This window comes from Electrona antarctica (genome assembly GCF_951216825.1).
Source record: "Electrona antarctica genome assembly, chromosome: 4".
NCBI classification, from domain to species: Eukaryota; Metazoa; Chordata; class Actinopteri; order Myctophiformes; family Myctophidae; genus Electrona; species Electrona antarctica.
The window spans coordinates 47,689,850-47,747,349 of record NC_136809.1 but is presented as its reverse complement, the minus strand read 5'-3'; the positions used below and the strand labels follow the sequence as shown (position 1 = coordinate 47,747,349).

The window sequence follows — 57,500 nt, the reverse complement described above, 5'->3', positions numbered from 1 at the left end:
CATCCATGTCACGTTAGCGTTTAACCACATTAACCATTAACCCATTTTGGGGCGGGAACCCCTTTTGGTGTTTTAAACATTATGTTATAATTTAGCTATTGAAAAATAGCAGATCTACAAGCTCATAGCGCGCCACCGAGTGGCGCGCTATGAACTTGTAGGTCTGCTATTTTTGAAAAATCATTAAAATGTGCCTCAAATCTTTCCGAAAATTGTCATGATTTAGAAAACTTTTTTTTTAAATTTCGACGTCAGGCCTGAATGGGTTAAACTCGCCAACATTGCAGCGGTACGGAAAGCTTGAATTATCCTCTTTCTACCTGCAAAGTTTTTTGTTTCATCATGAAAATCCACCATTGACCTTGCAGGCAATTATTTATTTATTATTTAGAGTGTCAGAGTTTGGAAGCGCTCATTTTCAATAACGCAAAGTGATTTCCAACGAGCGCTTCCAAACTCCATTGCTCAATGCTGCTCAAATGTTTTGCCACTCAGTTTGGATGAGGGGGGGGGGGGGGGGATGGGTGGGGGAAAGTGATGCATGTGCATACTCTCTATACTCATTATAGGATAGCACCAGTTTGTCTACTCACCCTGTCAGTGTCTCATACGTAGGTGGGCTGTAGGCAGTTGAGAAACCTGCCAATCAATGAGATCATTGCTGGGAAGTCCAAGATAATGAAAACTACAGCCTTTCTCTTCCTGGAAAGTATAGCACACTGAAATCGAAGCCAATGTTTTTGAATTCATATTGAATATAACAAAAAGCTTGAAATTGCCACAGATGATGTCACTAGTAGGCAGGTTTATGAACTGCCCGCAGCATCTGAGACAAGTAGACAGAAATGGTGCCAACTTAAAATGTGCATTAGAGGAGATAAGGTTGAAAATGCGTAACTGTGTATAAACGCAACCAGGTCCATTTGTGTACTGTATCAGAATTACAAATGTATGCATTTGTTTAACCCATTTTGACCTGAGATCAGATTAAAAAAATGTCTTCTACATCCTGACAGTTTTCTGAAAAAGCTATGTTTCTATGTCAGTCGTTCGATTTTTCAAAAATAGCAGACCTACAAGCTCGTAGCGTGCCACTCTGTGGCACGCTATGAGCTTGTAGATCTGCTATTTTTCAATGGCTAAAGCACAACATAATGCTAACACCAAAAGGGGTTCCCGCCCCAAATGGATTAATAATGCGTGTGCGTGTTGTAGGTTCTGAGGCTACTCAGGAAGACTACCAGAGTATTGCTCTCTACTTTGAGGCGGAGAAGAAACACCTGCTGGCTGGAAAGTTCTTCCAGAAGTGTGGCCAGTATGGCAGAGTATGAACTCTCAGTTGTCACTCACTCACTCACTCACTCACTCACTCACTCACTCACTCACTCGTTCTTGTTCTTGTTTGTGTATGTATTTTGAGTAATATGTTCCTTCTTCTTGCTTCAGGCAATGAAGCACTTCCTCAAATGTCCCAATACTGAGGACAACTTGGCTGTTGAGATGGCTATAGAGACGGTGAGAACGATGTGTGTGTTACACTGGGGAAACGTGAATGTAATAGTGGGTGTAAGTTTAGGTGTTTTATCGGTGTGTGTGTGTGTGTGCGTGTGCGTGTGCGTGTGCCTGTGCGTGCGTGCGTGCGTGCGTGCGTGCGTGCGTGCGTGCGTGCGTGCGTGCGTGCGTGCGTGTTCCAGGTGGGCCAGGCCAAGGACATTACCCTAACCAACCTGCTGATAGATTACCTCATGGGAGAGAGTGATGGCATGCCAAAGGTAACGACACACTGGGAATTGACACAACTGTTCTCTCTCCTTGAGTTCATCTTGTTCACATCATGTGTGTTAAAACATGCCATGGGTTTCCTCAAGCTTACAAGTTCTGGACACTGCTGTAACATAGTAGTAGAGCAGTAGGGGTGTAACGATACATTGTAACAGCGATACGATACGTATCACGATAGATGGTTGACGATACGATACATGGACGATATTGGTTCATTATGGCGATACAATACGATATCATTGAAAATCGATACAGTAACTATTTAGCAAAGACATGAAATCTGTGTGAAACATGTGGATATAGCAGGTTTTTTAAGGGGAACATTCATCTCTGGTAAATACACATTATATTATATATTTGAACATTGAATATTTATTATATTTGAACACATTCTGGACAAACCTGCACCTTGACACGAACACAGAGAATACACACATTTATCAATAGACCGAGTGTAGCGATATGGAATGGAAAAGTGATTAGACCCCTCTTTTACTTTTTTTTCTTCTTAAAATTGCTAAATATACAATGCACAAGTGCTTAGTATTCATACAATCGATTATTTGCATTGCAAAACAGTTTCGATACCGATTATCTGCATTTCAAAACAATACTATACGATACAAAGTCAAATGATACGGTATGTTGAGTTTTCATTCCGATATACTTCGATTCTTGAAATTAACATAGATTTTTTTCGATGTAGTTACTATATTGTTACACCCCTATAGTACTGTATATTTATTATTCTTATTCTTAGTCAAGCCTTGAGTTGTTATGGTAGACTTGACATGTCGTCGTCTTTCTCTGTAGTAGTCATGTTTTAGGTTAATCCATTGAGACCTGGAACACATCCATGTCACGTTAGCGTTTAACCACATTAACCATTAACCCATTTTGGGGCGGGAACCCCTTTTGGTGTTTTAAACATTGTTATAATTTAGCTATTGAAAAATAGCAGATCTACAAGCTCATAGCGCGCCACCGAGTGGCGCGCTATGAACTTGTAGGTCTGCTATTTTTGAAAAATCGTTAAAATGTGCCTTTTTCTTTCCGAAAATTGTCATGATTTAGAAAACTTTTTTTTTAAAATTTCGACGTCAGGCCTGAATGGGTTAAATGAAAAGAATATTAGAGATGCTCCGATAATCGTCCACTGATTAGTGATCGGCCAATATTCACGGCAATTTACCTGGAGAATCTATCTGGAGAAACCGAATTTCTTTACACCATTTAAGTGGTATAAATGTCAATGAGATATATAGTATTATATCATTTTGCATCTTTGTGACAGGCCTAAACATTCTCCCCTTCCTCCCCACACACACACAGGAAACGTTTTGACGTGGGTTTTGACATATAATAATTTTGTAAATATTCAAATTTGCCTCTATCATCACACAAGATCGGTATCGGCCCGATCATGAGAAAAACAATCGGTGATCGGGATCGGAGCATCCCTAGAAAAGATGGCCACGGTGTAGCAGTTTTGCTCGAGAAGAGAGAGAGAGGGTGAAGGAGAGAGAGAGAAAGGCCCTTTCCTGAACTGCAGTTGGCTGACCTGTCCTCCCCTTTGTTCATGCAGGATGCCAAGTACCTGTTCCGTCTCTACATGGCACTGCAGAGGTACCAGGAGGCCGCTCGCACTGCCATCATCATCGCCCGGGAGGAGCAGTGTGCAGGTACACCCACCCACGCACGCACGCACGCACGCACGCGCACGCACACACACACAGCCTGTGGTGCCTAACCACATGATGTACTGTAGGCACATTGTAGCTTAGAATCTGCCTCACAACTTCAGCTACAGTACATGCAGCAGTGGTGGAAAAAGTACTCAATTGTTTTACTTATTATAAGTACTCATTATGCAGCATGTCCCATTTCAAGTTTTCAAATGTATAAAAATCATTTGAAACTAGCAGATCTACAAGCTGAAGCTGTGAGCTTGTAGATGGGCTATTTTCAATAATAGACGAAATTATGTGGTTAATATATGTTTTGTAATAATACTCAAAATCAGTAACTAAAGTTTTCCAATAAATCTAGTGGCGTAAAAGTACAATATTTGCATCTGAGATCTGAGATGTAGGCTAGTGGAGTAGAAGTAAAAGTATTGGAAATTGGAAATAGTCCAGTAAAGTAAAAGTACCTCAAAATGTTTCCTAACCCATTTTGACCTGAGATCAGATTCTAAAAATGTCTTCTACATCCTGACATTTTTCTGAAAAAGCTATGTTTCTATGTCAGTCGTTCTTAGATTTTTCAAAAATAGCAGACCTACAAGCTCGTAGCGCGCCACTCGGTGGCGCGCTATGAGCTTGTAGATCTGCTATTTTTCAATAGCTAAAGCATAACATAATGCTAACACCAAAAGGGGTTCCCGCCCAAATTGGGTTAAGTACAGTACTTGAGTAAATGTAATTAGTTACTTTCCACCACAGGCTACATGTCATCCTCTGTCTCTAAACTCTAAACTAAACTCTGTCTCTATAATGTCTCTATAATGTACATTAGAATAAACATAGTAATGACACAGAGAATAATATTGTACTGACACAGGTACTGTATGAGGCATGACAAGTGGAAGTGTTCCCTGTTATGTTTCTGATAGAACCTGTTGGTTTGTCTGCTTGTTTTCACACAGGGAACTACCGTAACGCCCACGATGTGCTGTTCAGCATGTACACTGAGCTGCAGGCCCAGAAGATCAAGATCCCAGCGGAGATGGCCACCAACCTGATGATCCTCCACTCCTACATCCTGGTCAAGGTCCTTCGCGCTTTGTTAAACCTTTTTTATTTTTACCCATTCTGGGCGGGCGGGAACCCCTGTTGGTGTTTTAAGCATTATGTTCTACTTTAGCTATTGGAAAATAGCAGATCTACAAGCTCATAGCGCGGCACCGAGTGCCGCGCTATGAACTTGTAGGTCTGCAATTTTTCTTTTATCGTGAAAATGTGGCGCAAATCTTTGAATATATTCTTTCAGAGCGAACGTTTTTAACTCAAATCTTTGCTTCTGGGGGGGGGTCCCTGGAACTACATATTTTCAAATGGGGATTGGTGGCTAAATTACATATGATTTTTGGGCTCCTTGACATGAAATATTGAGCACCACTGATACAGAAACATAGGTATTTCAGAGAACTGCCATGATTTAGAAGACATTTTCTAAATTTCGACGTCAGGCCTGAATGGGTCAACCCCGTTTTTCTCCCCAATTTAGTCGTTATATATGCCAATTAATTCCTCCCCACCCAACACTGCAGTGTACTTAACCTTCTAATTGTCTGGTCTGTAGATCCATGTGAAGAGAAGTGACCACCTGAAGGGCGCCCGCATGCTGATCCGCGTCAGCAACAACATCAGCAAGTTTCCCATACGTCAGTTTAACATGTTTTGTTGCTTAACGTGTTTTGTTGCTTAACAGAATTGCCTTGCTGTCGGACAGAAACCTTTTCTCGCTATTTTCTTTTGATTATCGTCGTGTTGTGCTAATTTTGTGAAAAGAGCTGATCTGCAAGCTCACAATGCTTCGCATCACGATTCACGACGTGAGCTTGTAGATCTGCTACTTTAGCTATTTTTGAAAACTTTGGCATTCGGTGGAAAGCGCTTAAGTCTGTGGATATTATAAATATTTAACCTATAAAACGTATTAACAAGAGCTTGTGACTAAAAAACAACAGCATAGGACCCACTGGTTTTCCATTTCCTGAAAAGTAACTATTTTTTTTTAGACATACATGGTTTCCGCCCGACAGCTGTTTCTGTCATCATAGATGTCAATTCAATTCAATTCAATTCAATTCAATTCAATTCAATTCAATTCAATTCAATTCAATTCAATTCAAAGGAGCTTTATTGACATGAGAAAACATACGTTTACATTGCCAAAGCAAGTGTCAAAATATAATAAAAACTGTTTAAAATGGGGAAAGTATATACAGTTGGAGGGGGTACAGGCATTGTGTAAACGCAGCTGTGTCACATTGCATCAGATCTTACAGATATACAGATGTATACAGTATATAGGGAGAGCAACTCTTGCATATGCAGTGTGTGTGTGTGCGTGTGCGTGTGCGTGTGTGTGTGTGCGCGTGCGCGTACAGACATCGTGCCCATTCTGACATCGGCGGTGATCGAGTGTCACCGGGCCGGGCTGAAGAACTCTGCCTTCAGCTTCGCTGCCATGCTGATGAGACCAGAGTACCGCAGCAAGATTGACCCCAAGTACAGGAAGAAGATCGAGGCCATGGTCCGGTGAGCTGCCGGGACCTTCACTCTTTTCTCTCCCTGAAGGTTTTGAGACCTTTTGCTCTTTCTCTGTCTTTCTTCCTGGTTTTTTTGAACCACTTGAACCGTTATGTCTAGTATGAATTTTAATATGTTCTCGTATGTCTACGAATTGTTTTAATTTTACCCTAAACTTAATGAAGTTAGATAGCACTTTATGTAGACTTAGATAGTATTTTATACAGACTTTTATAGCATGTTACGTAGACAGCACTAGAATTGCATTTTTATGTAGTCATAGCACTTTACAGTATAGTGTAGTATGTATAGTTTATATGTATAGTTTCATTATGTAGATATTCCACTGTTCTAACTACTAACTACTTTTTATGTATGTGATGTATTGCCATGCTTTTGTTCTTGCTTAATGTAAGTCGCTCTGGATTAAGACTTTAAGAGTGTCTGCTAAATGCCTAAATTGTAATGTAAATTGAAACACATTTTTTTGGAGAAAGCCACTTCTCAAGCCCCAGGAGGGTTTTTAGGAGTGAAAATAAACAAACAATCAAACTGTCCCTATTCTGGGGCACAGATAGTTAGTGTCGAGCAAAAATATGGAGACTCCAGTGACCTAAGTATAGAGTTTAAGTGGTTAAACACATCTGAACTTCTCCCCCTCAGAGTCTCAGACAGAGACTGTCTGTTTCCCAGTCGTCTTCTTCTCGCTACCTGTCTCCCTTTCCGTCTGTCCTGTCACTCCTGTGTTTAATATTCATCTCTGGCTCACTGTTGTGCCCCCGCCAGTCGGCCAGATACATCAGAGTTGGAAGAGGAGACGACTCCGTGTCCCTTCTGTGGGTTTCAGCTGCCACAGAATGAACTGCTGTGTATCTCCTGCAAGAATAACTTGCCCTACTGCATCGCCACGGTACGCACGCACACGCACGCACGCGCGCACACGCACACGCACACACAGGCGTTGCATTGGTGCCATGACCCGGTTCAGGTTTCCCGAGGTCAAAAGGTAGTGTCTCGGTCCGAGCCTCTGCCTGATGACTAAAAGCCTCACATCTGCCTCTGCCAGGGGGGAATTCCTCTTTGGGCTAGTCTAGTGGTTAAGATGTTGGCTTTCTACGCGGGAGGCCCGGGTTCAATTCCAGGCCGTTCTATAGATAGATACGGTAGATGTAGATATAATGGACACACACATAAATGCCCCGTGGTGAAAAGTAACTAAGTACATTTACTTAAGTACAATTTTGAGGTACAGTATTTGTACTCTCCTTAGTATTTCCAATTTCCAATACTTTTACTTCTACTCCACGACATCTCAGATCCAAATATTGTACTTATTACTCCACTACATTTATTTGAAAACTTTAGTTGCTAGTTACTTTGTAGATTTTGATTATTATTACAAAACATGCATTAAACACTTCAGCCCTATATACATTTCGGCCATTTGAAAATAGCCGATCTGCGAGCACACAATTGTGAGCTTGTAGATCTGCTATTTTCAAAACATTTGTACACATTTGAAAACTTTAAATGAGGCATTCTGCATAATGTACTTACAGTTAAGTACATGTTGATACCAATACTTTTCTACTTTTACTCTTTTTCTACTTTAAATTTAGAATTCGGCACTTTTACTTGTAACAGAGTATTTCTACACTGCAGTATTAACCCATTCTGGACGGGAACCCCTTTTGGTGTCATCATGTTATACTTTAGCTATTGAAAAATAGCAGATCTACAAGCTAATAGTGCGGCACTGCCGCGCTACGAGCTTGTAAATCTGCTATTTTTTTAAATTAGTAAAATGTCGCGCAAATCTTTGAATATGTATATTCTTTTAGAGGGAATGTTTTGACTCATATCTTTGCTTCTGGGGGGTCCCTGAAACATCCTATTTTCAGATGGGGGTCGGCGGTCAAATACAGATACATTTTGACTGGTCCTTAAAACCACTGACTTAGAAACCTAGGTTTTTCAGAAAACGTTTAGGATTTAGAAGACATTTTGTAGAATCTGGCCTCAGTCCAAAATGGGTTAATACTTGTACTCAAGTATAAAATATGAATACTTTTATTTTAGCTACATGCATTTGTATTTGTTTTTTCCCCCCATGCAGGGTCGTCACATGCTAAAGGAGGACTGGTCTGTGTGTCCACATTGTGAATTCCCTGCCCTCTACTCCCAGTTCATCCTGTGAGTCAATATACTGTAGTCTATCATAGTGTACACTGTAAATAGTACAACTAGAACAATAGTCATCAAAACCAAATTAACGTGGTCAAATAATGTAGATTGCCCATGGTGGTATAGAATGGCATGTAAAATCAGGTGTTGAATGGATTCATCGTGAAAATATAAAACACACCAACGAACGCATTGTCAGAATTGAACAGTGCACGGCTCCCAGTCTTTTCTTAGAGATTGTGGCCCCGCCACACATCCATCCGACCACTTAACAGCCGGCAGCCAAATGTATTATAATGATCAATCGATTGTGTTCCGGCTTCCGGCTTGGATCAATGGAACTAACGTATTATGTCATCTTACTGATTGTTTGTGCGCGCGTGCGTGCATGCGTGTGTGTGTGCGTTCAGGCTCCTGGAGACAGAGGGTGTGTGTCCTATGTGTTCTGAGACTCTGAGCGTCAACCAGGTGAAGAAGATCTCTGACTGTTCCAGCTACCTGCAGTCTGATGAACTGGAGCACTGACACTGATGCCCACAGACTATGTACCGTCTGGCAGGCGTTGACGCTAAGGGTTGCCCACCTGCCACCTGGCAGGTAAATAAAACTTTCGGGCAGGTGGAGTTTGCTTTCAGGTTTCCGCCCGACCGGGCAAGTGCTCGTTTTGAGAAGGGGACGCAACCGAGATATCTGGGTGGCCAGAGAACTCTCTCCTGGTATGTGGAATGTAAAATAAGAGCACTGTTTACCTATAATGTGTTTTCACTGTTGCTACACAAATATAAAATAACAAGTGTGAACCCGTAGTCATCTTCATAGCTATGCCCCTAGCTAGGCCGCATGGGCCGTAACACGGTATTTGGCATAAAAAACATCGCATTTATCGCACAGCCCCAGAAAGTAAAAAATTATGAAGTGTTAAAGGGAACGTAGTTAAAACTAGTGAATGTAGTTCAAATGTTACCCTATCATTTTATAATGGTCAATTTACTTTTCGGGCAAGTGGACATGACGTTTGGGCAAGTAGCCTAGAGAACAGGACCTGTACTTGTCTGACGGGCAAGTGCCTCTGAGACCTTAGTGTCAACCCCTGGACTGTATTACCAAAGAATACAAGCTCATAGCTCAAGCTCAAGCTCATAGCGCGGCACCGAGTGCCGCGCTATGAGCTTGTAGATCTGCTATTTTTGAAAAAATCGTGAAAATGTGGCGCAAATCTTTGAACATATAATCTTTCAACCCTACGTTTTTAACTCAAATCTTTGCTTCTGGTGAGGTCCCTGGAACAACATATTTTCAGATGGGGGTCGGCGGCCGATTACATATATTTTTGGGGGTCCTTGACATGAAATAGTTTGAGAACGACTGACATAGAAACAGAGGTTTTTCAGAAAACTGTCAGGATTTAGAAGACTTTTGTAGAATCGTCCTCAGGTCTTAAAGCCATCTGAACACAGCCATTTGTCTGTGTTCATTTTCAGAGCATGTTTATTTTAACCATCATTTGATTGTGTTCCAGTTCGAATCAGTGGAATGAACGTATAGAGAAAATATACCATGACAATTTGTTTTACAATATTGTTTTTATACTAACGTTATATCAATAAAATCATGTTTTTGCCAAGTATACATTTGTCTCTGTCAGGTGGAAACCTCATTATGTCCAAAACTGTTACTTTTCGGGATTCAAATTCAACGGTAGCGAAAGTACCAGCTTCTATACAAGCTTCAAAATGCGTCACTTCGCACCACGCTTCGAGCTTGTAGATCTACTACTTTTGATGCTTTTGTGGGACGTGTGTGTTCAAGGTGGGGTGTTAATTTACGTAAAAAAACACAGAATATGGAGATAAGAGGTTTCTGCCCGACAGCAACGATATGCAGTATCCTCAGGGCTCACCAGTCACAGTCAGTGGCGTGCACAGATAGACACTAGGGGGTGCTAGAGCACCCCCTGCCCTTTTGGCAATGTGCCCTTTTGAAAAAAAGAAAAAAAAAACTTTTTTTTTTCTTTCTTTTTTTTTGATTTTTCAAAAATAGCAGAGTGGCGCGCTATGAGCTTGTAGATCTGCTATTTTTCAATAGCTAAAGCATAACATAATGCTAACACCAAAAGGGGTTCCCGCCCAAAATGGATTAAGGCAACCGGCCGGTTCCACGCGCTGCACAAGGTGCCCTTTTTTAACTTGAGCACCTGCCCCTCTAAATGTCTGTGCACGCCACTGGTCACAGTCCTACAGTATGTGTGATCGTCATAGCTTAAGAAACCAAAGGATTATCTGCACACCATTTCGGATGCTCCCACAGTGGACTTATTCAAGATTTGTGCAACCCGTGACCTTTTTACAGTCCTCATCGGGTACAGGATGACCGCATACTAGGCTGAAATGTTGTACAGATCTTCAATAAATGTGGGAAGCATCTGAAATGGTGTGCGTATAATCCTTGTTCTTGGTCTTTATTTGTGTTTTCTTTATTTCTTTCAGGATGTGTGTGTGCATTATCCTGAACTGTATCATGTATTGATCATACGTAGCCCTAGTTAACCACTTAATTTATACTTCATAGTTCATACGATACGATAGTGTTGCCTACAATATAATAGGGATGCCAGGTTGGAAGACAGACAGACAGACAGACAGACAGACAGGTTCTGTACATACTAGCCTGGCTAATAAGCCAGACTAATATCACACAACACTGTCGCGGTATAATTTTTTTTTTGCCAACGGCTGATTCGGTCTGGTTTATTAACCAGGCTATGTACATACATCTTTAAAAACCCCTTTATATTTAACTGATGTGACAATGTTGCAAATGTTATTTTAATGCATAACTGCACTTGTTCAGAACACAAACCAACTGTCGGTTCATCAGGTGAATAAAATGGATTCCATGAGAATACAGTTTAATGTCTTGATGCAGAAACTGCTGCATTTCTTGTCAAACACTGCAATGTGCAAACATTTCCCATGCAAAATGCATCTCACTGGCTGATCAAAAGAGAAGCTGAATTTAAAGTGGAATTGTGTCGCCCTCTTGTGGTGATGTATTGTAACAACACTGCAGCACAGTTTAGCTTTCTTTTACTAGCTTTCTGTTTCCGTTTGTAAATCATACTTTTACTCCACTACATTTAATTGGACAAAGAAGTAGAAGTATTTTGAAGCACACAGCTTTAAAATGACTATCACCAGTGAAATGCACTGTACAGTGTACACTTAACTACACCATTAGGCCACTATAGGCAACAGAACCATACCATACCAGAACCAACCAGACCATAGTACCCATAGTACCCATAGTCATATGGGGATGGAAAGGGCTATACACAGATCTAATTTAGCTTATATTAGCTATAGAATAAGGAATACATTCGCAAAACATCAAATTATGATACTGTGAGACCAGGCTACTTTACAAAGTAGGCCTATACTAAACGGTAATTGGCATACTAATAGTATGTTATTTAAATCACATAGGCCTACTAATACTATTTAGTATGTCAAATTACATTTTATGTCCGAAGTGAAACACTATACTGCTTAGTAGCTGTGATGGGCAATATTACTTAGGAGAGTAATATCTTTACTCACTCCCCAAGACTTAGAAAAAATCATCCATGCTTTCATCTCCTCCCGCCTCGACTATTGTAACGGTCTCTACACCACCCTCAGTTCCTCCTCCATCCATAAACTTCAACTAGTACAGAATACAGCTGCCAGGATCCTCACAAACACACACCGCAGATCTCACATCACTCCCGTCCTTGCTGCACTCCATTGGTTGCCAGTCAAATCCAGGATCAATTACAAAATTCTCTTAATAACTTATAAGGCATTACACGGACTGGCTCCACTATACATCTCTGAACTACTGCATTCAAAGCCAAATACACGTTCCCTCAGGTCCTCTGATAAAGGCCTTCTGTCCATTCCAGCAACTAGGCTCAAAACAAAGGGTGACCGTGCATTTGCAGTGGTTGCCCCCACTTTGTGGAATGCCCTGCCCTTTGTACTAAAAAATGCACAGTCTGTCGACGGTTTTAAGAACTTGCTAAAAACTTTTTTATTTCGTCAGCACTTTATTTTATGATGTATTTTTTCTTGATTTATTTGCTTTTCAATGTTTTACCTCTTATTGTTGATGTATCTCTACTTGTTTTATTTGCATTTCATTGTTTTATCTTCTATTGTTAACATGATTGTTTTACCTTGTTGTACAGCACTTTGTAACACTGTTTTGAAAAGTGCTCTATAAATAAAATTTACTTACTTACTTACTTACTCCTTAGAAAATGTAATAATACATGACTTATTACTTGGAATCAAGAGTAATATAGTTACATATTACTTTTCACCCGGGCCCCTTCCACCCGCAAAAAAACACAATCTGTTTAGCCAGCTCCTTTTACAACTGAATCCAATTCATTGGAATAAGAAGTCTCCAATCAGCCAAACTGAATAATTGCAGGATATGAAACAAAAATAGTCAACAGTCTCTCATCAGTCTTTTTCTGCTACATATTCCACATTTGGAATTCAACATCAACAGTCTGAACTGCACACACATGGCTGCAGCATCTCAAAACGGGCAGTATAAATATTGTATACATAAATAACAAACGATAAAATAAAGCAACAGTCTTTGACAGTTGATATTATAACATATTACATATTACAAAAAAAGGAATGTACAACACAATCTGTTAATTCCGCTTCTTTTAGAACTGAACTGAAGCCAATTGTTTTGAATACTAATATTAAGAAGAGTCACCAATCAGCCAAAAAGGCTATAAAATAATAAAGCAGCAATCTCTCTCTACCTTTTTAAATGAAATGTTTTCAAACGGCAGCCAACAAAACAAAAAAGTAATATGTAATATGTGCTATTTTTTACAAAGTAAATAGTAGTAATATTACTGTTTTGGCAGAGTAATAACTTACTTTACTCGTTACTGGGAAAAGTAATAATATTACAGTAATATGTAACTAGCAACTCGTTACTGCCCAACACTGCTTAGTAGTATAGATACTAAATAGGCTGCACACTGTAGTATGTAGTACGTTATGTGGTATGTATGTAGTACGTTATGTGGTATGTATGTAGTACGTTATGTGAGTTGTTGTGACCTTCAAGGTCATAACAACTCACAACTAGAAAAAGTGCCCCTCCGGGCACAGGTCTCCACCAGGGCAGGTCAGGTTGTGGCCTCCTGGTGGCACTATAATAGGCCAATGTGAAACGGGTTCCATTTCTTCTTATGCCTTGGATGGCAATTGGATGATTTGAGACATTTTGTTCCAAAAATGTGTTTTGCAAAAATCCACCTGTTGGTGGCGCTATAACAGGCCAATGTGAAAAGGGTGAGATATATTCCTCAGCCATGGTAGGAAAGTCTGTGAAAGATTTCACGTAAATTGCATGCTCCGTTCATGATTTGAGGTTTTTTGTTCAAAACGGACCAATCCTGCAAACTTTGAAAGCCAAATAATGTTAACCAATTAGGATGGAATCTGAAATATCGGACAGATCCGTCTTGAACACATGACTATAAGATGGTGTGTAACGATTTGCGGGATTTTTGGACAGAATCTGGAAGAGTAATATCAAAGAATGTGTTTTTCAAAAGTCGGCCTCCTGGTGGCGCTATAACTGGCCGTTCTGGAAAATTTGGAGCAGAGGTTCCTCGTTGGCAAAATGTGGCACTGACCGGGTTAACGGTGCCGGAGATTAGCTGTACACAGACGGACGGACGGACACACGGCTGGACACACACATGGACGGAGTGCAAAACATACTCTCTCCCCATGCCTTCGGCCTGGTGGAGACAATAAAACATACTCTCTCCCCATGCCTTCGGCCTGGTGGAGACAATAAAACATACTCTCTCCCCATGCCTTTGGCCTGGTGGAGACAATAAAACATACTCTCTCCCCATGCCTTCGGCCTGGTGGAGACAATAAAACATACTCTCTCCCCATGCCTTCGGCCTGGTGGAGACAATAACTAGCCGGGCCGGCCTAGCGGTCCAGGCACCCACCAGGGCTGGACTGGGACAAAAATTCGGCCCGGTCATTTCACCACAACCAGCGAGCAGATAGCAGAAACTCTACCACCCACTCCGTCGAGGCACACACAAACAAACAAGCCCTAATACCAGGGTCGGTTCTAGGCATAAGCGGTATAAGCGGTCGCGTAGGGCCACAACCACTGAGGGGGCCACATCACAGGGAGAAGATTATTATTATTTTTGTAATGTATCCCCTATCCCATACATGGGCTACTGGCGGCCTGAGGGCCACATGTGGCCGCCACCTTCACTTAATGCGGTCCGCAGGTTAATATCAACTGTAGTTGAGGGATGTTTATACCATCCCTCTACACTGGGGGCGCTGTTTATACCATCCCTCTACACTGGGGGCGCTGTTTATACCATCCCTCTACACTGGGGGTGCTGTTTATACCATCCCTCCCCACTGGGGACGCTGTTTATACCAGTCAGTCTGTCATACCATCCCTCCCCACTGGGGACGCTGTTTATACCAGTCAGTCTGTCATACCACCCCTCCCCACTGGGGGCGCTGTTTATACCATCCCTCTACACTGGGGGTGCTGTTTATACCATCCCTCCCCACTGGGGACGCTGTTTATACCAGTCTCTCTAGCATCCCTCCCCACTGGGGGCACTGTTTATACCAGTCAGTCTGTCATACCATCCCTCCCCACTGGGGGCACTGTTTATACCAGTCTGTCATACCATCCCTCCCCACTGGGGGCGCTGTTTATACCAGTCTGTCATACCATCCCTCTACACCGGGGGCGCTGTTTATACCAGTCAGTCTGTCATACCATCCCTCCCCACTGGGGGCGCTGTTTATACCAGTCTGTCATACCATCCCTCTACACCGGGGGCGCTGTTTATACCAGTCAGTCTGTCATACCATCCCTCCCCACTGGGGGCGCTGTTTATACCAGTCTGTCATACCATCCCTCTACACCGGGGGCGCTGTTTATACCAGTCAGTCTGTCATACCATCCCTCCCCACTGGGGGCGCTGTTTATACCAGTCAGTCTGTCATACCATCCCTCCCCACTGGGGGCACTGTTTATACCAGTCAGTCTGTCATACCATCCCTCCCCACTGGGGGCACTGTTTATACCAGTCAGTCTGTCATACCATCCCTCCCCACTGGGGGCACTGTTTATACCAGTCAGTCTGTCATACCATCCCTCCCCACTGGGGGTGCTGTTTATACCAGTCAGTCTGTCATACCATCCCTCCCCACTGGGGGCACTGTTTATACCAGTCAGTCTGTCATACCATCCCTCCACACTGGGCCCCCACATGTGGCCCCCACCTTCACTTAATGCGGCCCGCAGGTTAATATCAACTGGCGGCCTGAGGGCCACATGTGGCCCCCACCTTCACCTAATGCGGCCCGCAGGTTAATATCAACTGGCGGCCTGAGGGCCACATGTGGCCCCCACCTTCACCTAATGCGGCCCGCAGGTTAATATCAACTGGCGGCCTGATCTAAAAATATTTTTGGCGGCCCCCTATGGTCGCGGCCCACCGGGAAAATGCCCGGTATGACCTGTGGCCAGTCCAGCCCTGGCACCCACGCTGCTAATCCTGACAGCGTGTCGCGGGGTCGACTCCCGATCTGGACACTTTTGCTGCGTGTCACTCCCCATCTCTCTCCCCCATTTCCTGTCGGCATAATATCTTTAAAAAAAGATGAATTAATGATTAAGTCATACATGAGTCACTATAACTTAACTAAAGTGAATATATCATATCAGTAGTCAGTAGTACCACAGTCATTAACCATAGTCAGCACCATAGATATTAACCATCAGCACCATAGCCAGTACACAGTCATAGTACCATAGTAATAGAACATTCATTATTTTCCAGAAAATTGTCGCCTATAACGATGAGCCCAAAACAGGCACGCCAGGTCGAGAGTGGGGGCAGAAAAACACAAATGCAGCCATGCTGTCACCATGACACAGTGACACGTCGGCCAACTTATCACTAACACCTGTATGATTCTCACGAAGCCTCCAATCACAACCCAGAGGACCACTCTCATGCACCATGTGGAAACCGCTAAGGGCTCTCAGCGGTTGCCACATGGTGCATGAGACAGCTATAGGGCAGCTACCTGGACACCACTCTTATACACAGAACAGGATTTGCTTATAGGTATTCTTTCTGTGGCTCCCTCGCTAAAACAATATAACATGCAAATCTCTCTGTTCTTGTCTGCCCTGGTCTTCTCTGCCCTTGCAGAAGAGAAAGGTAAGAGTTAGACTCGCTAATGGTCACTACATCTCTCTCTCTCTCTCTCTCTCTCTCTCTCTCTCTCCTAATCTATCCCACCTATCAACACGTCTTGCTGCTCTGCAGTACTAATATCTCTCTATATGAAAATGTCTGTGTGTATAATAATTGTTTATTATAGCACCTTTCAAAAACAGGGTTTAAAAAGTGCTAAAATGTATTATGACAGAGGTGGTAACCTTTCAAACGGGAAGCAAAGCAAGAAATTAAAATAAGTGTGAAGATAATAAAATGAGGAGCTAGTAATAAAATAATCATATGAAGCCATGCAGTCTGGAAAATGTTGTTATTAGGAGAGTCTTAAAAGACTAAATTGACTTTGTCAATCTGATGTAAGTCATTCCATATACTGTATAGGGACTAAATGGGAAAGGCTCCATCACCTTTGTTCTTTAATCTACATTCAGGAACAAACGCATTTGAGAGAGCAAACCAGCACATAGTTAAAAATGTGTAATATAACTGAGCTTAAAAAGCTATTAATAAAATCATTCTAAAATGCAGAAACAGCGAGTGACCACTACAGGCAATGATTGCAAAAATACAATCTGAATGCTCTCTGTGAAAACAAATTCTGACAAACAAGCTTTATAGGCAGGAAAAGAGATTGCAGAGACATGCAGATATGTTCTGCATTTCCAGAGTCGTATTAACATACATGCTCTTGCTCACATATCTACAGTATCTCCGTGTAAACATCTACTGTATGTGTGTGACTTTGCTCCGTTTTTTTCCATGTCTATCTCTCTGTTTCTCTTGTTCTCTCTCACTATCAGACGGCACCTTCCCGAGGCTGGCCGACACTACAGCTGTTGAGGCCTTCATCGACTCCGCAGAGGTGGTCGTCATTGGGTTCATTGAGGTCAGACAGGCAAAAATGATAATGAATGACAATGATAATGAACAAACTAGACAGGAAAGTCAGGGACGTGTACAGTGGGCTGAAGTGAGGGCTGAGACATCGTAAGGACAAACCACCGGGACCACTGCATGGGTCACTTGGGTCAGGCTAATTACGCTAACATGCATATGTGGCAAACCAGGCACCACCAGTGCAAATCTGGCAATCGCTGAGTGTGTAGGGGCTAAAAAAGAAAATTACAACATTCCTTTTTACACCCTTCTCTTCTTGTCGAGACAGTGGTACAGTAATGCTCTCACGGATGCATTTGGGGGGGAAATATGTTTCCTCTCGGCCACACGTTTGGCTCGGGAAATGGCTTCCTTGCAGTTAGGATAGGGAGCGGGCGGCTGTTTCACACAGGCGAGCCGTTTGGCCAAACTCCTGATGCGGGGGCAGAAGGTGGGCCGGCTGGACTGGACGACAAACTCAAGAAGCACCAGCAGAGCTTTTTTGTGGGCTTGGCTCAAATGAGTTTGCTGTAAACAAGGGAGAGGTTCATAGAAGGAGAGACGCAGAGCGGAAGAGGAAGAGAGAGAGAGAGAGAGAGAGAGAGAGAGAGAGAGAGAGAGAGAGAGAGAGCACATGAGGGTAGTGATGTCCAGGGCAATAAGAGACCAAAATATAGTTTTTGTTATGACTCACTGGGGAAAAAACTCATATTATAGGCTTTAAAATGATCAGATGGATTTCCAGAGTGCATGGTGCGTTATGATCTCAACCTTGGATGTGAATCCATGTTGAAGAATATAAATCACCATCTTTTCCTAACATCATAAACTTGTTTTTCTCCATTCTTGTTCCGATCTTCTGCCTCAGGGAGAGGAAAGCCATGGCTATGCAGAGCTTGTCGCAGCTGCCAAGCGCGTAGATACCATTGCCTATGCCCTGTGCAGTGTCAAAGAGGTGTGGGCTGACTACAGCATTACCTCAGACACGATCACCATCTTCAGAAAGGTAATCTGCATCGCTGTGAACAGTAAATCCACTCTGGGCCCATTTTCGATACAGCGCGTGCGAAGAACCTGACACGACGTGTTCGACTGAACGGTGTTGGTTTGTGTCTCTCCAGGCAGATAACCACCAGGACAATCTGGTTCTCTCTAACATCAAAAAGCTGGAAACTGACGGCCTGGTGAACTTCTTCACCACCAATGAGCTGCGCTACCTCACAGAGTACAGCCAAGTGGTACGTCCACTCAGAGGCTTCATACTACAGTCTGTCTGTAACATTTTCCAGTAACTATAGTAATATAACTACGTTCACATTTTGAGTAATACTAATAATATTACATTTACTATTTTCCAAAAGTAACTCATTACTATTTTCATGAGCCTTGGTGGGCTTGAGTGTTTATTATAGATTGGGTTGGGATCGAGTTAGTCTCTCGAGAAAGGCTGTTTTCCCTCTGTTTTGCCAATGGGTTCCCAGATTGGGTCTAGATCTATTCTAGACCCTATAGAGCGAGGGATTTTTTTAATTATTATTTCTTTTTTAAGTAACTAGTAATAGGTAATATTACCGTTTTTGAGTAACTTTTCCAACACTGATAGTGAGAGTATAGACAATAGATGTCTCTCTCTATATAAACATGATTTCTGTCCCCTAATATTTTCTCTCTCCTCAGTCGGCAGTGGGTCTGTTCAATTCAGAGGTGAAGACACACCTGCTGCTGTTTGCCAACAGAGGGAGTAAAGACTACACCCAACTGCAGGATCGTCTGAAGACTGTGGCCCCAGAGTTTACTGGCAAGGTGAAAATAACAAGGGCTTGAATTCACACACATGGTTATACTGTAGGTCAGCTCATGTGAGTCAGTCCGACAAATCTACCAAATTAGTCAAGTAAGTCAAGTCAATTTATTTGTAAAGCACATTTAAAAACAACCAAAGGTCGACCAAAGTGCTATACAGCATGGAAATTGTATACACAAGACATCAAGGTTAAAATACAAAAAAGCAACAAATACAGAAACAGCATCAAATATATAAAAACCAAAACAGAAAGACAATAGCTGAAGAGAAAATGTAGGAGGACATGAAACAAGTGTCCAACCATTTGTCCAAAGGCAGGTTTGTTATTTAAAAGGCCTGGGAGAACAGGTGCGTTTTGAGTCTGCTTTTAACAGTGTCTAAAGAGGAATGGTATTATGGGCTATATCTTGCTTAAGGCTATACCTTAATCCTTATCCCTAAACTTATTTGCCATTTTTTACTATTTAAAAAAAACCTTTTAAAATAGTTCAAATAGCTAATATACAAGCTCACAACATGTAGATGTAGATCGGCTAGTTATATAGTTTTAAAATGATTTTCAAAATAGTAAAAAATGGCAAATAGGTTTAGGGATAAGGGATAAGGGTGGTGCAAGATGGAGCCCTATATCTTCACATTGTAAAATGGGCTATACTGTATGACATGAGTTTTAAAGTCACAGACGGTTAATGCCTAATTTGTACACGTTTAGACATGGTTGTACAAAAAAGTATATTTATTAGGCCTAACTATTATTGCCAATGCTGTGGTCAATTATTAAGTATAAATTAGTCCTGACTCTCTGAAGCTACTCTCTCTCTCTCTCTCTCTCTCTCTCTCTCTCTCTCTCTCTCTCTCTCTCTCTCTCTCTTTCAGTTCTTGTTTGTGCTGATAAATGGGGCACTGAAGTCCAACGCCAAGTCGTTGGCTTACTTCAGCCTCAAGACACGAGATCTTCCCCGGGTTGGTATCTATGATGGACACTCTGACATGAAATGGCTTCTTCCCGAAGGAGAGATCTCTACGGAACGCGTGCAGGAATTCTGTCAGTCCTTCCTACGAGGGGATCTGAAGGTGCGAATGCATTCAACTTAATCTTAATTTTAATCATACTTCATGGCTGCACAGCAGTGTCGTGACCTGCACGGTGCACCAATGTGCAGCCATGTGTAAATCACCCGTAACCTCATGGCTATGACTGCTATCTCTCTTTTAAATCATTCACACTTGTGTTAAGTGAGGGGCGTCTGGTAATGTTTGTTTAAAGTGCTCTAAACAAAAATGTAAAGGTCCATAGACTTGGCTGCCACTCTGTTTGTTTAACTCATTTAGGATTCAATGAGGCTGAATGTTGCTATACTGTAGATAGCAACAAGAACCCAAAAAGGGTTCCCGTCCTGAATGGGCTCTAAAAAAACTTAAATTAAAAGTCCATAGACTTGGCTGCCACTCTGCATATGTTTGTATTTAAATGCTCTAAACAAACATTTCAAAAGAAGTATCAACAGCAGCATCACGACAGCTTCTTTGTAAGGAGTACTGGTTGAGATGCTAACTTATATTGTTTATAAGTTAGATAGTTTGTTCGAGCCCTTACCGTATCGTATCTACTGTTTTAATATAACATATCCTTTTTTCCTCTTTCAGGATGTGAAGGAGGCAGGAGCAGAAGGCAAAACAGAGCTCTAGGAGTGTCTAAATCAATGTAAATTCATTCATATCTAATCTATTAAATAAACAGCTGTAAATGGAAGAGGGACTCATCGTGTGACTTCCTTCTGCAGTGGAAAGAGAATAGCCACTTTTGAGTGTGCGTGCATGTGTGCGTGTGTGTGTGTGCGTGTGTACACGGTGTGTCTGTTTGTGCGGGTCGGGAGTGAGCCTGTCTGCGCCGCGGTGTGGACAGCTGACCACAGGACACTGGCCACAAGCCGCTGTGATCCCAGCGGAGCTGTTGGCCTGTCGGTCGACGTGTCGGTCAGAACCACAACAGACCAACCCCTGAGACTGACAGTCTGACACACAGCAGGGGGAGATGATGGAGGGTTCACAGGCTGTCTGAGGTCACGCGACACGAGAGCTCAAAACGAAGACCGTGGCGTTGGATAACAGTAGCACTCATTCACCTCAACTCAACTTCACCTTATCGTCACAGTCAATTCAATTCAATTCAATTCAAAGGGCTTTATTGGCATGAGAAAACATACGTTTACATTGCCAAAGCAGAAAGCACAATACAACAATACAGCAATACAATCAAAACAAAAAATGTGTACATTTGAACGTCAGAATCTTCAATAGATCAATTTCTATATTGTACCAAGATCACTGGATGCAGGTATAGTGCAGGAATATACACAATGATTAGTCTTTAGGGTGGTTGTGTTCCGTTTGATATCCTTCTCCTATCACAGCAACTCACAGTCACATCACAGGTTGACTTTACATGTGTCCAAATGTGGGTGAAATTCTTTGCTTCACAAGCTCCATAATTTGCCGTTTCAAGAGAGCGGGGAATATATAGAAAAACGGGTCAAATGTGGTTTGTCAGTATATGAGCACTGTAAAATATATAAGGTGCATGATGATATATAATATAGAATATGTACTGTATATATCAGTCCATGTTATAGCCTATTACATAATACATTACCATATATTCATGCATAAAGGTGCATGGTTTAACAGGAAATAAAATAGCAATAAAACGAGGCAGTTAAAAATAGCAGCAGATCATAACAGTGCCAGCTGTCAGTGCAGCAGCAGCAAAAGCAGAACTCAACTCGATGGTTTTTCATAGCCTATAGATTAAAACTCAGTGAAACAGTCAAGTATAGATGATGATTCAAAAACAATTGTTTGCATGAAATAAGCTTCCTCAAAACAGCCAGTTAAGTGTACAACTTTACCCATGCAGCAGGTTCATGTCAGGCCAGGGATAACGGATAAGATCGCATGCAATGGCAGACAAACACCCTTGATAGTAATATAAGTCAAATAGTAGGTCAACAAAATCTAAAATAAAGTTAATGAGATATGACTTTTCAACATGAGGGTTGAAAACAGACCATAAAAGATCTATAAAGGAACAACAGATGCAGCCGTAGACATCAAGAAGGCTACGTTTGTTGAGCTGATCCCAAAGAATTCTTTGAAAAAAAAGGGAATTTCAAGAACCAGACTGAATGGAGGATAATTAGTGGTGTTGTTCAGCCAAGCGGATAAATCAACCGGAAGAGGGAAAGCACAGGCTGGCACACGGAGCCGCCAGATGGAAATGTGTGGAAGTCGCCAATCTTAACCACTTAAGCCCCATGTATACAGTACCGTACATTTCATCGTACGACCAATATAGTGAATATAGCCTGTTGTGTACAGCCTCACAAAGTGTCGCATCATGACACACTACAGTGTTGATTTCGTCGACTAAAAGTACATGACGAACAATGGCTGGGTTTCCCAAACAACACTTCTTACACCATGGTGTAAGAAGTGTTGTTTGGGAAACCCAGCCATTGTTCGTCACCAATACATTTTTCATTTTCACTGACGGAAACTAAATAAAAACTAAGCTATGATGAATGAAATACACTGACAAATTCCGTCAACAAATAAAAACTAGACTAAAATGTTGTGGTGGGACTAGTGTAGAAGAGATCCACTAGAACTAAAAGGCAAATCATTTCATGCTTGGTTGGACGCGCTGTGAGCTTGTAGAGCGGCTATTTTCAGCATGCAACCAAGTGTAAAATCACGATCAAGGCCCGCCAAAATACATTTTAGTCGACTATATCAACTGTAGATTTAGTCAACTAAAATCTTAGGATATTTAGTCAACTAAAACTAGACTAACACTAAGGACTATGACTAAAACTAAATAAAAATTTGCTGTCAAAATCAACACACGTTAAAAACGTATTTTTTCAAATCCTCAAAAATGATGAAAAACGGCATACTATAGTCCAAGACAAGACATGCCCATGGTCAAAAAGGATGAAAAACGAGGATTTAAAAAAAAGAGGAATATCACTCCAAGACCATGGGCTATAGTCCATGGTTTCGGGCTGATTTTAGTCTTTTTTTTAATCCTCAAAAATGATGAAAAATCACACCCATGTGAAGTGAGTGGTGCAACTCTGTGTGGGGGTTCCCGGGGGGGGGGGGGGGGGTTCCAGACCCACAGGAACGCACCCAGGGTGCCGGCCTGGTTCCGGCGAGCCGCCCCGCGTCCAAAACGGTAGAGTAATGACAGAGTTACTATGTGGGGGTCCCCGGGGGTGGGGGAGGGGGGGGGCTTCCAGACCCCCAGGAACGCGCCCAGGGGGCCGGGCTGGTTCTGGCGTGCCGCCCCGTGTCCGAAACGGTTGAGAAATGACAGAGAAAACAACCATGCTGTTTTCATGCTCATACCCAGCCAGCCAGGCAGGCAGGCAGGCAGGCAGGGGTAAGGGAGTGGTTGCACCACTCAAAAACTGCATGCTGTAGTATGCCGTCCAAGGCCATGGGCTATGGGCTGAACTTGAACCCACAACCTGTGGCTCACATAGACAGCAGCTTATCACAGAGAGCCACCACTCTCTGAGGATCTCCTCAGCTTTCCATCTCTTTCCAGTGTTCTTCTGGATGTTATTCTCCAAAACATGCTGCAGAGTGAAAATAGGAGGAACTCAGCAGGATTTGAACTCACAACCTCTGGCTCACATGGGTGTCATCTTAACAAGGGTGCCACAGAGCCCTCTGTGATTTTAAGTTTTGAATTGTTCCTCTTGGCGTCACCTTTCAAATGGGGCCTTGGGATCATGTACAGAGCATTTGAATCAAATTAAGGTGTCTTTAGTGCATTTAATGGTTATCGTGGATGTTAATCAGATAATAGAGGAAAAACCATGACAGAACACAGAGAGCCTGGTAACTCAGTGTGTTAAGTGGCTGTTTACATGATCCAGACGTTGTGGGTTCAAATCCGACTCTGGTCTTTACTCTGAAACTTTACTTTGAAGAAAGAAGAAGATAAAACTGCATGGAAATCTCACTCAGTCAGGCTAAGGCAGTGGTGGTAAGGGAAATGGCCTTGAAGTTTATGCATCGTGGTGTGGCGAACCACTCGCAGGTTCAAGCCTAATGCCACTAACTAACTGATGTCCTGATCCTACTGGTTGACCATGATCCTTGCGCAGTATTATATGGGAGTGGGTGGTGCTGCCCCCCGGATGTTTCGGACAATAAAATGAGGTGGCTATGAAACTAAAATCCAGATCTGTCTGAAATATTAATACAAGGAGAGAGAGGAAGGGGTGTGGTGAGAGAGAGAGAGGAAGGGGTGTACGTCTCAACCTATTTAACTTAAACGCCCAATGCATTCTCAATGGCAATAGCACAAACTTTGGCATGCTACATAATTACACCTAGAAACCCCATTCAAACCTAGTTAGGTTCATCCTACGGTGGACATGTTTGCCTGAAAAGGAATCTTTGAAATGTTTCATAGTTTTAGAAATATAGTGCTTTCAAATTTGAGAAGTTTATAATGGGGCTCAATGGCAGCTCTATGGCACAAAGTCACTTTCACCTAGAAACTCCATTCACACTTTTTATAATTCAGCTTACTGTGGGCACACATGCTGGAACGTTTTACTTTGAAATGTTTTGTAGTTTCTGAGTTATTTAACTTAAACGCCCAATGCATTCTCAATGACAATAAAACAAACTTTGGCACGCTACTAGTCCTACATACTTACACCTAGAAACCCCATTCAAACCTATTTAGGTCCATCCTACGGTGGACATGTTTGCCTGAAAAGGAATCTTTGAATTGTTTCATAGTTTTAGAAATATAGTGCTTTCAAATTTGAGAAGTTTATAATGGGGATCAATGGCAGCTCTATGGCACGTCAAAAAGTCACTTTCACCTAGAAACTCCATTCACACTTTATATAATTCAGCTTACTGTGGGCACACATGCTGGAACTTTTTACTTTGAAATGTTTTGTAGTTTCTGAGTTATTTAACTTAAACGCCCAATGCATTCTCAATGACAATAAAACAAACTTTGGCACGCTACTAGTCCTACATACTTACACCTAGAATCCCCATTCAAACCTATTTAGGTTCATCTTATGGTGGACATGTTTGCCTGAAAAGGAATCTTTGAAATGTTTCATCGTTTTAGAAATATAGTGCTTTAAATTTGAGAAATGTATAATGGCAGATAGTGGAACGTCAAAAAATCACTTTCACCTAGAAACTCCATTCACACGTTTTATAATTCAGCTTACTGTGGAGACACATGCTGGAACTTTTTACTTTGAAATGTTTTGTAGTTTCTGAGTTATTTAACTTAAACGCCCAATGCATTCCCAATGGCAATAGCACAAGCTTTGGCATGCTACTAGTCCTACATACTTACACCTAGAAACCCCATTCAAACCTATTTAGGTTCATCTTACGGTGGACATGTTTGCCTGAAAAGGAATCATTGATATGTTTCATCGTTTTAGAAATATAGTGCTTTCAAATTTGAGACATTTACAATGGGGCTCAATGGCAGATATTGGCACGTCAAAAAAGCACTTTCACCTAGAAACTCCATTCACACTTTTTATAATTCAGCTTACTGTGGAGACACATGCTGGAACTTTTTACTTTGAAATGTTTTGTAGTTTCTGAGTTATTTAACTTAAACGCCCAATGCATTCCCAATGGCAATAGCACAAACTTTGGCATGCTACTAGTCCTACATACTTACACCTAGAAACCGCATTCAAACCTATTTAGGTTCATCTTACGGTGGACATGTTTGCCTGAAAAGGAATCTTTGAAATGTTTCATAGTTTTAGAAATATAGTGCTTTTAAATTAGAGACATTTACAATGGGGCTCAATGGCAGATATTGGCACGTCAAAAAAGCACTTTCACCTAGAAACTCCATTCACACTTTTTATAATTCAGCTTACTGTGGAGACACATGCTGGAACTTTTTACTTTGAAATATTTTGTAGTTTCTGAGTTATTTAACTTAAACGCCCAATGCATTCCCAATGGCAATAGCACAAACTTTGGCATGCTACAATCCTACATACTTACACCTAGAAACCCCATTCAAACCTATTTAGGTTCATCTTACGGTGGACATGTTTGCCTGAAAAGGAATCTTTGAAATGTTTCATAGTTTTAGAAATATAGTGCTTTTAAATTAGAGACATTTACAATGGGGCTCAATGGCAGATATTGGCACGTCAAAAAAGCACTTTCACCTAGAAACTCCATTCACACTTTTTATAATTCAGCTTACTGTGGAGACACATGCTGGAACTTTTTACTTTGAAATGTTTTGTAGTTTCTGAGTTATTTAACTTAAACGCCCAATGCATTCCCAATGGCAATAGCACAAACTTTGGCATGCTACAATCCTACATACTTACACCTAGAAACCCCATTCAAACCTATTTAGGTTCATCTTACGGTGGACATGTTTGCCTGAAAAGGAATCTTTGAAATGTTTCATAGTTTTAGAAATATAGTGCTTTAAATTTGAGAAATGTATAATGGCAGATAGTGGCACGTCAAAAAATCACTTTCACCTAGAAACTCCATTCACACGTTTTATAATTCAGCTTACTGTGGAGACACATGCTGGAACTTTTTACTTTGAAATGTTTCATAGTTTTAGAAATATAGTGCTTTCAATTTGAGAAATTCATAATGGCAGATAGTGGCACGTCAAAAATGCATTCACCTAGAAACTCCATTCACACTTCTTATAATTCAGCTTTCTGTGGAGACACATGCTGGAACTTTTTACTTTGAAATGTTTTGTAGTTTCTGAGTTATTTAGGTTAAACGCCCAATGCATTCCCAATGGCAATAGCACAAACTTTGGTATGCTACTAGTCCTACATACTTACACCTAGAAACCCCATTCAAACCTATTTAGGTTCATCTTACGGTGGACATGTTTGCCTGAAAAGGAATCTTTGAAATGTTTCATCGTTTTAGAAATATAGTGCTTTTAAATTTGAGAAATTCAGAATGGGGGTCAATGGCAGATTTTGGCAAGTAAACATTTGAGTGGGGTTTGAACCCACAATCTCCAGATCATGCAGCCAGTGTGCTAAGTCACTGATCTACTTGCTACCTGCCACAACACAGTCTTCTGTTCCCTTTGAGTACAACATTGATACAAAAATAAAATACAAAAAATAAAATAACAGGAGATTTGTCTATTGTTTCTTTTGCTGTTGTTTATCTCTAGACGTTCGAATGTTTATGAACCACAATGGAAACAAGTCTCTGGCTCTTCTGTCATTATCTATTCGGCCTTTTATGAACAGCATGCACAGTGGCTCACTGGGTACAGAGCCTTCCTGGGAATCAGGAGGCTGCAGGTTCAAGTCCTGGCTCTGACATAGTGTCCCAAAATCATGAAAATATGACAAAATATATTATGCCGTCCCAAACCATGGACTATAGTATGTCATTTTTTCATGATTTTCATCTTTTTTTCAAATCCTCCAAAATCATATAAAACGACATGCTATAGTATGCCGTCCGAAGCCATGAACTATAGTATGTCGTTTTTTCATGATTTTCATCATTTTTTCAAATAGTCCAAAATCACGAAAAACGACATGCTATAGTATGCCGTCCGAAAAAATATATAACTTTGGCATGCTACTAGTCCTACATACCTATTTAGGTTCATCTTACGGTGGACATGTTTGCCTGAAAAGGAATCTTTGAAATGTTTCATAGTTTTAGAAATATAGTGCTTTCAATTTGAGAAATTCATAATGGCAGATAGTGGCACGTCAAAGATTCATTCACCTAGAAACTCCATTCACACTTTTTATAATTCAGCTTTCTGTGGAGACACATGCTGGAACTTTTTACTTTGAAATGTTTTGTAGTTTCTGAGTTATTTAGGTTAAACGCCCAATGCATTCCCAATGGCAATAGCACAAACTTTGGCATGCTACTAGTCCTACATACTTACACCTAGAAACCCCATTCAAACCTATTTAGGTTCATCTTACGGTGGACATGTTTGCCTGTAAAGGAATCTTTGAAATGTTTTATCGTTTTAGAAATATAGTGCTTTTAAATTTGAGAAATTCAGAATGGGGGTCAATGGCAGATTTTGGCAAGTAAACATTTGAGTGGGGTTTGAACCCACAATCTCCAGATCATGCAGCCAGTGTGCTAAGTCACTGATCTACTTGCTACCTGCCACAACACAGTCTGCTGTTCCCTTTGAGTACAACATTGATACAAAAATAAAATACAAAAAATAAAATAACAGGAGATTTGTCTATTGTTTCTTTTGCTGTTGTTTATCTCTAGACGTTCGAATGTTTATGAACCACAATGGAAACAAGTCTCTGGCTCTTCTGTCATTATCTATTTGGCCTTTTAATAACGGCATGCACAGTGGCTCACTGGGTACAGAGCCTGCCTGGGAATCAGGAGGCTGCAGGTTCAAGTCCTGGCTCTGCCTGAAAAGGAATCTTTGAAATGTTTCATAGTTTTAGAAATATAGTGCTTTTAAATTAGAGACATTTACAATGGGGCTCAATGGCAGATATTGGCACGTCAAAAAAGCACTTTCACCTAGAAACTCCATTCACACTTTTTATAATTCAGCTTACTGTGGAGACACATGCTGGAACTTTTTACTTTGAAATATTTTGTAGTTTCTGAGTTATTTAACTTAAACGCCCAATGCATTCCCAATGGCAATAGCACAAACTTTGGCATGCTACAATCCTACATACTTACACCTAGAACCCCCATTCAAACCTATTTAGGTTCATCTTACGGTGGACATGTTTGCCTGAAAAGGAATCTTTGAAATGTTTCATAGTTTTAGAAATATAGTGCTTTTAAATTAGAGACATTTACAATGGGGCTCAATGGCAGATATTGGCACGTCAAAAAAGCACTTTCACCTAGAAACTCCATTCACACTTTTTATAATTCAGCTTACTGTGGAGACACATGCTGGAACTTTTTACTTTGAAATGTTTTGTAGTTTCTGAGTTATTTAACTTAAACGCCCAATGCATTCCCAATGGCAATAGCACAAACTTTGGCATGCTACAATCCTACATACTTACACCTAGAAACCCCATTCAAACCTATTTAGGTTCATCTTACGGTGGACATGTTTGCCTGAAAAGGAATCTTTGAAATGTTTCATAGTTTTAGAAATATAGTGCTTTAAATTTGAGAAATGTATAATGGCAGATAGTGGCACGTCAAAAAATCACTTTCACCTAGAAACTCCATTCACACGTTTTATAATTCAGCTTACTGTGGAGACACATGCTGGAACTTTTTACTTTGAAATGTTTCATAGTTTTAGAAATATAGTGCTTTCAATTTGAGAAATTCATAATGGCAGATAGTGGCACGTCAAAAATGCATTCACCTAGAAACTCCATTCACACTTCTTATAATTCAGCTTTCTGTGGAGACACATGCTGGAACTTTTTACTTTGAAATGTTTTGTAGTTTCTGAGTTATTTAGGTTAAACGCCCAATGCATTCCCAATGGCAATAGCACAAACTTTGGTATGCTACTAGTCCTACATACTTACACCTAGAAACCCCATTCAAACCTATTTAGGTTCATCTTACGGTGGACATGTTTGCCTGAAAAGGAATCTTTGAAATGTTTCATCGTTTTAGAAATATAGTGCTTTTAAATTTGAGAAATTCAGAATGGGGGTCAATGGCAGATTTTGGCAAGTAAACATTTGAGTGGGGTTTGAACCCACAATCTCCAGATCATGCAGCCAGTGTGCTAAGTCACTGATCTACTTGCTACCTGCCACAACACAGTCTTCTGTTCCCTTTGAGTACAACATTGATACAAAAATAAAATACAAAAAATAAAATAACAGGAGATTTGTCTATTGTTTCTTTTGCTGTTGTTTATCTCTAGACGTTCGAATGTTTATGAACCACAATGGAAACAAGTCTCTGGCTCTTCTGTCATTATCTATTCGGCCTTTTATGAACAGCATGCACAGTGGCTCACTGGGTACAGAGCCTGCCTGGGAATCAGGAGGCTGCAGGTTCAAGTCCTGGCTCTGACATAGTGTCCCAAAATCATGAAAATATGACAAAATATATTATGCCGTCCCAAACCATGGACTATAGTATGTCATTTTTTCATGATTTTCATCTTTTTTTCAAATCCTCCAAAATCATATAAAACGACATGCTATAGTATGCCGTCCGAAGCCATGAACTATAGTATGTCGTTTTTTCATGATTTTCATCATTTTTTCAAATAGTCCAAAATCACGAAAAACGACATGCTATAGTATGCCGTCCGAAAAAATATATAACTTTGGCATGCTACTAGTCCTACATACCTATTTAGGTGCATCTTACGGTGGACATGTTTGCCTGAAAAGGAATCTTTGAAATGTTTCATAGTTTTAGAAATATAGTGCTTTCAATTTGAGAAATTCATAATGGCAGATAGTGGCACGTCAAAGATTCATTCACCTAGAAACTCCATTCACACTTTTTATAATTCAGCTTTCTGTGGAGACACATGCTGGAACTTTTTACTTTGAAATGTTTTGTAGTTTCTGAGTTATTTAGGTTAAACGCCCAATGCATTCCCAATGGCAATAGCACAAACTTTGGCATGCTACTAGTCCTACATACTTACACCTAGAAACCCCATTCAAACCTATTTAGGTTCATCTTACGGTGGACATGTTTGCCTGTAAAGGAATCTTTGAAATGTTTTATCGTTTTAGAAATATAGTGCTTTTAAATTTGAGAAATTCAGAATGGGGGTCAATGGCAGATTTTGGCAAGTAAACATTTGAGTGGGGTTTGAACCCACAATCTCCAGATCATGCAGCCAGTGTGCTAAGTCACTGATCTACTTGCTACCTGCCACAACACAGTCTGCTGTTCCCTTTGAGTACAACATTGATACAAAAATAAAATACAAAAAATAAAATAACAGGAGATTTGTCTATTGTTTCTTTTGCTGTTGTTTATCTCTAGACGTTCGAATGTTTATGAACCACAATGGAAACAAGTCTCTGGCTCTTCTGTCATTATCTATTTGGCCTTTTAATAACGGCATGCACAGTGGCTCACTGGGTACAGAGCCTGCCTGGGAATCAGGAGGCTGCAGGTTCAAGTCCTGGCTCTGACATGGTGTCCCAAAATCATGAAAATATGACAAAATATATTATGCCGTCCCAAACCATGGACTATAGTATGTAGTTTTTTCATGATTTTCATCTTTTTTTCAAATCCTCCAAAATCATGAAAAACGACATGCTATAGTATGCCGTCCGAAGCCATGAACTATAGTATGTCGTTTTTTCATGATTTTCATCTTTTTTTCAAATAGTCCAAAATCACGAAAAACGACATGCTATAGTATGCCGTCCGAAAAGAATTATAACTTTGGCATGCTACTAGTCCTACATACTTACACCTAGAATCCCCATTCAAACCTATTTAGGTTCATCTTACGGTGGACATGTTTGCCTGAAAAGGAATCTTTGAAATGTTTCATAGTTTTAGAAATATAGTGCTTTCAATTTGAGAAATGTATAATGGCAGATAGTGGCACGTCAAAAATTCATTCACCTAGAAACTCCATTCACACTTTTTATAATTCAGCTTACTGTGGAGACACATGCTGGAACTTTTTACTTTGAAATGTTTCATAGTTTTAGAAATATAGTGCTTTCAATTTGAGAAATTCATAATGGCAGATAGTGGCACGTCAAAAATTCATTCACCTAGAAACTCCATTCACACTTTTTATAATTCAGCTTACTGTGGAGACACATGCTGGAACTTTTTACTTTGAAATGTTTTGTAGTTTCTGAGTTATTTAGGTTAAACGCCCAATGCATTCCCAATGGCAATAGCACAAACTTTGGCATGCTACTAGTCCTACATACTTACACCTAGAAACCCCATTCAAACCTATTTAGGTTCATCTTACGGTGGACATGTTTGCCTGAAAAGGAATCTTTGAAATGTTTCATAGTTTTAGAAATATAGTGCTTTTAAATTAGAGACATTTACAATGGGGCTCAATGGCAGATATTGGCACGTCAAAAAAGCACTTTCACCTAGAAACTCCATTCACACTTTTTATAATTCAGCTTACTGTGGAGACACATGCTGGAACTTTTTACTTTGAAATGTTTTGTAGTTTCTGAGTTATTTAACTTAAACGCCCAATGCATTCCCAATGGCAATAGCACAAACTTTGGCATGCTACAATCCTACATACTTACACCTAGAAACCCCATTCAAACCTATTTAGGTTCATCTTACGGTGGACATGTTTGCCTGAAAAGGAATCTTTGAAATGTTTCATAGTTTTAGAAATATAGTGCTTTTAAATTAGAGACATTTACAATGGGGCTCAATGGCAGATATTGGCACGTCAAAAAAGCACTTTCACCTAGAAACTCCATTCACACTTTTTATAATTCAGCTTACTGTGGAGACACATGCTGGAACTTTTTACTTTGAAATGTTTTGTAGTTTCTGAGTTATTTAACTTAAACGCCCAATGCATTCCCAATGGCAATAGCACAAACTTTGGCATGCTACAATCCTACATACTTACACCTAGAAACCCCATTCAAACCTATTTAGGTTCATCTTACGGTGGACATGTTTGCCTGAAAAGGAATCTTTGAAATGTTTCATAGTTTTAGAAATATAGTGCTTTAAATTTGAGAAATGTATAATGGCAGATAGTGGCACGTCAAAAAATCACTTTCACCTAGAAACTCCATTCACACGTTTTATAATTCAGCTTACTGTGGAGACACATGCTGGAACTTTTTACTTTGAAATGTTTCATAGTTTTAGAAATATAGTGCTTTCAATTTGAGAAATTCATAATGGCAGATAGTGGCACGTCAAAGATTCATTCACCTAGAAACTCCATTCACACTTTTTATAATTCAGCTTTCTGTGGAGACACATGCTGGAACTTTTTACTTTGAAATGTTTTGTAGTTTCTGAGTTATTTAGGTTAAACGCCCAATGCATTCCCAATGGCAATAGCACAAACTTTGGCATGCTACTAGTCCTACATACTTACACCTAGAAACCCCATTCAAACCTATTTAGGTTCATCTTACGGTGGACATGTTTGCCTGTAAAGGAATCTTTGAAATGTTTTATCGTTTTAGAAATATAGTGCTTTTAAATTTGAGAAATTCAGAATGGGGGTCAATGGCAGATTTTGGCAAGTAAACATTTGAGTGGGGTTTGAACCCACAATCTCCAGATCATGCAGCCAGTGTGCTAAGTCACTGATCTACTTGCTACCTGCCACAACACAGTCTGCTGTTCCCTTTGAGTACAACATTGATACAAAAATAAAATACAAAAAATAAAATAACAGGAGATTTGTCTATTGTTTCTTTTGCTGTTGTTTATCTCTAGACGTTCGAATGTTTATGAACCACAATGGAAACAAGTCTCTGGCTCTTCTGTCATTATCTATTTGGCCTTTTAATAACGGCATGCACAGTGGCTCACTGGGTACAGAGCCTGCCTGGGAATCAGGAGGCTGCAGGTTCAAGTCCTGGCTCTGACATGGTGTCCCAAAATCATGAAAATATGACAAAATATATTATGCCGTCCCAAACCATGGACTACAGTATGTAGTTTTTTCATGATTTTCATCTTTTTTTCAAATCCTCCAAAATCATGAAAAACGACATGCTATAGTATGCCGTCCGAAGCCATGAACTATAGTATGTCGTTTTTTCATGATTTTCATCTTTTTTTCAAATAGTCCAAAATCACGAAAAACGACATGCTATAGTATGCCGTCCGAAAAGAATTATAACTTTGGCATGCTACTAGTCCTACATACTTACACCTAGAATCCCCATTCAAACCTATTTAGGTTCATCTTACGGTGGACATGTTTGCCTGAAAAGGAATCTTTGAAATGTTTCATAGTTTTAGAAATATAGTGCTTTCAATTTGAGAAATGTATAATGGCAGATAGTGGCACGTCAAAAATTCATTCACCTAGAAACTCCATTCACACTTTTTATAATTCAGCTTACTGTGGAGACACATGCTGGAACTTTTTACTTTGAAATGTTTCATAGTTTTAGAAATATAGTGCTTTCAATTTGAGAAATTCATAATGGCAGATAGTGGCACGTCAAAAATTCATTCACCTAGAAACTCCATTCACACTTTTTATAATTCAGCTTACTGTGGAGACACATGCTGGAACTTTTTACTTTGAAATGTTTTGTAGTTTCTGAGTTATTTAGGTTAAACGCCCAATGCATTCCCAATGGCAATAGCACAAACTTTGGCATGCTACTAGTCCTACATACTTACACCTAGAAACCCCATTCAAACCTATTTAGGTTCATCTTACGGTGGACATGTTTGCCTGAAAAGGAATCTTTGAAATGTTTCATAGTTTTAGAAATATAGTGCTTTTAAATTAGAGACATTTACAATGGGGCTCAATGGCAGATATTGGCACGTCAAAAAAGCACTTTCACCTAGAAACTCCATTCACACTTTTTATAATTCAGCTTACTGTGGAGACACATGCTGGAACTTTTTACTTTGAAATGTTTTGTAGTTTCTGAGTTATTTAACTTAAACGCCCAATGCATTCCCAATGGCAATAGCACAAACTTTGGCATGCTACAATCCTACATACTTACACCTAGAAACCCCATTCAAACCTATTTAGGTTCATCTTACGGTGGACATGTTTGCCTGAAAAGGAATCATTGAAATGTTTCATCGTTTTAGAAATATAGTGCTTTCAAATTTGAGACATTTACAATGGGGCTCAATGGCAGATATTGGCACGTCAAAAAAGCACTTTCACCTAGAAACTCCATTCACACTTTTTGAGTGGTGTAAACCACTCCTACAACTGGCTTTTGTGTGCAGAAAAAAATGAGCATGGTTGCTATGTTCAAAATAATTTCTGACGTAATTAAATCACACCCGGGTGAACTGGATGACCGTAGCAACCATGGTCATTTTCTCTGCACAGAAAAAGCCAGTTGTGAAATCACATCCGGGTGTGATTTCATTACGTCAGATCAGAGCTGATCAGGCTACATAATACCTTACCTTATTTCATTACGTTAGACATTACGTCAGACCACAGCTGATCATGCTATATAAAACCTTACACCACTCAGTTCACACGGGTGTGATTTTTATAATTCAGCTTACTGTGGAGACACATGCTGGAACTTTTTACTTTGAAATGTTTTGTAGTTTCTGAGTTATTTAACTTAAACGCCCAATGCATTCCCAATGGCAATAGCACAAGCTTTGGCATGCTACTAGTCCTACATACTTACACCTAGAAACCCCATTCAAACCTATTTAGGTTCATCTTACGGTGGACATGTTTGCCTGAAAAGGAATCATTGAAATGTTTCATCGTTTTAGAAATATAGTGCTTTCAAATTTGAGACATTTACAATGGGGCTCAATGGCAGATATTGGCACGTCAAAAAAGCACTTTCACCTAGAAACTCCATTCACACTTTTTTTGAGTGGTGTAAACCACTCCTACAACTGGCTTTTGTGTGCAGAAAAAAATGAGCATGGTTGCTATGTTCAAAATAATTTCTGACGTAATTAAATCACACCCGGGTGAACTGGATGACCGTAGCAACCATGGTCATTTTCTCTGCACAGAAAAAGCCAGTTGTGAAATCACATCCGGGTGTGATTTCATTACGTCAGATCAGAGCTGATCAGGCTACATAATACCTTACCTTATTTCATTACGTTAGACATTACGTCAGACCACAGCTGATCATGCTATATAAAACCTTACACCACTCAGTTCACACGGGTGTGATTTTTATAATTCAGCTTACTGTGGAGACACATGCTGGAACTTTTTACTTTGAAATGTTTTGTAGTTTCTGAGTTATTTAACTTAAACGCCCAATGCATTCCCAATGGCAATAGCACAAACTTTGGCATGCTACTAGTCCTACATACTTACACCTAGAAACCCCATTCAAACCTATTTAGGTTCATCTTGGAACTGCTGGAACTTTTTACTTTGAAATGTTTTGTAGTTTCTGAGTTATTTAGGTTAAACGCCCAATGCATTCCCAAGAAATTTGAGAAATTTATAATGGCAGATAGTGGCACGTCAAAAAATCACTTTCACCTAGAAACTCCATTCACACGTTTTATAATTCAGCTTACTGTGGAGACACATGCTGGAACTTTTTACTTTGAATTGTTTCATAGTTTTAGAAATATAGTGCTTTCAATTTGAGAAATTCATAATGGCAGATAGTGGCACGTCAAAAATTCATTCACCTAGAAATTCCATTCACACTTTTTATAATTCAGCTTTCTGTGGAGACACATGCTGGAACTTTTTACTTTGAAATGTTTTGTAGTTTCTGAGTTATTTAGGTTAAACGCCCAATGCATTCCCAATGGCAATAGCACAAACTTTGGCATGCTACTAGTCCTACATACTTACACCTAGAAACCCCATTCAAACCTATTTAGGTTCATCTTACGGTGGACATGTTTGCCTGAAAAGGAATCTTTGAAATGTTTCATCGTTTTAGAAATATAGTGCTTTTAAATTTGAGAAATTCAGAATGGGGGTCAATGGCAGATTTTGGCAAGTAAACATTTGAGTGGGGTTTGAACCCACAATCTCCAGATCATGCAGCCAGTGTGCTAAGTCACTGATCTACTTGCTACCTGCCACAACACATTCTTCTGTTCCCTTTGAGTACAACATTGATACAAAAATAAAATACAAAAAATAAAATAACAGGAGATTTGTCTATTGTTTCTTTTGCTGTTGTTTATCTCGTTCGAATGTTTATGAACCACAATGGAAACAAGTCTCTGGCTCTTCTGTCATTATCTATTCGGTCTTTTATGAACAGCATGCACAGTGGCTCACTGGGTACAGAGCCTGCCTGGGAATCAGGAGGCTGCAGGTTCAAGTCCTGGCTCTGACATAGTGTCCCAAAATCATGAAAATATGACAAAATATATTATGCCGTCCCAAACCATGGACTATAGTATGTCGTTTTTTCATGATTTTCATCTTTTTTTCAAATCCTCCAAAATCATATAAAACAAAATGCTATAGTATGCCGTCCGAAAAAAATTATAACTTTGGCATGCTACTAGTCCTACATACTTACACCTAGAATCCCCATTCAAACCTATTTAGGTTCATCTTACGGTGGACATGTTTGCCTGAAAAGGAATCTTTGAAATGTTTCATAGTTTTAGAAATATAGTGCTTTCAAATTTGAGAAGTTTATAATGGGGATCAATGGCAGCTCTATGGCACGTCAAAAAGTCACTTTCACCTAGAAACTCCATTCACACTTTATATAATTAGTGTGGTTGCCCTAAAGGGCAACCAGACTATTGTAATTGTAACACTTTATTTTTTTTTATTTTACTGGAGTAACCCTTTTTTTGAAACGCTACTCCTCCCACAGCTTTAACTGTACGCACTTGACCCATATGTCAAATTGACCGGAAAAATCGGAAATGGTGTGCTTGCTCATTGCTAAGAGAAATATTGTATAGTTTAATTGATATGAATTTATTAGTGAATTAAATTTCCCCATTGACATGAATGGGAAAATGCGAAAAATCACGTTCAAGTATTTTTTCCTCGGAGACCGTAAGGGCTATAGTTACAAAACGTGGAGGGATAATTCGTAATACTTACTAAAATTAATGAACTTATAATTATATCGGTCGGCCTCATGGTGGCGCTATAACAGCCCACTTTACGTTTTGGCTTATAACTCTTGAACCGTAGGTCATAAATTCAAAATTCCCTTTTCCCTGTATTCCTTGGGCCATGACGCATCTCCCCATATAGGCCACGCCCATTTGCGTCAGGATAGATTTTCCGCCATTTTGAATTTTCTTCAAAACACACTTTTATTTTCTGATTCTACAGATTTTGTCCGAATCTCACAGAAATCGGTACACATGATCTCTGGACCTATCGGACCGCGTTTACATTTTTTTCAGATTTTTTGATTTTTTTTTTGTCCGTATTGTTCGGCCTTAATCGTCGTCCGAAGTTAGTGGGAGGGGCCTATTTTACAAAAAATGCCTAAAGTCACGAACGGAATGTCCAATCCATCCCAAATTTGAATCAGATGTCGCGGGTGGTTTAATCAACCAAAAGCCAAAAGCGATTCCATTTTCATCCATAGGGGGTGCCGCAAATGCGAAAAATGTAACCGTTTCTTGCAGAAAAAATTTTTTTGGGGGGATAAATCCCATCCGAATTACTTACGCATGATCGCAGGGGTGACGCAACATTGTAATTGGCTGGCAATATCAGTGGGAGAGGCATATGTAAGCCACTGCGGCAACCACACTTTGCAATTTTTTAAAATTGCGACCTTTCTAGTTCAGCTTACTGTGGGCACACATGCTGGAACTTTTTACTTTGAAATGTTTTGTAGTTTCTGAGTTATTTAACTTAAACGCCCAATGCATTCCCAATGGCAATAGCACAAGCTTTGGCATGCTACTAGTCCTACATACTTACACCTAGAAACCCCATTCAAACCTATTTAGGTTCATCTTACGGTGGACATGTTTGCCTGAAAAGGAATCATTGAAATGTTTCATCGTTTTAGAAATATAGTGCTTTCAAATTTGAGACATTTACAATGGGGCTCAATGGCAGATATTGGCACGTCAAAAAAGCACTTTCACCTAGAAACTCCATTCACACTTTTTATAATTCAGCTTACTGTGGAGACACATGCTGGAACTTTTTACTTTGAAATGTTTTGTAGTTTCTGAGTTATTTAACTTAAACGCCCAATGCATTCCCAATGGCAATAGCACAAACTTTGGCATGCTACTAGTCCTACATACTTACACCTAGAAACCCCATTCAAACCTATTTAGGTTCATCTTACGGTGGACATGTTTGCCTGAAAAGGAATCTTTGAAATGTTTCATAGTTTTAGAAATATAGTGCTTTTAAATTAGAGACATTTACAATGGGGCTCAATGGCAGATATTGGCATGTCAAAAAAGCACTTTCACCTAGAAACTCCATTCACACTTTTTATAATTCAGCTTACTGTGGAGACACATGCTGGAACTTTTTACTTTGAAATGTTTTGTAGTTTCTGAGTTATTTAACTTAAACGCCCAATGCATTCCCAATGGCAATAGCACAAACTTTGGCATGCTACAATCCTACATACTTACACCTAGAAACCCCATTCAAACCTATTTAGGTTCATCTTACGGTGGACATGTTTGCCTGAAAAGGAATCTTTGAAATGTTTCATAGTTTTAGAAATATAGTGCTTTTAAATTAGAGACATTTACAATGGGGCTCAATGGCAGATATTGGCACGTCAAAAAAGCACTTTCACCTAGAAACTCCATTCACACTTTTTATAATTCAGCTTACTGTGGAGACACATGCTGGAACTTTTTACTTTGAAATGTTTTGTAGTTTCTGAGTTATTTAACTTAAACGCCCAATGCATTCCCAATGGCAATAGCACAAACTTTGGCATGCTACAATCCTACATACTTACACCTAGAAACCCCATTCAAACCTATTTAGGTTCATCTTACGGTGGACATGTTTGCCTGAAAAGGAATCTTTGAAATGTTTCATAGTTTTAGAAATATAGTGCTTTAAATTTGAGAAATTTATAATGGCAGATAGTGGCACGTCAAAAAATCACTTTCACCTAGAAACTCCATTCACACGTTTTATAATTCAGCTTACTGTGGAGACACATGCTGGAACTTTTTACTTTGAAATGTTTCATAGTTTTAGAAATATAGTGCTTTCAATTTGAGAAATTCATAATGGCAGATAGTGGCACGTCAAAAATTCATTCACCTAGAAACTCCATTCACACTTTTTATAATTCAGCTTTCTGTGGAGACACATGCTGGAACTTTTTACTTTGAAATGTTTTGTAGTTTCTGAGTTATTTAGGTTAAACGCCCAATGCATTCCCAATGGCAATAGCACAAACTTTGGCATGCTACTAGTCCTACATACTTACACCTAGAAACCCCATTCAAACCTATTTAGGTTCATCTTACGGTGGACATGTTTGCCTGAAAAGGAATCTTTGAAATGTTTCATCGTTTTAGAAATGTAGTGCTTTTAAATTTGAGAAATTCAGAATGGGGGTCAATGGCAGATTTTGGCAAGTAAACATTTGAGTGGGGTTTGAACCCACAATCTCCAGATCATGCAGCCAGTGTGCTAAGTCACTGATCTACTTGCTACCTGCCACAACACAGTCTTCTGTTCCCTTTGAGTACAACATTGATACAAAAATAAAATACAAAAAATAAAATAACAGGAGATTTGTCTATTGTTTCTTTTGCTGTTGTTTATCTCTAGACGTTTGAATGTTTATGAACCACAATGGAAACAAGTCTCTGGCTCTTCTGTCATTATCTATTCGGCCTTTTATGAACAGCATGCACAGTGGCTCACTGGGTACAGAGCCTGCCTGGGAATCAGGAGGCTGCAGGTTCAAGTCCTGGCTCTGACATAGTGTCCCAAAATCATGAAAATATGACAAAATATATTATGCCGTCCCAAACCATGGACTATAGTATGTCGTTTTTTCATGATTTTCATCTTCTTTTTCAAATCCTCCAAAATCATATAAAACGACATGCTATAGTATGCCGTCCGAAAAACATTATAACTTTGTCATGCTACTAGTCCTACATACTTACACCTAGAATCCCCATTCAAACCTATTTAGGTTCATCTTACGGTGGACATGTTTGCCTGAAAAGGAATCTTTGAAATGTTTCATAGTTTTAGAAATATAGTGCTTTCAATTTGAGAAATTCATAATGGCAGATAGTGGCACGTCAAAAAATCATTCACCTAGAAACTCCATTCACACTTTTTATAATTCAGCTTTCTGTGGAGACACATGCTGGAACTTTTTACTTTGAAATGTTTTGTAGTTTCTGAGTTATTTAGGTTAAACGCCCAATGCATTCCCAATGGCAATAGCACAAACTTTGGCATGCTACTAGTCCTACATACTTACACCTAGAAACCCCATTCAAACCTATTTAGGTTCATCTTACGGTGGACATGTTTGCCTGTAAACTAAGGAATCTTTGAAATGTTTCATCGTTTTAGAAATATAGTGCTTTTAAATTTGAGAAATTCAGAATGGGGGTCAATGGCAGATTTTGGCAAGTAAACATTTGAGTGGGGTTTGAACCCACAATCTCCAGATCATGCAGCCAGTGTGCTAAGTCACTGATCTACTTGCTACCTGCCACAACACAGTCTGCTGTTCCCTTTGAGTACAACATTGATACAAAAATAAAATACAAAAAATAAAATAATAATAATAATAAATGTATAATAAATGTATAATACATTTATCTCTAGACGTTCGAATGTTTATGAACCACAATGGAAACAAGTCTCTGGCTCTTCTGTCATTATCTATTCGGCCTTATAAGAACAGCATGCACAGTGGCTCACTGGGTACAGAGCCTGCCTGGGAATCAGGAGGCTGCAGGTTCAAGTCCTGGCTCTGACATAGTGTCCCAAAATCATGAAAATATGACAAAATATATTATGCCGTCCCAAACCATGGACTATAGTATGTCGTTTTTTCATGATTTTCATATTTTTTTCAAATCCTCCAAAATCATGAAAAACGACATGCTATAGTATGCCATCCGAAGCCATGAACTATAGTATGTCGTTTTTTCATGATTTTCATCTTTTTTTCAAATAGTCCAAAATCACGAAAAACGACATGCTATAGTATGCCGTCCGAAAAAAAATTATAACTTTGGCATGCTACTAGTCCTACATACTTACACCTAGAATCCCCATTCAAACCTATTTAGGTTCATCTTACGGTGGACATGTTTGCCTGAAAAGGAATCTTTGAAATGTTTCATAGTTTTAGAAATATAGAAATTTACAATGGGGCTCAATGGCAGATATTGGCACGTCAAAAAAGCACTTTCACCTAGAAACTCCATTCACACTTTTTATTATTCAGCTTACTGTGGAGACACATGCTGGAACTTTTTACTTTTAAATGTTTTGAGTTATTTTCGTCTTTTTTTTTCAAATCCTCAAAAATGATGAAAAACGGCATGCTATTGTCTGCCGTCCAAGACAAAGGGCTATAGCCCATGGTCAAAAAGGATGAAAAACGAGGATTTGAAAAAAGACGAAAATCACTCCGAGACCATGGGCTATAGTCCATGGTCTCGGGCTGATTTTAGTCTTTTTTTTAATCCTCAAAAATGATGAAAAACAGCATGCTGTAGTATGCCGTCATCTTAGCAAGGGTGCCACAGAGCCCTCTGTGATTTTTTGAATTGTTCGGAACAATTTGTTCCTCTTGGTCGTCACCTTTCAAATAGGGCCTTGGGATCATGTACAGAGCAGAGGCGTATCTACAATAAGGCGAGGACAGGCCTCTCCAAATCCATTTCTGGCCTGGCCAAAATCCATATAATGAGCAAAGAGAGTGGACAAAAACAACACCTGAGAAATATTAGTGGACAGCTGATTAGCTTTTGTGGTAGATTGTCCAACAATCTTGTTACTATTATACTTTAATGTCAACATGAAGCTATCCAGAGATTAAAAGTAGGGCTGGGACTTTATTTCGATTAATTAATTACAGAAAAAATAACACCTTTGCATCACAAAACCTTTCTCACTGGACGAGTTTCAGGGGTACCGATCATACCGGTAAATTTAGATTTAGATTGAATAACTTCACTGATTGATTCACTCGCATACCAAAATCCATTGTAATTGAAAAAAGAACATATAAGAATATATTCTTAATTAATTTATTACAAACATCTAATTAATTTGATTCATTTTTTTTAATTGAGTAACTGCCCTACTTTAAATGTCATCATGAAGCTAACAAATGTGACACGCGTCATGTATAGTGGATGGACTTTAGCAGTTGTATAAGTATTATTCAGCAGTATACTTTATGGTATTTATTGAACTGCTAAAGCTACCAGTCACTAGCCTGGCTAATAAGCCAGACCGAACCAGTCACAGCATTAACACCACACCCACTAAGCTGATAACTAGGGTTATAGTGTAATATTTGCACCCAGTATCTGTATAGAGTATGGAGATACTGTATGTGATGCCTATATGTCCTCTTCTACCTTATCGAGATAGATTAGATTAGATTAGATTAGATGTCTTTATTATCCACAAGGGAAAATTGTTTTGCTCAGGTAAATGCATACATTCAGGACAATACATACAGGACAATACAATAAAACACCCAGCAAAGTACAGTACTAGTAACATTTTTAAAGCTATTTAAAAGAAAGCAAAGTCTCTCTCCACTCCATGAAACACTCATAATGTGTGTGTGCGTGCGTGCACGCATGTCCATTATCAGCGCTCAGTCCAGTTCATCTGCCTTTGTGTGTGTGTGTGTGTGTGTGTGTGTGTGTGTGTGTGTGTGTGTGTGTGTGTGTGTGTGTGTGTGTGTGTGTGTGTGTGTGTGTGTGTGTGTGTGTGTGTGTGTGTGTGTGTGTGTGTGTGTGTGTGTGTGTGTGTGCATGCGTGCGCCGGGGGCACTGGCAAGCAGGTCCAGTTGAGGTGAATCAGGTATTGGGGGTTTGTGTTTGTTAAGGAGCCTAATGGCAGAGGGGATGAAACTGGCACTGCCCTTTGCCTTCTTGAATCTTGATGCAGTGTATCTCCTACAGGGAGTACAGGCCCAAGCATACAGTATCACTGTTGCACAACTACACCGCAGAGTCGCATACGCTCAATTAGTACATCATGTATATTCATTATCCCCCCCCCCCCCCCCTGCTTACCTCTTTCAGTTAATGACTCATATTATTATCAAGCCAACCTCTGCAAATGTAAATAATGTGTATAATAAACGTTGTCAGTATACATGCTGTGTACATGTCCTTGCTTGCTGTCATCGTGTTCTCTGCATGCATGCTTGCTCAAAGAAGAGTAAATGGACTTGAATGAAAGCAAATGTGTGTGTGTGTGTGTGTGTGTGTGTGTGTGTGTGTGTGTGTGTGTGTGTGTGTGTGTGTGTGTGTGTGTGTGTGTGTGTGTGTGTGTGTGTGTGTGTGTGTGTGTGTGTGTGTGTGTGTGTGTGTGTGTGTGTGTGTGTGTGCGCGCGCAGCGCGTGTGGTGACCATTTTGGAAGTGGGTTCGACCACAGTCTGGAAGAGGCATTCCTTACCAAGATGCTAAAGTACCAAAGTCTTAAATATACAGCTTGGTTACAAATGTAAACTGCACAGTGCACAGGTGTTCATATTTGGAAGCCTATGTAATGTCCATAAATCAGTTGTGAGGGGTCTGCAGATTGCAGGAATGCCCAAGCCAAGAGCTGATAAGGCATTGGATAAATTCTGTTCATTCCGTGATAATTGGCAGTATGGAGGAGACGATCCTTCCTGTATCCATGATCTGTATCCTGAAACACTTGAGTTCCCCCAAATTTGTGCATCTTTGTGTTCAAGAATTTCTTGTTAAATGTTAACACAAATAAATGTGAAATGTTGAACGCTGGACAGATTTGCATGACATTTTGTGGGAAATCTTGTCTGCCCCAAAGACATGGTTAACTTGACGAAACCCTCAAGGTCACAATCAAGGTCACTGTCAATATTAAATAAGTGTTTTTTTGTATGTGAAGAGATGGCAGATGTACAGTAGGTGCAGGCAGGGTTAATACCTACAGCTAGGTTTGTCTACATGTACTGTATATGTGACTGTGTCCTCTAAAGTAGAATAATTATAGCTGATGCCTACAGTATACCAGCTGTACATACTTGGCCATGAATGCCTGAAATGCCTGGTGAAATAAAAGTGAAACTTACGAAGAACGTGAAAGTTTGGCAAATCAACATTGTTCTTTCTTGTGAAGCGAATATTTATAAAGGTCGCTATTATCCATTTGGCCAAATGAGGCTTGGACCAGTACCAACACTGGGATGTGCACACAAGCATGCAGACCGTTTAGTGCAGCAGCTGCAGCTTCACCACTGAACATCACCACATTGTAACTTGTCTGGCTTCAATCATAGACTGTACACATATAGCAACTTAATATTATCGACAACTAAAGATTGGACAGGGCGGCCACGCCGTTATTACTCACTAAGGATAAGATAAACCTATTGATCCCTGGAGGGAAATGCTGGGGTCACTTGACGTAACGTTTTTTGTGTCCTGAAAGGATTCCCTTCCATGGATGGTTCTGGTACGGGATGGTACCCAGACCTGACGAGCCAACCCGGAACTCTGAACCCCCCCCCATTCCCCCCACAAATGTGGTAATCGGGTTCTCCAAATTAGAGAAAGAGACTGATTTCCCTTTAGAACTGAACTGGGAGTTTTCAAGTCACCAATTTAAAGGGGCCCCCATTTGTTTGTTGCTTTTCATGAATGTTCAAAGCTGTTTCTTTTCTGTGTGAAGTTTAATAATAATGTTTATTTTATTTTATTTAATCCCTGTTTCCGACTCTCATTTCATTGGTTTTCACTCACTCATTGAGCTATTTGGAAACATACAGTAGGGTAGACCAATAAGTCCAGTCCTAGTACTAGAAAGAAAATTGATTTCTCTAGTTGTACTTGTACATGGGTTTTAAGCTCAGGGTAGTGAAAATATTCTGACAGCTGACTCAAGACAGACAGTGCTTCATATTCATAACATCTAAAGGTATGACTAAACATGATGTGGCTGTAGTGCTGTACATGCTACTGTATGTAAGCTCGAGCCGAGGGTGATGCTTTTGACAGCCATGACCTTTCATAAGGACATGAGTCCTAGATGGTGGTTTAGTGAGCATTCTTCTCAATGCATTCCTGTATGCGGTCACATGGGTTGTTTGTTGCAAGTCCATACAGTGTAGGCACGTGGACCACGAAGGCATAGGGAGTACCATTATACTACAGTGGGTCAACTATAGCCATGTGTTTCTGGGTTGTGTTTATGTCGTCCTTGTGTTGTATATATACTGTACTTTGTACAGTAGAACATATGCTGACCATGAGCATTCACAACTGTACAGTATGAACTCCCATGATCTTTAGCCAAATACCTTTGTTGAATTAATGTGCTCAACATGATTACATGCAAACACTTCATGCATATATCCCTTTCACAAATATTGAAAGGGATATATTGCTATACACGAGATGGAAAAAAGGATTATTAAAAATATTAACAGAAATTCTACAAAACCGAGAGTAAGCATACAGAATACGTTGTCTAGTGTACTGCCTAAAAATAGCGTCTTCATTGCAGGTGACTCAATGATTTTTCAAGGACAGTATGTATACTGTACAAGCTTATTGCAGAGATATCATATTTTCATAGCTTATAATAAAACATTTAGAACAAAATATAAATGTACATAAGCACTAATATTGTGTCTGTCAGTCACCCTCTATTTTATTGTCCCGTATGAACCAGAATAGTCAAAATGAAACCTAATTTCATTGAAACACTTCAGCTCAGAATGACCATTTGTGACTAAATTTGACTGAGGGACTGCCATTGGATTTTTTTTTTTTTTTTTTTATGAAAGCAGGGAATCATAGCTTCAAATGGACATATTCAGTTTGACCCACCAGTTTTGGAGATATGGCTTATAGAGTAATGTCTTGCAGAGAAACAGCGAGTTGAGAAAACAGGTTTGAAAGGTTAACTTCTGTGGACTCTAAAATTACACCAAGCTACATGGTTGGGCATTTATTTCATATTTACATGTCGATTTCAGCTCCGACACTTATTTCAGACATGCTCTAGTATGTGAAGAGTCTGCCTGTGTTATTAACTCATTTTTGAAGAAAAAAAATATATATAAGTTTTTCTCCTCTGGTGAAAAGCTGGAATTTGCGCGATGGCAGGCTCTCAGTCAAATCTGGTCACATTTAACCATTTATTGCAGTGTGGCGGTGTGGCTCTGCTCATGTGATATCATATCATCTGATATCATATCACATTTGATATCTGATATCTCAGATTATCTGTGCACCGAGACACAGCTCTGATATAACAACAAACCCCAGAGCAGAGCATAACATAAAGACATTACATCAACAACATAACTTTCAATGTATTCCATATAGCACATAGATACTGAACATATCACATGATCATAATACAATCCATAAAACACATTATAATCACAGATACCCATAACAGAACTAGATACCACAAATAGTACAATCCATAAATCACATACGTATAATCACAGAATCACCCATTACAGAACTAATGCCACAGGGAGGAGGCCGGGGAGGTGTAGGAAATTTGAACGCTGACATCTGAACAACAGAGACAGAGTCAGCTAGCATGAAGACTGAGGACAGGGTAGTGACCATAGATATTAAAAAAATAGATGCCTCATTGGCCGCTACAGTTCGTTGGAGCGATGTGTGTTGAAGGAGGGGCGGAAGAATTTACACTGGGGGAGGAAGTACGGCGGAAGTGTGGAAGGCACGTTACGTCACGCTGCCACTCAAGTGATTACTGGCCAATCACAGCGCATCTTTTCAGACCCGAACATGCGCTCTGTGACGCACACTCATGCACTCATGCTTCCGCAGTGCTTCGCAAGGAATCTCGGGAAAGTTTTTCCCTACCTTGAGCACATGCCGGAAAGGGCGTCTACCTTTATAATATGTCTGTGGTAGTGACTGCTTAAAAAGAACACCTGATTGAATGTGGGCGTGAGTGAGTTAGCTGGCAGCGACTGAGAGTGAGGGGCCTTGTCATGGAGAGAGACAGCTGATTTAGGAACAGAATGAATTGCTGATAGGGAATGAAGGGGGGATTTATATATTAAACCTTCTGCCTTACGTGTCTCAATGAACTATCGCTGCGCTGGATTTCTTTTTAAATCACACGATAATGTCTTAGCGCTTGTTAAGTCAGAATTGCTTTTTTTGTTGTAGACCTGTGATGTTGCGATGTCACATAAAAGAAGCTGTTACGTTTATGCAATCCGTTAATTAGCATGAGCTGCCTGACAGCCAGTGCTGTCTACTCTGCAGTACAATTGCTACAGTTGTGTAAAACCTAAACTCCAAACTAGGAGCAACACTGTGTATAGGCCTATAAAGAAATAAGTGAGCATTCCTTGTGTGTCTAGATTACTATGTGGCTTGGACATGCCCAGCATGTGATTTCAAACAATAAGACACTGAGCAAATCCAAAAGCAGGGAGGACATACTGTAGAGTCTGTGTTTTTTTCTGCCCAACTGGGGATGTTGTGGCAAATGTTTTCTCAAACTGTGTTACCCCACAAAAATGGACGCTGGACTAGACATTGAAATTACACCCCTGAGAGTCCAAAACAAACCCCTTCCACCAAGAATAACGACAGACTGTGAAGCAAGATTGACAGCAAAAGGCCTTTTTACATTAGCCAAGGCTGGCTGTTGCTCAGTATATGATGATGACGAAGAAAATGCTGGGGCCCTCCGTATACATATATATAGCCTACTATGGCAAATGTATACACACTTGGAGATGGTCCATTGGCTATGCATGGAGAATGGAGATGGTATTTAACTTGCAATATGGCTCAGGTCCAAACCATATGAAACATTTTAATCAAAAATCCTGGAATGCAAAAGCATGAACAGAAAGTTTGCATTCAAACCCGCACATTTGCTGTGCATTCATCAGCACAACGGGGCTTGCCCAATGAATAGTATGCATATGCAGAAATACATCCTTCAAGTGTGGCCGTGCAGAGAGTCAATATAGACTCAGTAAACTGGTCGTAGCTGGGGAAAGGACCTGGCCGAGGCCCGGTCTGAGTCTTTATATAGAGGCTGGCTGTGGTTCTGGTGGGACACTGCAACGCTCTAATTAAACCCTGTCGCATAACGACTCGCGGTTTTATCCCCCGTTACTCGATTAGTAGCGTTTGGTTGACCCAAGCTATAGTTTGGGGTTTGTGGGGGTGGGAGATCACATTTGGCGTAAGGACTACAGCAACATAACAGCAGGAGCTGAACTGGCAACCCTAATGCCCTGGGACTCTGCTCAACCACATGAACCCTAGCATCCCTATTGCAGAGGTGAACATGCGGCAAAAAATAGCCGATCTGCAAGCTCATAATGTGTTGCAGTGCGATGCATTGTGAGCTTGTAGATTAGCCATTTTGGCAAGGAGATGTAGCCCGGGACCCAAACTAGTAAAAATAGTAGATCTACAAGCTCACAACGCGTTGCTTCGTGACGCGCTGTAGATCGGCTGTTCTCACTACATCTTAAACATCCTAATTTATGGAATGTCTTAGATTTTTCATTTTATTTATTCATGACATTTACTTAAAGAAATCATTGCATTTGGTTTTAATTTTAATTCATGACTTGTTTTGCTTTTTTCCAGGGTCAGGTGGGGTGAGGATCAGAGGGGTCGCAGGCATGGAGAACATTATGTCAACATCAGGCCGTATTGCACATACATTCTAGCCGATATGAAAACAAACAGCATGCATCTCATATAATTTTGCACATACAGTCATACTGTCTGATACAGTAGGGGACGGTGATCATATGTGGATATCAATATGTTTACGCAGATGAGTGTTTCGCCACTGAGTCAATCGTGTGGAGGACAAAAAGGAGGGGACCAAATATAGCCCCTGAGGGGACCCCGGTCAATAAAATGTATAGGTGGTAAAGTATTTAGCAAGAATACAGAATGTTTGATGTTCTTCTGACCCCTGTTAAAGTGGTACACGTGTGTTTTTTTTGTTCACAACAAAAAATACATTTAAAGTTTGATTGATTTAGCCTGAGAATTGTGTTGACATAAAAATGGTGGGATTCATATTTAGAATGTCTAGAGAAATGCCACATTATGCCCAGTGCTAAACCAGATTTTTTCTTCCATGGCATCTCTGGATGTTTTATTCTCCAACTGACTGACAGATACGTGCCTGCTAACCCCCTTTTTCAGTATGTGTACCTACTGTTAACTGTTTACATGCTTGTGCACGTGTGTGTGTGTGTGTGTGTGTGTGTGTGTGTGTGTGTGTGTGTGTGTGTGTGTGTGTGTGTGTGTGTGTGTGTGTGTGTGTGTGTGTGTGTGTGTGTGCGCGTGTATGTGCATATGTATGTGTGGAGATTCCCACCCTATGCAAAACGTTTACATGTGGATGCTATCTTTAGTCTCACATCCCCATTTGTTGTTATTTTTATAGCCTACAATGCACACGCATGCTACACACGTGTAGTTCGAAAAGCCTCCCGAATGCTTGTGGCTGTGTAAGTTTATGTGTGGGTGAAGGAGAGTTTTTGGACTCCCGTGCCAGGGATGTGTGGGTGTTCATGTGAGTGATCCTGGCGAGTGCGCGGCGGAAGCACTGACATCGGATCCTCTGGCCAATCGCATGGGTCACCACTGTGTGGGGGTCAGGGGTGGAGGGGGGGGGCAGACTGTAGTATATATTGACCCAGAATGAACAGAACAGAACAGAAGGATCCATCCAAAGCAAAGAGAAGACCAAACAACCAAGTGTGCTACAAGACTCTGACTCTCCGGCATCATGAAGACTCTGACTCTCCTCGCTCTCTGTTGCACTGTGCTGTCAGTGTGCTGGTCCATGGGAGGTAAGAACAGCATCCAAATCCTCAGTGATGAACTCTTATCATACAGCATGATGCAGAGGTTCATTCATGTTGTTTAGAATTATATAGATCCATCAATGATCCCCCCCTTTCTCCTCAGTGCCATACATGGTAGTGGAAGTGGAACCCGAGGTTATCGTGGACCCCTATGCCGACGACGCCGCCGATCCTGGCGCTGCTGATGCGGGAGCCGCTGACACCTCGTCTGCCTCTGACTCGTCCGCTTCGTCTTCGTCATCGTCTTCATCATCTTCAGAGTCAGACTCCGCGGCTTCGTCTTCATCTTCTTCAGAGTCCAACTCGGCTGCATCCGATTCCGCCTCATCCTCCTCTTCTTCTTCCTCCTCCTCCTCATCAGAGTCAGCCAGTGTTGAAGGTAGGCCAGTGTTGTCTTTGTTGATGTCCTTTCCTATTTTATGTCTGGTCGACTCGTAATCTTTGTACAGCACTTTCTGCAGAGTTTGTTCAGGAGAGTGACAGAGAGATGATTTTAATATATTATGCTTTTAGTATAATATACTAAAAGCTAAACTAAAATATACTAATACTAAAATATACCCCTCCCCCTTAAAAGTAGGCATTTTAAGTTTTAAGTTTTTATAGCATTTGTGTATTGTGATTTCTTGTTGCCTTTAACCATCCCACAAAAGTAGTTTCCGAAAGGAAAAATAAAGTACTTTGAAGTTGAAGTTGAAGTTGACATGTAGCCACTGGGCAGTGCAACACTTTGTGAGCTCAGGTTATATTGAGGATATTAACTGGTTTCCCAGAGAGGTTTTAAGTGCAACTGAGTCGATGTTGGACAAGTGTAAAGTATGGGATTATGAGTTTTTAAAAAGTTGACTGTTGAATGTGCTTCTGCAGCTGCAGCTGCCGGGGTGATTATGAAGAGAGATGTGGCTGCTGTTCTTCTGAGGAGCAGAAGAGCTGCAGGAGGAGTTCTCACTCTTGTCCAAATGGAAAGGTATTCTTTTATATAAATATTGTTCATTAGTTCATCACATTTTCAATGTCTATTTCTATGGAATCCAAATTATTCAATATCGTTCTTTGGAACCACCAGAAATACACATCAGTGAATCTGAAACTTGTTAAACTCACAGACCCACACAATTCTGAGAGTGTACATTTGTACACTCTCGGAATTGTGTGAAAAAGAATTGTGTCAGAATTGTGTCAGAAAAGTTATAGACCTGTAAATGTTAATTTGGTCCTTAACTATGGATCATTTAGCTGGGGACCCCCTGTAGGACCCCTGGGGGTCCACGCGGACCCCACTTTGAGAACCAGTCCTCATTGAACAACAAACATCTTAATGCTGACAGCACAGGCTCTACAGCTGCTAAGCATTTGTCAGGCCATGCAGCTGCATGTTGCTGGCTTTTATATGGCAATTATTCCAGTACAGTATGGCTTGTATCAAAATAGACTTCCTGTTTCCGGGCATATGTGGTATTACAGTTAAGGAAATTGAAATTACTACCTGAGGCCATGCTATGTTTTCACCCTGCATTTACTGGTGTGAATACAAAACACCAAAGGACTCAAATTATCTTAATGTAGATAATAAGTATGTGTTGCTAAGCCATCTGTGTGCACTGCAGGATGAATTGGTAATGTCTGACATTTTGTTCTCTTCCTTCCAGCCTGAGGGAGGTGTGTGAGCTGCACGACGGCTGTGACGAGTTGGCAGAGACAGAGGGCATCGTGAGGGCGTACACAGCATACTACGGACCTCCCCCCTTCTAAAACCTACAAAGACTACATTCCGTTATCCACAAATACGAACTGCTATGACTGAGAGAATACCCTCCATCATACTGCCATCGTGTATAGCGCTGTGCAGAGAGAATGGCACAACAACCACCACTCCCCCCCTGAGTTCAGAGAAGGAGCAGAAAGACAAAAGTGGGTTCAGCCCACACTGTGATCCTATAGAAAGAATCTGAAATGTTGAGGGTTTAAGTATAAACTAAATGAGGAGAATGAGGCACATGCACATGAGGGCCTGTGATCTGAATCATACAGCCTATAGTAAAGAGTAAATTATTCTACACAATGAATGGTGCTAAAACTGCAAGTGTATTGTATTATTATGCGTTTTATAAAATCATTTAGTACTGGTGGTAGTAGTGGTAGTATATTGCTGGTTTTAGTAGTAGTAGTAGTAGTAGTAGTAGTAGTAGTAGTGTAAAATATAATTCAATTTGAATTTGAATTTGAAAATAAATTAGTTTGTATTCAAATTGAAACTGGCATCATTAATGGCTGATTTATATTAAATTCTTTTGAGGGGATTATTACCTATAATAATATGTATATAATAGTAAAACCAAATTCCTTTTTTATATATATATATTTGGCCGTCAATGAGACTGAATCAAAGACAAAGTAAGGCCATTAAATCAATACACACATTAATGTACATAGGGCCGGCATTTGGTGTCACTTGCCACATTTCACCACTAGATGGTACAGTTTCTCAATTCTTTAATTTGGTTGAATACAGGGTAATTTAGGCCTATTTTTTGCCCTGTGGGATCAAAGCAGAGTTTGAATAGGCAACAATGTGTGTGGATTAATGCAGTTATTGGCTAAATGCCTAAATTGTAAATAGAAATTATAGTTATTAACAGTCCACAACACTGTTATTTACCTCAAGGATATCTTTTGAGTGAAACAGATGTTAGATATTATTTTTGCCTTTTGGATATATATAGTTTGAATAAAACAAAATAAAATCCATATCCCTGTTTATGAGCATTTTTCTTTTCTCAAAGGGGGGTTTAAGGGGTTGAAGGTCTTAGATTATAATATATATATGTATCTATTGCTGCTGTAAACATTTTCAACTGAAACATGACACGTTTAAAATCAGAGATTTCATCCTATTGTAATTACTGTAGGTCTATACCTATGTACTGTAGGTGATTCTCAAAGGGCGGTCCAGGGACCCCCAGGGGTCTTTAAGGGGTAGTCCAGGGAGCATCCGAGTCCCTGGCAAAATGAGGAACAGTTTAAACAATGAAGCAATATGTTCTATTACGCTTATTCAATAAATAGCCCATATCTCCACGCTCACAACGCGTCACAGTTGAGAGATTGTAGATATATTTTATTTATTTCTTTTTGGCACAAAATATTTTCAAATGGGGGGTCTGCGGCCAGAAACATATCAATTTGTGGGTCCTTGACATGAAAGTGTCTGAGAAACTGCTGTACTGTAGGCTATTAATCACATAATTAACAGCAGGTGTGTCATGTTATTAGGCTTTATGCTGAATGCTGAAGATATATAGATCAACCTACCATGACACACCCTGCCATTATGCAGCCTATATGATATGCTCTTGCTCCACAATACTTTATCATTAATAGAATATTAATGAGAGATAAGGTCCATCATAAAGATAATGGTGTCACCCAGAACAGGGATGGCTTATTATATAGGCTGGGGTAACTATCACTAGAATGTTATAATGTACATAATGGAATAGTTCTGTCTCTCTAATAATTCACAAGGGCTTGCCTGTCATCACAGTGTTTTTGTTTTTTTCATTAGGTCTTTTAACAGGGACACACCCATGTGTACTACACACAACACCTCATCAACTCGAACTCAAGGAACCCAGTTTTTAATTTATAGTGTCTTGAGCTCGTTAGCCAACCTAGTTCATCTGGTCCTCACAGGTGACGACACTCACCTGAGTGGCAGAGAGAGAGAGGACAGTGAATTAGGTAACAACTGGGAGGGAATAATTATGTCCAGGGGTCATCAATATGTCCCTACATTTGTCCATGGCAACACTTGGCCCTTGTTCGTGGTAAATTAAAGATTTAGTTTTTAGATGACATCATCATGTTTTGAACATAAGACCCAGTTACTGAATGTCAGTCTGCAGGTTTTCTTCAAGTGTTGTACCTTGCCCTTTTTTTCTTCTTTCTAATTATTTCATCGGCCCAAAACATTGTGTTTATTGTCATGATTTGTCACAACAAGAGTTGGCTTTGTCCGAGGCTTAAAAGGTCTAAATACTTTTTGAAACGTCTATGGGAAAAAACGAATTGGGAGTTCTCTTCCGGGCCTGTCGCCGGGGGCGGGACTGCGACGGTCTATAAAGATGTACCACGCACGCACGCACACACGCACACACACACTTTTATTTATATTTTTGTTTTACTGTTTCTATAAATTTGCATGAAAAATCTGCATGATTCTTTCCCTTACACGGTACACCACTTGACTGTCACAGTGTCACCGTGCAGTTGACCATGTGGACAGTCTCGTGGTGCTTGTGACATCATGGGCATTTGGAAAGATATTGACATACTGACATTGATCACCAGCCTCATGTTCTTTACACATGGCTTTGTTATGTCATGTGACTGTATAGGCTATTGGGTCAATATTACCAGTGGTGGAAAGTAACTAAGTACATTTACTTAAGTACAATTCTGAGGTATTTGTACTTGAGTAATTCCAATTTCCAATACTTTCACTTCTACTCCACTACATCTCTGATCTGAACATTGCACTTTACTCCATTCAAATTATTAGAAAGCTTTAGTTATTGGCCATGGAGCATGTCTTGAGTGTACAGGGTTTGATGAGGTCAGATCAACATATGGAATGTCAGAACAGGTCAGTCCATATATGGAGATCTAAGGGTGGCAGCGGGGGAAGTGTCTTGAGTGTACAGGGTTTGATGAGCGCCCCGGTAGGGCCGGGCCTTCATTTAGAGAACTCTAGCTTGGGGCAGGCCCATCTAGAGTTTAAATGGATAGGTATCAGTCAAAAGGCAGACATCGAAGAGGAAGGATGGATGGGGAAGGATCAACATATGGAATGTCAGAACAGGTCAGCTCCATATATGGAGATCTAATAGATGGGGTGACCAACTGACTGACTGACTGACAGGAAATGCACGAAAACTTGAAATGGGACATTTCTGCACTTTTACTTTTGGTACTTTAAGTACATTTTGATGCAAATACTTTTGTAATTTAACTCTGGACTTTCACTCAGAGTATTTCTATATTGCAGTATTGATACTGAACTTTGAGTACTTTTTCCCCCACCAGTGTTGTTATGTCATGTGACTGTATATATTGGGTCACAATGGAAAAATCCAAGCAGGGCACGAGACTTGGTGGAGGTTCTTTGGAGGTTTGCTGTTTGGAGGTTGTGCAAAACAATATTTTAAGATGTTGCACAAAATTATTGAGCTCATCCACTTATAACTTATAAGGCATCCTATTTTAATAATATGTTGACAACAATATAAAACAAACTCAACACATTGAATGACAATTTGTGTAATCACTCTTTTATTAACACTAGAGTCATCATAAATATATACATGTAATGAAATGCACCGCATTATCCGCATAATGACACTTTCCTAACCCAACCGTTTACATTAAAATTGGTGTAAACACAGACACAAAAATGTGAGTGTGTGTGTGTGTGTGTGCGTGCGTGCGTGTGTGCGTGCGTGCGTGCGTATATAAAATATACGAACTAAATGTTCCCACAGATACTGTATTGTAGAATTTGAGAAATAGACATTGTGAGAAAACATTTCCTGAGAAATTGTAGTTTTATGAGTTTTACCTTTGTTAATAAATTATCTGTTAGGCTCATTTCAGGCACGTGCGTGTGTGAGACAGAGATAGACGAGTATAATGATGATGATCGTACACATATTGTATCTCGTAAACGTTTGTTGGTTTGTCATCTCTCTCACTCTCTGCTTGCCTGGTATCCCATTTCCATTTGTTCAGTGGACTTCACAACAGATAACGTGGCATGAGATAGGAAGATGTGAGGCTTAGTGTAAATGATTAACAAAAATAGAAAGCAGTGCTCTTTAGACCAGGGGTGCCCAAAAGGTAGATCGCGATCTACCAGTAGATCACAAAGGCTGTGCAGGCAGGTAGATCACATGACATGCCCCTAAAGAGTATTTCATTTAAATATATTGAAGAAAAAAAACGATTAAAAAAAAAAGAAAAAAAACATTTCTCCCCCTCTATTTCCCATTCCAAGTGCATTTGTCTTATACTGTACAGAATGTAACACAAACTCTACTATTCCGAAGCCCTCTCAGGTACATATTTAAACTATTTTCAGCAATGGTATAATAATTGATTTGGTGGGTAGATCTTGCCGAGCTGGTCATTTTGAAAGTAGCTCTCAAGTCAAAAAGTGTGGGCACCCCTGCTTTAGACAAATACATGCAGTAAGTAGACAATCCTGACTCATTTGGAATTTGTCATACGGCTATGACGTGCAACAAAAAATAACTTTCAGCTGAAAATCAGTCGTATAACAAAGTATAATGTGCCAGCAAAAAAAGTGAGAACAAGACGGATTAGACTCGAGCTGTAACAAGTAAAAGACATCTTTGCTCAATTAGTTAGATTTAAAATAAAATAAAACTAAAAACCTTTTCTTCAGACTTTATCCAAACTGCATACTGTATGTATTCATCTTTTAAACACAATAAACTTTACCCTTTTCAATAACTTAAAATCATGCAATAAATTAAGTTAGATG

At 40.1% G+C, this 57,500-nt stretch overlaps 3 protein-coding genes across 3 annotated transcripts in view; all 3 read left to right on the top strand.

Annotated features, from left to right (window-relative positions):
- Window positions 1–9,344, top strand: part of wdr19 (WD repeat domain 19) — a 27,236-nt gene extending 17,892 nt beyond the window's left edge. Inside the window, exons 27-36 of the mRNA XM_079499424.1 lie at window positions 1,216–1,325; window positions 1,447–1,515; window positions 1,695–1,772; window positions 3,368–3,464; window positions 4,430–4,554; window positions 5,086–5,167; window positions 5,897–6,047; window positions 6,825–6,948; window positions 8,155–8,231; window positions 8,633–9,344. Coding sequence (XP_079355550.1) covers window positions 1,216–1,325; window positions 1,447–1,515; window positions 1,695–1,772; window positions 3,368–3,464; window positions 4,430–4,554; window positions 5,086–5,167; window positions 5,897–6,047; window positions 6,825–6,948; window positions 8,155–8,231; window positions 8,633–8,747 — 1,028 coding nt within the window. The 3' untranslated portion in view covers window positions 8,748–9,344. The remainder of the gene's footprint in view (window positions 1–1,215; window positions 1,326–1,446; window positions 1,516–1,694; window positions 1,773–3,367; window positions 3,465–4,429; window positions 4,555–5,085; window positions 5,168–5,896; window positions 6,048–6,824; window positions 6,949–8,154; window positions 8,232–8,632) is intronic.
- Window positions 9,345–16,472: 7,128 nt separating this feature from the next.
- Window positions 16,473–20,917, top strand: erp27 (endoplasmic reticulum protein 27; the record flags this gene model as incomplete). The annotated part of the gene is made up of 7 exons (XM_079498461.1): window positions 16,473–16,530; window positions 17,349–17,434; window positions 18,293–18,430; window positions 18,546–18,662; window positions 19,102–19,227; window positions 20,105–20,302; window positions 20,876–20,917. 7 exons carry the CDS (start codon window positions 16,473–16,475, stop codon window positions 20,915–20,917), a joined length of 765 nt encoding a protein of 254 aa, XP_079354587.1.
- A 29,882-nt stretch (window positions 20,918–50,799) lies between these two features.
- bglapl (bone gamma-carboxyglutamate (gla) protein, like) lies at window positions 50,800–53,696 on the top strand. Its single transcript, XM_079498460.1, has 4 exons — window positions 50,800–50,923; window positions 51,042–51,317; window positions 51,806–51,905; window positions 52,588–53,696. The coding sequence occupies exons 1-4, from the start codon at window positions 50,860–50,862 to the stop codon at window positions 52,688–52,690; spliced, it is 543 nt and encodes a 180-aa protein (XP_079354586.1). The 5' UTR covers window positions 50,800–50,859; the 3' UTR covers window positions 52,691–53,696.
- The last annotated feature ends 3,804 nt before the right edge of the window (window positions 53,697–57,500 follow it).

Excerpts from the sequence above, each read along its gene's own strand:
- bglapl (XM_079498460.1), top strand. The coding sequence starts at position 50,860 with ATGAAGACTCTGACTCTCCTCGCTCTCTGTTGCACTGTGCTGTCAGTG. Across the intron at positions 51,318-51,805 it reads AGAGTCAGCCAGTGTTGAAG|CTGCAGCTGCCGGGGTGATT; the intron begins GTAGGCCAGTGT and ends GTGCTTCTGCAG. Across the intron at positions 51,906-52,587 it reads ACTCTTGTCCAAATGGAAAG|CCTGAGGGAGGTGTGTGAGC; the intron begins GTATTCTTTTAT and ends TCTTCCTTCCAG.